Consider the following 57383-nt stretch of genomic DNA (forward strand, 5'->3'; position numbering starts at 1 on the left):
AAAAATATAAAAATGTTAAGATTATATAATAAAAAGCAAGAAAGTTTTATATAATGATTAATTTGATCAATTTCATCATGTAATTTCTATATATATATTTTCTTCGAGTTATATTTGAAAGAATAAATAATTCTCCTTTAGACTAGTAAAAAAAAATATCCAAACCATCAATAAAAAATATAAGATAATGTCTAATTTTAAGTTATTTTTACTCATTTTTTCTGACGTGTTTCATTACTTGCAAATAAATATAACAAAGCAAAAGAAATTAAAAAATATTTATCGGAGTTGTACTAAAAAAAATATTAAACAAAAAAATATCCATTCACAAAATCTTTCTTTCATATTTGGAACAATGCTCAATAAAAAACATTGTTATTAAAACCGGGTTAGACCGGCTAATTCGACCGAAAAATCGATGAATCGGATTCTAAGTCAGTTCGGTCCGATGATCTAACCGCATAAGACAACAAACCGATACAAATCGGTCAAATCCAAAGTAAATCGGTCAAAATTGATAAGACCGGTTCAGTCAAACCGTCTGAATTTTAAAATTCTCCAAAATGTGGAAGATGGGTTCAAACCCCCTCATCAAGAAAAAAATGACATTCAAAACTACCATGCTGTTAAGTTTGTTATTAATATATATACAAATTAATATATATATAAATATCTTTAAGCAAATAATTTACTTCTATTTAATTTATTTTAATTTTAGTTATAAACTCATTCATTCTTAAATTAATTATATTTTTATTTAACAATAATTATAAACTCACTTATTTTTTTAATTATATAATATCTATTAATATTATTTTTTAATAATACTTGTAGTATATAATAGTATAATCGATATAAACTAATTAATAAATTATTGAAATTCAAAATAATAGTTATTTAATATAAAAACAAAATAAAAATATTTATGATAGAGTAAAATTGGGTATGTCTAAAATCACTCCAACCATTTTGTGTGTATTAGATGCGCTACCTTTTATGAATGATTAGATTTTTATTAAATAAAAATTAAAGAATATTATGAAAGAAGAGTATTGATAGACTTTATAATATAAATATATTAGTATACATACATAAATACATTTTATACAGAATATTTTAAAAATGCAAGTATAATCTTTTTACTTTAAATAAATATAAAACTCTAAATATATAAAAAATAATATAATTTTTTATATTATAAAATTTCTTGCATAATAATTAATCTTAATGAATAAAAAATACTCAGATATTTTATATTTATATATTTTATATTTAATTATTTAAAAATAAAAGATTTTGTTGTCATTTAAAATATTGTGTATTAAAGTATTGTCATTTAAAATATTTAATTATGTACTAGGATATTCAGTATTTATTAGAATCCATCAATGCTTTTCTTATATATTAACTTTTGATTTCCATCTAATATAATCTAATGGTCTATATAAATGTGACATACCCAACAAACATAAATAATGTACGGCTGTAACATTGGCCACAAATTAAGAATTTTATCAATAGGTCTTTAAAGAACCATAAAAAATATTTTATTATTATTTTATTTTTATTTTTATTTTTATTTTTATTTTTATTTTATATTCACTCTTTTTAAAATTAATTTTTTTTAATTGTATAAAATTATTAAAATAAACATTAAATTTTTCTGAACATCTATAAATTAAAAAAGTAAATACTTTATGATTAATAAAAGTATTTTTGTTTACTTTTTATAATAGTTAAGTTGTTTTTCATTTTTTAAGTCTCTTTTTTAAAACTTACATTCAAATATAATTAAAAAATTAAAAAAAAATTTTTTATCACAATTTATTTTCTATCTAAAATTATTAGAATACTTATTAACAAATAATTTATATCTATGAGATGTTTAAATAAATTTTTATTTTAAAAACAGAAATTCTGGATAAAAAAATAGAGTAAAATGATCAAATTTAAAGATAAAATATAAAAAAATATTTTAATTATAATACATAATTAAATATATTTATAAAATATTTAATTTGGTATTATATTAAAATTAAATTAAAAAATATATAAAAAATTTTAATTATTTTAAGAAGAAAAAAAAGAAAATTTAATTATAATTATGAAAAGACGTGATTAATACATATAATTCATTTAGGTGATTGGAGTTTAAAAAATTGTATAGGAAAAGAGGGGGAGGATTTGACATGTGAGGTGTGCAGGTTTGGAATAGATGTCAATTTTTTTTATTCTTCTTTTACTATAAAATACTATTTACAAATCGATCTATCTTTTTAAAATAAATTCAATTTTTTTATTTGGTCCTTCAAAATCCATATTATACTTTTACCACCGAAGAACTCTCCAAAAAACAATATTAAAAGGTAAATTAGAATTTGCTGAAATGAAATTCTTAGTTATCATTTCAGTGGGTATTGTTAGTTGGATTTTAGTGCTGTTGTTGCTGTATGAAAGGGTAACAAATGCATAGCACATGAGATTACCATATAGATGAAGAAGTCGAAAGATTTAGTGTTAGGGTATTTAGGTGGGTTAAAGACTTAAATATATTCGAGAACATTTGATAAGTAATCTATATAAATTATATGGTCACATTGTAGTTGTATTTGAAGGTTAATTAAAAGTGTTCACTGATTTAGATGCATGTCTTTCATGGAGTTGTTTTAATTTTATTTCAATTTAAATTCATGTAGTGCTAAGCACTACGAAGTGCTCATAAACTATTGTAATTTTTAAAGTGCAATGTCGAATCACAAAGTGCATAATTAGGTTGGTCTTAACCAGCTTACAAAATAATAAGGACTTAGCCACTTATCTAAACTAGAAAGTTTAAGACAATAAGTCAATAACATAATTGAGATAGTCAAAATGCTGTTATAAATGACAAAATAGTTCATGCCATTATCATTACAAACTAAAAGTAGAAATCATAAAATCATATTACAACAAAACAATTTATATCATTTCAGGTTCTTTCAGGCCTTTAGTGGTGTTTTTGCTAAATACTTCAGCACCTTTTTTATGGGCTTTGTTGAGTGAAGGTAGAGGATTGACCTTGACTCTGGCTTGCTACACTTTTAGACCTCTTTGACGAGGTTTATAATTGTTGTGCTTGCTTCATTTGTACTTTTTTTCTTTTGTTGATGTCCTAGCCCTTTTGCTTGTTGTCCAGTCCCATTTGATTGCTTCTTTGTGTTTCTTTTGTTCATTGAGATTTTTTTTATTGCCTTGGTTGATCTAACAACTAACTTTGATGTGGTGGCCTTCTTGGATGTTGTAGCAGTCTTTGTTAACCAAAATAGAAAATAAATATACTTTGTTGTTAGCGAAATAAACTACTTGGAGTTAATCTCATTCAAGAAGTAAATTAGTTTTGTGATTAGGATTTACCTTTTGTAAGCCAGCTTCGACTTTGTGCTTCTTGGGACAAATTCTCTTGTTGTGATCATAAGCAAAATGATAAGAACAGTTTTGTTGCTGGTCTCCTCTGGATAAAATTGACATTGGTTCATTAGTCTATTCATCTACACCCTTGTTCTTACTCTTTTTTGGTCTACCTATTGGTTTTCTAAATACTAGAGGCAACATATCATCATTTGCAGTTTCTTTTCTATAAGTTAGAATCATTTACAAGGTATGCTACATGATCATAACACTTAATATGTGTCTCTTTTTTGAAGCAGGTATCAACATAATCATTAAGATCAAAGCACATCTTCCTAATGCAGCTCATTACATGTTGACAAGAAATCTTTGTTAATTGATACTTCCTAAAAGAGCACTCACGACTCTTTAAATTCACTATAATTTTTTTCTATTACCATGAGTATTATAAACTTCATATTTATCTCTTCCAGCATATATTGTCATCTAATTTTCACCTTGATCAAACTCTTTTTGAATTTTTTTTCTTAATTTTTGGCAGCATAATCCCTGCATATGTAACAATCCCTATTATCAGCCTATTTATTCATCAAATACACTCTAATATCCTCTAACATAGATATAATAGGTTTTTTCCTAACCTCTACCATGATAGAATTAAAATATTCACGCATATTATTAACAAGAACATCACATCTAGGTATACAAAAAAAATCTGGATTTGCTTCAGTACTTAAATTGAATCTCCATGAGGTATCTATATGCTTCACTGTATGTTAACTTTTTGAATTTGTTGTATCCTCCTCTCCCACTCTTGAATATAAGTAGCTTTTGATGCATACCACATCATCAATTTGAGCTAGATTCCTGAAGATCTCTTTTTGAAATTATTGTACAAATGTCGCACATAGAATCTGTTATCTATTCTAGGTAGCAACTCATCAAATATTAGAATTAATCCCTGCACATATTAGAAATAAGTCTTTAATTGGTATAAACATATCTAGACGAGGAGAAAAATGTAATTGATTTAAACATATTTAATCTACCTTCTGCTAGTCACTCGTAAAAGTATAATGTCTAATCTTGTCAACACCCAAATCATCATACAAGTTTTGCACAAGCCAAGTCTGGAAGTCTTTTGTTTCTGCCTTAACAACATATGCAATAGGCAGAATTTGATTGTTCAGATTCCACCTAATTACTGTTAGAAGATGTCCTCCACAGGAGATTTTTGATGAAGCAGCCATTAAGTCCAATTACGGGTATGCACAGTATGAAATTTTTTTGCACGCATCCATACAAATGTAAACCCTCTCAAATGTTGGTCTCACATCCAACGTGAGTGATGATCTCTCTAAAGCAAACTCAGGAAGACTTTGCACTTGTACTCAAACTGAAGACCCTGGATTGGCTTTCATTAACTCATTACAGTAGTCATAAATCCAATTGTATTGCTCTCCATATGTGCCGTTAATTTCATCAAGTGCAAACTATTTAATCCTAGCAACCTTGGACTTGGTCAAATCTACATTCCATTTGTTGTAAGCCTTTTTCATCTATGTGAACAACTTTATATTCGTGTTCCCTGCTATCTATTTCATGAAGACCTTACTTAACCACTTGGAATACATGATTCCAATATTTGTTTTCTTGTTGCATGTGTGCTTGTTGTAGTAGTTTTTCAACTGCCATGTATTCTCTATTTTTAACTTACAACAGTAAACATGCCATTTTTATTTCTCCTGGCAGACAACTTTCACCCTTCTTCTATCATATTTTTTGAATTTTAGCCCTCTTCTATTGTGGACAGCATAGTTTGTGGCACATTTTTTGAACTTATCCTTGGATACATACAAAGTTTCTTCTTGCCACTTGTACTCCTTCATGTCTTTGAATTGTTTGTGCAATGAGTAATTCTTCAATGGAGCATCATTATTTTTGTTACTTAAAGGAAGATCTAAAAAGTCTTCACTACCATATCCATCATCTCTTCTCTAAACCTAGCTAACACTTTCTCTTTTTCCTTTTCATCAATTCCAGGCACATTTGACTTCTCAAGCTTGTCACAATTCTTGACCACTTTGGACTCCTTCATGATTGTAACCTCAACATCAAATAACACACCATCTGTAAATAAATAATTAATAAATTAATTAATTAAATTAGAGCAAAAAAAGATTAGAGAATTAATATTTATAACTTAAAAAATTAAAAATATTTAGGATGTAAATTAAAATAATACTTATCTTAGAATTTTGGCTCAAAATTGGGCCAATAGGCTAAGAAAATGAAATTGGGCCACACCAGACCCAAGTCCAAGTATATATATCCACACTTAACACACAATTCAGCATATTTTTCATTCATTTTGGAAGGGGCAGATGAAATTGAGAGAGGGGAGAAGAGAGGAGAAAGCCTAATCCTAGCTGACTAGCTCTACTTTTAAACCTCCATAACTTTTGCTATGGAGCTCCGATCGCCACACTGTTTGCGGCCACGCGAAGCTTGTTTCTCGCTCTTCAATTCTATTTGAATAATTTGGTTAAATTGAAATCTCAACCCAATTTCTTATTCAAAGTTGAAATCGCATTTTCGGTTTAGGTATTCAGAGTTTTTGGTGATTTTGATGTTATAGGGACTCTCTAGGTTGTGTTCTTAGTGGTATTTATCACTAATTTTAGTGGATAAAAGTAAAGAATCTTTTTTTCCTCTTGGTTCATCATTTTATGAAAATTCTAGTTTTTAATATTGTGCCAAATTGTATAATATGGTGTTAGATTGAGCAATTGGAAGCTTGGCTTGATGAAATTTTGGAAAGAAAAGCTTGGAAGCTTGGAATTGCGATATTAAGGTACGAATGGTATTTTTGAGTAGGAATTATGTAACCATGTGGAAACATAGGTTACTTGCCCCTAAAATAAGTTGAATGGAATTGATTGTTGATGTGTTTGAATAATGGCTAGTATGAGTATCATGTTGGTTGATGTGTTTTGACATGAAATTGAAGAGTGTGAGGCGATATTGTTACAAATGGATGTTGTAATATATGTTGGTGTCATGTTGCATGAAAATGAATATGCATGTTGAAGTTTTAATTGAGAATTAGATGTATGAGTATTGTGATTTGTCAAAATTGAGTCAGAGGCCGTGATAGGGTGAGAAAATTCCCTATGTGATAAGTGGAGGTAAGTGGTGTGAATTATTGTATAAGAATAAGAGGATTGATTATTGGTTGATTGAGAGTTTGAATATATGAATGTTGCATATTGTTGATGAATATGGATATAATTAATGGAATGTGTTAAATAAGTTGGAAGTGGGTTAATTTAGGATTAGAATGGTTGAGAATTGATTATGAGTATTTGAGATGTGTAAAAATGGTTTTGAATTGGTTTAGAATTGAATTGAATTGAGAATGGATGGAATTAAGGGATTAGGTGAAATTGGTAAAAATAAGACTTTTAGCCAACTTCACAGGCCATAACTTAGCACTCGGAGTTTGGATTTGAATGAGATTTGTCTTAATTAAAGCTAGTGGAAAGATCTTTAAAACCATCTAAAAATAAAGAAAAATAAAATTTTGTAGGAAAAGTTATGAGAGTTTGAATTTGTGGGTTTACAACTGAATTCTGCAGAAGTTGCAAAAAACTGAGGTCATGCGTACGCATGTGCATGAGGGGTGTAACAAAAGAGAAATGCTTTTGTGCGAGTTTCATGTGTACGCACAAAAATGGAGTTGCACGTACGCACGAGGCATGCGTACGCACAACCTGCATTTCTATAATTGAATATTTTTTGTGCGCATTCTACGCGTATGTGCAAAGGGGGACTTGTGCGTACGCATGCCACAACTGTCCTATTTTTTAAAAATGATAATTTTTAACTATTTTTGGCTATCTAATCCGCTGTTTCACTTCTATAACTCCTATTTGAGATCCAATAACTAGTTTTTAGGATTTGAAACGAATCTTATGCCTTTAAACCATTTTCTTAACGTTTCAAGCTTTCGTAAATCTTATAATGGGTATAAAACCGGTGAATTAGAAGGTCGAGAGTGTTGGGAAGGAAAATATTGAGTTGAAGTGAGTTGGAAGTGATTGTAGGAATGTGTTGATATCATTGAATGATGAGAATGAGTTGATATGATTGGATGATGAGAATGAGATGATATGATTGAATGATGAGATTGAGTTGATTCGAGAGGATAACGAGAATGAGATGATATAATTGAATGATAAGATTGAGTTGATTCGACAGGATAATGAGAATGAGTTTAATTGATAATTGAGCTTCTGGGGTAGATGCAAGGATTGTGGTTTTGTCCCACTTGCTCTCAGTCGGTATTTGAGCTTATGGGATAGATGCAAGGATTGTGATTTTGTCCCACTTCTTCCCAGTCGGTATTTGAGCTTCCGGGATAATTTGCAAGGATGGTAGTTTTGCCCCGCTTGCTCCCGGTCGGAATTGAGACTTTATTGACCCTACGTCGCAAAATGTGACTAGAAACTTATTCCTTCTCAAATGTTTTCCCCATAGACATTGATCAATGAATATGAGTTTGAGCTTGGGGATGCATGCACTGAGGAACTGTCTAGGGTTAGCTACTGGACATGTCGAGTTTGCCTGTATAACCGACAGATAAGCTCATTGGCCATCGGGCAGGCATATATCATTTGCATTTGTGTATTTTAGTTGGGTGTGCATCTTGTATTTGACTTGCCTATTTGAACAATTGTACCTATATGATAATTTTTTTATCTGTTCTCTCTATTTGTGTATTCTTTGTATTGTCTTGTATGTGTTTCCATAGCTGAGAGATCCTTTATAATGACGGTGGTGATGCTGAGGGTTGTTCTTGATAAGAGATGATGATTAAGAAATAGGAAAAAAAGAAAAAAAAACTGAGAATGAATTGATAATATTGAAACTAAATTTTAATATTAAATTATTAAATGAGTTGGGAATCTATGATATTAAGAGAGATGATGATTTGTATAAGGAGAAATTGAGATCTAAAGGTCACTAATATAGTTGAGATTCAGTGTATCTACCTTGATCGGATTAGTAAGAACCCTAGACTTGAACTTTGTGTGATTGGAGATTAGGATTGCCTAGCGGGTTCATGTGGTTTTACATAGTCTCTATTTAGAATTATTTCCCTGTTGAGAACCCCGTAAGGGATGATGTTCTCATATATTTCGGAAATTATTACTTTTCAGACGCAGGTCCCGGCGCTTCTCAGTGAGCGGGAGGTTTATCTAGAAGGACAGCGAAGAAAACTTTTTATTCTGCTTTAATTTTAGACTCTCTCATTCTTTTGGAAACACTTATATTATGCACTTGTTTTGAAGATTTGCCTTTAGAGGCCTATGATGTATTTTAGAGAGATAGGTTATGTCTATCCAACTGTTTTACTGTTGTAACTCTAGCCCCTAATCTTCGCGGGTCGAAACTAGTTGATACTTATATATATCTCTTTACTCTTATTCTTCCTAACTAGCTTTTAATTATCTAACTTTCTTCCGACGCATTTATATATATACCTTATCGAGTGTGAGTGATCGAAAATTATCTTTTCCTCGAGTTTTAAATCCTTTCACAGGCTTTTAGTATAATATTCCTTTCTATATACACGTATTTATATCTTAACCTTGAATCGTAGCATCAAACCATAATTGAATTATGACTTAAGCATAAGGCAATAAATGGTAGGATGTTACATCATCACCATTCTAATCATTATCACTATCATCAAATGTAATATTTGCAACACTCACTACAAGAAAAATAATGAGTACCGGCGGATTTACTGTCAGATTTTTTGACGGAAAGAAGGAGAAATTCATCGCCATAAAAGGTTACCATCAAAACAGATTTTTCATCGCTAAAGCCGATGGTAATTATTGGCATGAAAATGTAACTCACCAACACTAATTATTCCACCGGTATCATGGTTTAGTGAAACATGTCGTTTTGGTAATTTACCATCGGATTAATCTGCTGGTAAATCCGATGGTAAAATTGGAGTAAAATTCAAACGTGAAAACCCTTCCCCCTCACTTGTGCGAATACTGTCTCTCTTATATCTCTCTCTCTTCTCATCTTCTCTCTCCCTCGCTGTCAAAGATGTCACCGTCGCCACCGCTGGGAGCACGTCGTTGTCGTCACCACTGCCTAGAGTACCCGTTCTCGCCGCCACTACACGTCGTTGTCAATTCTGCTGCTGTTGTTGTCCCTGTCGCATCCTCCACCGCAGTTGTTGTTCACGTTGCCATCACTTCTGCCTCTGTCACCCCCATGTTAAAGAGACCCTGCAGCCACTATCATCAGATTCATTATTAGTATGGCTATTTTATTTTTCATATATTTTGTGAGTTTAGCATTTTGTTAGAGTTTTTGTTAAATCAGTAGTTAAATTTGTTTAATGAAGTGTTTGATTAGGAGTTGTTGTATTAATTTAATGTAAGTAAAATTAAGTAATCTTAGAGTAGGTTAAGTAAGGTGAGATTAAGAGTACTTGAGTTTTGGAAGATTTTACTTGAGTTTAGTGAATGAGTTTTCAATTGCATTAAACTTATGTCGCTTATTTTTGTCATGCCTCTTGTTAATTTGGTGAAATTAGAATTAGGTTTTAATTAATTGAAATAATGAGTTTTACTTATTCTTTCAAATTAGTTTTTGTATAAGTTTCAGCTTGTGAATTTAATAAATTGTCTTTTTTATTAGGACAGTGCTATTTTCTCTGAGATCAGTTGGAGTTTACTTTTTTTTTTGTTGTTTGTGCAGTAAAATTCTAGGTTGGTTTTCTATCTTTGAATATAATAAATTATTAAAATTTTATGTTGGACTTACTTTTCCTAGGATAGATTTTTAGGACAGAAGTGGGAGAAGGTCGCGTAGTGTCACCTTCTCGAAATTCTTGTTTGCTAGAAAATTGTGGAGTTATAAGGGGTTGCGCACAAAAATAGTTAGGATTTGATGTGTTATTGAATGCGTGTATGTTATAATTTATGCATGTAGCTATTTTCTCTTAAAATTATTATATTATTTGATGGATGTCTCTAAATTAAGGAGAAGTTCTACCAAATTATCGTTTAAATTGTTTAAAACATGTTTGGTTGTCAGGTGATAATTATATTTGGCAAGAGATTCTAACTATAGGGTACACTCTGCCAAATTTTCTAAAAATTTTAATAAGTTGTGTTGTTGGTTGAATTTTAGGGTATGTGTTGTAATATGATTCTAAGTCATCGTTTATAGATGTATGATAGGGATAACGGTGGATGGGAGGGGTTTAAAACTTGAATTTTTTGAGGGGGTTGACGCGTTTGTTATGCATGTCTTCAGCATGGAATCATTTAAGTCTGAAGGGGTATCTAGGTGTCCGTGTCATAAGTGTCAGGTGACTAAGTGGTTAGGACCTGCAGACATAACGTTTTACCTCTACTCCGTAATGGATTCAAGGATAGGTATTGAATGTGAACAAAATACGGAGAAGTGGACGAGCATGAAATTAACCAGTCTGCCTTGAATTTGAATAGGTTCGATGGTCGATCAACGAGGGTTCGGGTGGTGAGAAAACTAAACATGGAAGAAATAAATTGGGAGGGTAACCAAAAAAGATACAACGATATGGTGTTTGATGTAACAGATGTTACGGAATTGGAAGAGGCTGAACAAAAACCTAACCCTAAGGTAAAGAGATTTTATCATCTGTTAGAATCTACCACAAAACCTTTGTTTGAAGGGTACATTCATTCAAATTTGTCTGCATGATCTCACAGTCATGGACAAGAACATTTTCATCATACTTTGTAAACTAGAGAGGATATTCCCTTCTTCCTTTTTTGACGTTATGAAATACTTAGCAATCCACCTACTGTACGAAGCAATACTATACGGGTTGGTCTAATTTAGGTGGATGTACCCATTTGAGAGGATGATTATTTCATTCAAGTGCAGCATGAAAAATAGAGCTCGAATTGAGAGTAGCATCTGTGAAGCATTCCTAGCTAAGAAAATATTCATATTTTGCTTATTCTATTTTTAGCCTCATGTTAAGTCACGTAGAACAAGAGTTCGTGGGAACGATGAGAGGGGAGAATCCTCATCAAGTAAAATAACATATCCAATCTTTTCTCCGAAATGAGCTGCAATGGGTGCGAGCAGTGACTACTGGTTAGAGCAGAAGAAAATCGATGCTGTACATCTGTATGTGTTCCTTAACTGTGACCAGATTTCACCCTACCTCATGTGAGTTGTTTAAGTCTTCATAAATATTACAATCAGCAAGATACTAACTTCTTAATCTAATCAAAAAAATTTTATTCTATTCTATCATATAGGTTATTCCAAGCGGTGAATTCTGATACCTCATTGAATAATTTTTCACATTGCTTCAAAGAATACGTCAACGTGCATCTAAATGACACAACAGATTGGTAGCTAGTTGCACTTAGTTGAGCCCAATGAATAAGGACATTAGTTATCCGATATATAATGTTAATGGATATCAATTCTATTCTTTACAATGGTCAATTGAAAAGAAAACAGATAACACCGGAGTCTGGGTTTGTGGGGATTCAGGCGGTGGTCATTTTGATTGGTCTGGTGTGTTGCACGACATAATTCAATTAGAGTATTTTTGTTGCACTACGTATAAAGTGTGCATGTTTAAATGTGAATGGTATGATCCAAGTTCGCGACAAGAAACACGAAAGCACAAGGATTATGATATCACTGAAGTTAATGTAACTAGAAAATATAGGCACTACGATCCTTTTATTCTACCTCAAAATATATGACAGGTATACTATTTGTCTTATCCAGGTTCTTGCAAGTCTAGTTGGGTGGTTGTGGTTAAGACTAAGCCAAGAGGCTGTATCAATTCTGATGCGACAGAAGGTCAGGAACCTTACTAGATTGATGACCCAACTCCTTCGAAAATGGTGGTTGATACCAGTGATTCGATCACCCTTAGGTCAACTATTATGGATGATGGCATCATTGACCTTGGAATAGATGACAACACAATACCACCAGAGGACGATGATCTTTAAGAAGAAGACAGGATCGATGGTGACAAAGAAGAGGAAGACGAGTTTGATGATTAGGAAACTATCTCGAAAGAAGAGGATAGTGAACCAGAGGAAGATAATGAATCTGAATAGGGTTAATGGAAATATAGTTCTACCATATGTATTTCTTTACCAAACTTTGAAAAGAATGTAATATAATTAGCATTATTTCAGATATTTTAATTACCATCATTTCGTATTTTTAATTTGTATATTTGATATTTCATATCAGGTTTAAAGCATTGTTTTTCAACTATTAATTATCAAGGTACATTATACATGGACGAAAAAAGATTATTAAAAAAAATCTACCGTCGAAATTATCGTTGGAATATACCAACTGTAATAGCCCAACCAATTTTCCAAAAAAGATTAAAAAAATACTTCCATCGGCATTTCTGTCGAATTGATCTGCCGGTAAGATGGCGCGAAGCTATGCTTTGGCGCCGATGTTACCCTCAGAAAATTTTCGAAGGTAAGTTGTAATAGATTTTGTTTTTTTGATAACCATATTCCGTCGCTAATTCGACACAAATTACTGTCAGATGCATAAATCCGACAGTAATTTGTTACCAATGAGATTTATTCCGTCGGATAAATATCGACGCAAAATACAATGGTAAACATTGTACCGTCAGATTTATTCATTTTTCCAATGATAATTCCAATGTTACTCAGCGTTTTTCTTTTAGTGACTATCTTCAGATTCATAGTCACTCCATGAAATGTCACTCCCTGATCCATCGCTATTAGGCTCATAATCATCATCATTGGAGTCATTCTCACTCCCTTCTTCATAGTCATTATCACTCCCCACTTCATGGTCATTATCATTCACAACAGTTTTGTTTATTTCAATGTGGACAATTTTGTTTTAGGCTTTATGAGCTTTTTACCCTGTTTTAAAGTTTGGGCCTTATGCCCAACAATGGGTCTTCTCCTAGGTCCAACAATTACCCCAGTCCTAGGCTCAACAATTGCCTCACTTTCTTCAATAGATCCAACTATATCTTCCCTCACAATTTTCTTAATTGTACATAATTTGGTACATGTACCACATTTGTGAACTACAAACAGCTCCACATATTCCTCCCTCGTATTAATTTTTGTCATCTGAATTGCATCCATATCAATTCTAACCATCTTTCAACCCTTCCTTTATACTTATTTTAGGAGATTTAATCCACACTGCTGCTATGACATTATCCAAGATCCCCCATTTAATGACAATGTCAAGAGCCTCAATTTTACTCCGACCGATCTTCATCACAATAATTACTAATTGTAGTCTCCCCACCCAAATAGTGCAGGAGTTCTCCATCAAAACCAAACCTACCATGGTAATGTATCTTCACACTAAAATAACTTATTCCACTGTCAACTTGTCAAATGTTTCAGAACACATCACAACATATATTAAATATTGCAAAGAAAGTTAGTAACAAACAGCATGCATCAACATTTTCCATCAAATGCGAGGTCGCACAATATTAGGGAAGAAAGAAAAAAACTCTTCAATGGCCACTTCGAAAATCCTATCGACTAAGCAAAAGAACACCATTACCTTTTAAATAAAAACATCCAAAACAATTGTTCTTTAAGCACCAACTTAATGCATCCACATAAACGAAGTGAAGAAGTCTGCATACCTTCAAAGGTCACATTTTAGTGACCTGTAACTCTCGATTCTACCTAAAAGTCCAAATAATCCACCAACGAGCACTAGAGTTCATGTGAAGTGATAATGATTTTAACTTAGGGCTGGGTTTTGTAATAGGGAGTGAAGAAGAAGTGTTTGCAAGTGTTAGTTTTTTCTCAGACACGAAAATGAGCATATGTGACTTTAACTACAAACGTGGTTAAAGGACATGTTAGCTCCTCCATTAAGTGTTAGTGTGGGATTTGACAACAGGATAATATTAATGTCATTTAATTTTTTTTGAGAAAAAAATAAGACGATTTAAACGTTAGGGATCAAATTAGGATTCACCCTAAACCTTAAAGACTAAACAATACTTTATTTTATATTAAAATAAACAAATATCTATGTTTGACAAAATAAAAAAATATTACAATATTCAATGTCTTGTTTAGATAAAAAGTTAGAAAAAAAAAAGAAACAAAAAATACTATTTAATCAAAACAAATAAAAAATTTATTTATTTTACAAAATCTTTCACATGACTTATAGCAATACAAAACTATTGAGTTATATATATTGCTGACAATAAGGAAGACCTAATAATGCTATTCCAAGTGAAGTATTTTTTTTCCTTAAATGAATAGAAAAACTATTATTTTATAAAACAAAAAATAACACTTTATTTATCAAAATTAATACTTTTTCAAGTTAGACACATATCGGATGAACCAGACCTGATTTATTATACGTCATCAAAATTTAGTCCGATTTACTTTTAACTAAAAAAATCTCTAATACACTCTTATTTTACTGGTTTGTCATGCTTCATATAGCTACAACAATCACATACATATTTGTAACATCAATTTAGTATATCATTTTTTAAACATTCATAACCAATTATATTATATTTAAACAAAAAATAGTAATATCACCATTAAAACAAATATAAACAAACAAATCACTTGTAATTAAAATGTGAAGAATGAAGTTATACTTTTTCTAAATATATGTATCTATATATATAAATGTAGATGTCTATTTTTATTACCACTTGAGTCTTGCATTCTTTTTTAGTAAGTAATCTATTTTAAACTGCAATTCATTTGTATATGCTTGAAATAATATAATAAATAACAAAACAAAAAACAACAATAAAAAAGAAAGACCTGAAGAAGGTAAGTGGTGCACCAGGATAATGAAGGTGATGGAAATGATTATGATAATGGTGGTGGTGGTGGTTGTGATTAATAAGGCGGTAATGAAAATCGAAAATGAAAATCGAAAATGAGAATAGTGAGATTGCGGCTGTAGAAGAGAGGAAGAGCGAGAAGAAAAGGGAGAGGGAGAAGGAGAGGGTGAAGTAAGAGGAAGTGGGAGGGAGGATCATCGTTGTTGGTGATGTTAATGGTGAAAGGACAAGCGAATAAATCTTAGAAGATAATGACAGGGGAGCACCCAGATCGAGTGATGAAGGTTTCTTGAACTGCTGGTTGATCAGACTAGTTTGTAACGAAGTGCAACATATCGATAAGGCCTGATCTACCTGACCTGGAAAAAAATGTTGATTTTGATAATCAGTGTTATTTATTTTTAAGAAATAATATTTTTTTCAACTTTGTTAGTAACCAACTAGGAGTGCAACTAACTATAGTCAACTAGTGAAAAAAATGAGTTTATTAACGAAAACACAGTACCCGAACTCAAGAGTCACCCTAATTTTACTTTTACTCTCATTCACAATTAAAAAAATCACAAAAAAAAAAACCAAAATGTAACAAAAAGAAATATCCAAAATCATTGTAAAAGATTATTCAAAACTCTTTCAATTATAATAAAGAAGAATATATCACTTTTAGATATAGAAACATTCAAAACCTAACAAAAGTATCCAAAATTATTTAAAAAAATCAAAACCTAACAAAACAAAACATCCAAAATTATTAGAAAAAGAACATCTAAAAACTAAAAAAAGAAATATTCAAAACTATTTAAAAAATCCAAAACCTAAAAAGAAGAAACATCCAAAATATAAGAAAAAAAAAACATCTAAATCATATAACAAAAACACCTTCGAAACTTAAGAAAAAGAAACATTTAAAAGTGGTCAAAAGAAGAGCAGGAGAAGAAAAAGAGGGCACGGCATTGCGGGACGACAAGTTACAAGGAGAAGCGTCGCGACACGAAAAATTGCAGCGAGAGGTGCGCACGTCGCAACAAGAGGGTTCAAAGAAGAAGAGTGCAGCGTCGCGAGATGATGTGTTGCATGGAAAGGCACGATGATCAAGGTTGGAGGAGGAGGGGCATGGTGCTGCGGAGAGAAGAGAGGGGGAGGGGAGAGGGGGGAGGGAGGAAAGACATGGCGGTGCACGAGGGGTGATGGATCTTGAAGGTGCTCGAATAGAATTGCAGAAGAAGATCGCACCGTCGAGAGAGAGAGGAATTGGAGGAGAATGTCGCACTAAAAGTTGAGGTTTGATGACGCGTGTTTCTAAATCTAATCCTATTTTTTTAAAATTTCAAAATCAGAATTTTTTAAACATTTTTAAAAAATTGTTCAAGTTGACTAATAGATGGAGTTAATTACCTATACTTTTTACTTATTTATTTTATTCATTTCATAAAAAAATTCTACAGTGATGGCATGGGATACGTCATAGGGACATCAACTTATCAAGTTGTAAGTTGCCACCAATTTGTGCAATGACAAGCTTATCCTTTGAGAAGTAGTGAATTAAATCCTTAAAATAATTTGAGGATCACCGCGTGATCCTCGAGTGGTATCATCAAACCTGAAATCAAATCAAATAAAATATTATTAAAATTGATGGTAAGTATTTAGAAACGCAGAAATCAATGTTCCTGAGTTCTTTGCATTCTCTCTGAACCCTTTAGCTTTAATTCCTTCAACACCGATCTTCATCCACATTACTCTTTGGATTTTGCATGGAAACCTCAACGCTTCATCATAGCCCTAATTTTGGGCTAATTATGTTACCAAATATGAATTTGGACGTAGCCACAACCTACCTTCAATATGATGTTTATCGCTACTTTTGGTACACTATTCATACTGGTATGTATTCATAATTCTCCTCTCTTTTTGCACTTTCTCCAATTTTATATAGTATTGTATTTGATTTGTTGAGAAATTAATTATTCCACACTCATTATTATAACCAAGAAACCTTTCAAACAATTAACTTGTAAGTTTTAATTGGAATTCTTTTGGCCTCTTAACAATATGCTATTTCTTCCACTAGAAATATAAAAAAAAATCATCGTATATAATCTATAAAAGAATAAAATTATATATTTACCATTTTTAGCACAGAAACGAAACACCCCTTAGTTAAAATGTAAAAAATTAATTATATTAACCAACTTTATATTCATAATTAATACACATATTTAATTTATAGAAATGTAGAATATTAATACACTAGTTAAAAAGTAAATTAGGTACCCTCCCATTGATCATGCAAGTGGTGTATGACTTCAAATTAACATAAGAGTAGTGAGTATAAGAAAGAAAGAACCAGAGTTACAATCTAATTCAAGAATGTAAATAATAATAACATGAAAATAGAATAAAACTACTATTTTTTTTATCACAAAAGATTTAAATGTCAATATTAATTATGACTATAAAGGATCCAAATTAACTTGATAGTAATTAAATCTTGAATTGGTCACAAAAAAGATTGAATTATTTCGACAAAATTACTCAAAATGATCAACGAAACTATTCAATGAGTTGCCCATTTTAGTTAGTTGGGTCGAATTAATCCAATATGTGATGATATCTTGTTTTTTTTTTATGTTTTTTACTGTTAAAAACTTAAAATAGTTAACAATATGATCAGAAATAGCAGTTTATTTAAGGAGAAAAAAAAAAAGAAAAAAAATGAAAAAGCAACCTTATTCAGTCTTCTTGCATCAAATCACGTAGTTTCTTCTAACAGTAGTAATAACATTTTTTTTTTTGAGACGTGTAACAGTAAAAAAATTCATTTTATTTGAATAGATTGGATAGTCTCTAATTTTAAGTATTACATCACACACTTGCACATACATTTAAGAGTTTTATTTACTACTTAGTCATGGCCAAAATTCAAACTCAAATATAGTATATTAAGAGGTAATATATCTAACCACTCAATTAAGTATTTGTTTGTGCATTATTAAGTTGATAAAATAAGATTTTCTTTTAATGAAAAAAATTTTTTTTAGGATATTTGATAAATTTCTAATAGTAAAACTAAAAGCATTTAAAAAATAAAAAATATTATTATTGAGAAACTTCAATTTACATCTATTTTTTAAAAGATTTTTTTCACATAATAAATAAATAAAAAATACTTTTATATGATTATATCCAAATATAATTGATAAATAAAAATATTTTTTTATATAAAATATCTAAATATAAAATTATTTTTATTTTTTTTATAAAATCTTTTAAAAAAATAACTTAAAAAAAAACTTTTTTTAAAAACTCACCAAATATACCTAAAGTCCCAGTTGTATCACTTGCATGTAACAGTAACAATTTTTTTTTTTTGGTTGTACGTAACAGTAACAATTTTTCCAACTTCCAAATCCAATTCTTCTTTAATTTTTTGGATGGATCCAATTCCAATATTCAAATAGAGTGTTATATATTTGGGCTAGATTTTGGTATAGGCCTGCAAACTATGGATCTTACAATCATATACCACCTGCCCAACTAGGTTGTTCAATTCGGACCACACTTTTCATTACGTAGTTCCGCTGTGCTGTATCTTGCTAATAAAAAAAAAAAAAACGATTTTGCAACATGTAAATAATACATGTGTTAGTGTTCGTGATAGAATAACTATAATTGAGAGTTATCTAATTCATCTCACAAAAAAACTAATGCATATTATTTATACTAAAATAAAAAAATAATGCATGTTATGATATTTATGTTATAGTAATTATAGTATCTAAAAAAATATTATTAAAATTAAAATAATATTTTTAATTAAAAAATAAAAAATTACCAAAATGTAAAAAAAAAAAAAAATTTCTAACAATACTTATATAATAATTATAACCACCATAATTATTGGGCACCATAAACTTTACCTACATAAATAGATTAAAAATATGTGTTTTATATTGTTCTAAAGTCTCTTTTATTTGGCAATATGTAGCGGCTATGTGAACCTAGAGACATATTCTACTAGTCTTGGCTATGATTTTCTGATCAAGCAATTAGCACCGATTCACAATGCTAATCGCACATAGGTGGATGATTTGTCACAAAGTTGGTCAGGTAGAACTAGATTGAATTTTAGAGGGCCAAAATTTAATTTTGGAAAAAAAAAGTAAAATAATTTTTTTAAGAAAATTAAACTAAAATTTGTATACAATTTATAAAAAAAAATTTAAAATTTGAGGGGCATTATCCTTTTTTTTTTGTTGCATGAGGTTTCGCCCTTAATTTAGAATAATTATCTTTATAAAATATATATTAAAATATAAAATATTTTAAACAATTATATATTTATATATAAATATATAATAATTTATTTGATGATTAAGTTTTTTATATATATAATAAGTTTTAAATAAAATTAAAAAAATTCTATTTAATTTATGCCATCAGTTTGATCTATTAAATATTAACTTAACAGGTTAAATATTGATATTTCGTGTCTTATCTCATCAACCATTTACGTTGTTACTATGATACTTAATGTAGCAAATTAATGACAGTAGTTAAAATAAAATAATGACAATAGTTAAAATAAAAATATTTTAACTTTTATTGAACTAAAACTAAAAGATATTACATTAAAAAATGGTCAAAGCACGTTAATAAACTCTTTGAATCACAAAATTACATAGATCTTTTAAAATAAAAAATATTACATACATGTTCTTATAGATACTTTAGGTATATCAAATTGATTAAAGTCGATTTAATCATTGTAGTAGTAAATCGATCAAATCAATCAAATTCGAACTACTAGGATTATGCATAGATCGAATGGACTAGATTCGATTTAGTTGATTTTAAAGTCCATCCATAATAAATCAAAACTATTGGTTTTGAATTATACAAACGATTTTTGTTCTTAATAATTCAAATTGAGTGGATTTAAATTAAGCACTAATAAATTGAATGGACTTACTTCGATTTATATTGTAGGAAAGCTAGTGGTAAATTGAATCTACTAGTTTCGATTTAGTGTTTATATACCTATATAAAGAATTCGAATCCACTTGCTTCGAATTACATTTCACCAAATCCCACCCCCCAAAAATGAATTCCAAAGAAAATCTGCGCCAAAAAAAATCGTAAGATTAAAATTGTGAAAATAGAAGACGATCCGAACCGTATCTATCGGTTAGACAGCGTCGCCCATATTGATGGTTCCATCTATGAAGAGCTTAGTTTCTGAAATTGAATATCTATAAAAAAAGTTATGTAATAGTTTGTGATGTTAAATTGCTTAGAATTTTGTTATATGCGCTACTGAGATTTTTAAACTACAAATAGTAGTTAGAGTAGTGGTTTAATGTTTTGCTAGAATTTCAAACGTACAAATGCATTGTGAAATAGTGATTAACAATGTTTAGTTAGAGTAGTGATTAACAAGATTAGAAGTTTTTTAGGAGTTTAGGTAAATCTAATTTAGATTTCTAATGTTAGATTAAATAGGTAGTAGAAGTGACGAGAATTCCCGGAGATCATGAGAATGCCTGGCTGAGGAGTGATATGCTACCGTAAGTAAGACAAGAAAAAAGGTCATGATTCCGCATTTTCACCCTCCATTAGGAAAAATGCAATAGGAACGATATTAGAATTTCTATCCTGAGTTATCGCAACCAACAAAATTCTCCCATATTTACCGCACAAATGAGTCCTGTCAATACTGACCAACGGCTTACAATACTTGAATGTCTCGATGCACGGTGGAAACGACTAAAAAAGACGGTGAAAAAATGTCGACTCCCTATCAACCTAGTCTCCAACTCACATAAGACTCGTCTTCAGAAGTATGACACAGCCTGGCATCATTATTTGCACACTAAGAACCTATCTTGGTAGCTTATTGTAGGCCTCCTCCAAATTTCCATATATTTGCGCAACGATTTTCTGCTTAGCCAACCACACTCTCCTGTACATAAATCTGAACCTAAAATGTGCTTCAGTCACATTCTGCAAAACCTTGATGGACACAGTCGCATCAGCTCTAATCATAGGAAGGATGAAGGCAGATATCATATGATAGTCAAGCTTCCTGTAATCACATGAGATCGAGGTCGTCAAACATGTATAAGGTCCGTTATACCGTCTGACCTCCCAGATACCCTTCCACTGCCGTAGAGTGATCTGAATCAACCATCTGTAACTATTTCTGAACTCCTTGCACTTGCTATAGTACTTGTCATGGTCCAATTCCATCTCTTTGTACTCAACCCCACGACAAATGCTAGGGCTTTCACACATAAGACGAGTTTCTCTTTATTCTGAAACTGCTGCTCGACTTGGAACTCAGCTAGATTTGTGGTGTTCTGTGAATCTCTAGCGTCAAATTAGGATTCTACATCCAGTAACCCCTCCGTTTTCATCGCATCTAATTCTAGAGTAGAAAAGTGCGGCAGATACTGCTGAGTTTCAAAGCTCGATGCTCTACCAGTCCCAATAAAAATACTTCTCCCTATATCATCATCGCTATCATCATTAATCATGGTGGGCTTGACATCATCGTTGTTTCCAAGGACATCTTTCACCGCATCCAGTTCTCCAACCGTCCCAGAAATCAAAATTATAATAGAGGTATTTATGTTTTAACAGCAGTATTAATTCTAATATTTTTTATACGATAAAAATATAATTACAAAATTCAAAATTATGTAAGGATCAAATTAAAAGTTTTTAAATTATAAAATTTAATTACAAATTTAATAAAATTATAAAGATTTAAATAATTTAACCTATATTAATATTAGGAGAATGAGTTAAATTCTAAAGTAGTCCCTCAAACTCACAGAATGCACTGATTTTGTCCTTAACTTTTCAATTGCACTATTTATATTCCCGAAATTGAATAAAATGCACTTAGTTGATCCCTTGTCTATTTTCCAGCTAATTTGTTTGCTGTCGAGAATAATTGCCACCGGACAACGTGAAATGTTGTCGTATTGATTTTGGCGTTAAACCCCTAATGAAACGACATCGTTTTCAATATTAGGAGAGTTAAAACATTCAAATTTTTCATATCAAGATGTTAGGATTTTGAGTAAAATATTTTATTTTTGAAAAAAATAAAGAAGACGAAATGATCACTTTGTTAGGGGGTTTAAATTTTAACTCTCTTAGTGTTGAAAATGACGTCGTTTCATTAGAGGTTTATCACCAAAATTAATACAATAACATTTTCAGTTCTAACGTGGCCATTTGCCATGTTATTTTTGGTGATGGCAAGTAAATTAGCTGAAAAATAAGTAGGGGACTAACTAAATGTATTTTATTCAATCTTAAAAATCTAAATAGTGCAACTAAAAAGTTAGGGTGCATTCTATAAATTTCAAAGACCACTTTATAATTTAACTTTAGGAGAACTCACCTAAAAGTTCTAAAATTAGAACTAAGAGTAAAATTTTCAATTTTTTAATTGTTTCATAAATTATGATCTTTTATTATTTATTTTTTTATATATTTTTTTATATTACTTAAAAATATAAAATAAAAAATTACACTTTATCAAATAATTAAAAAACATATTCTAGAGAACCAACTATATCATAAACCAATTCGATTAACTCTTCTCTGTTTCTGCTTTTAAAATTTGAGAAAATAAAAATAGTGAAAAGTTGTTTTATTTTTTTTATGTAACTAATATGTTTTTCAACTAGTTAATTATAATTGACTATATTCAAATTAATTCTCTAGCAAAATCCATAAAAAATAAATTAAAAGCATCCATTCCCATTAAAAAAAGGTAATTGTTAACAGAAGTTATTTTTAGTATGAAAATAAGATGATATTTTAATTAAATATTGATATTTAAAGTGTATTATAGTATTATAGATGTGAAAAATTATGTACTGATTAAAATGTTGATACGTGTCCAACACGCAGTTTGCATATTATCAAAATAATGAAATATGTTCAACACGTACTTTGCGTGGTGCGACACGTACGTGTTGACTCTCTATCTATAAAATTTACCCGCTTATAATTACACTAATAATCCTATTTTGAAAACAAAAAAAATAGCCGATTGTTAAATTATAGAAACTAAACGCCATCACATGGCACACGACGGAATCATCTTGCACCGAAAAACATGGTATTAATGAATGGTTGTTTGTTTCTCCATTTACGCATCGATTGAAGGAAACTAATGAAATCTTTTGGTGCAGTGAAGAAAACAATATATATTTTAGTAGTGTGTATTAGTTACTATTTAAGAGAAGATTTAAAACAATGGAAAAGGGTAGCGTGTCGTGTTATCCGATGTAATGAAGCAGATAATAACCAATCATCTTACTAAAAGTTAAGAGTGCACTCGGCAGTTACGGAAACCGTTTATATCATAATATATATACACGTGTATGTGTACGATTCTGTTTATAGAAACAGGTGGAGGAACGAGGGTAAAAATCTTTTTATGGAACTGTCCACATCTTGCGCCATACAATTATATGAAAGCACTCAATCTACTTAACTGTTTGTGTGTTTAGTCTTGAGTGATTCAGCACCACTCCAATCTTTGCAGATGGGAAGCTTCCCAGAGATAGAGCATGTGGTGGAAGTTCCACTTCTCTCCAAGGCCACTTCCACTACTTCCCACAACCACAAGGGTGGCTTCAGAACCTTGCCTTTCATCATAGGTAAACAATGTCAATGGTGCTAAACTCCAAAGTAGTTTGTGAGATTGGATTCGCTGCGTGCACTAAAATAGTCTTCCAAATCTCAATTATACTAATTATGTCTCGGAATTGACAAAAGTGTGTCATATTAGTCCTAACGGCAGGATGAGTCATTTGATGAAAAAAAAAAGGTTGAGGGAAGATCTAAAAAACGTAATTGGTGGAATTGAGATTTCAAAGACTATTTTAGGGTACGCGATCAGTGCCATTTGGGGCTTAACTCTGGTGAATGATGTAGATGTAGTTGGGTCTAATAATTAATTGATGTGTGATTTTGTGGCAGCAAATGAGGCATTTGAGAGGCTGGCTAGCATTGGACTAATGCCTAACATGATATTGTACTTGACAAGAGAGTATGGCATGGAAACTGCTGCTGCCACCAATTTCCTCTTGTTATGGTCTGCTGCCACCAATTTCACACCCCTCATTGCTGCTTTGCTTGCAGACTCTTGGGTCGGTCGATATTCCATGATTGCTTTTGGTTCTGTTACTAGCCTGTTGGTAATTTTCGTTTCCTTTTCATCCGTTTACTACCCATCAAATATTAGATTACTACTCAGTTTGTTGGATAGTTTTGTCTAACTAATCCAATCTAATCGAGTTAGATTGTATCTATCATACTCAGCTATCAAAGTAAAAAATGACACTTTCCTTTAATCTTGAAAGTGAATGATATTAAGTATATGAAAAAGTACTGGAAGCCAATTGTAAAATTGACTTTTAACCCTCATTTTTTTGGAAGATTTAGTATTTAGAGTTAGAATTTAGAATATAAAATTTAGGATATAAGTTTGAAATTTAGTGTTTAGAATTTAACATTAAAAGGTGTTGCTGATGTTGGCCGAAAAAAGGTGCCTATCTATCTAGTTGAACTCGAGGTATATTTAGTAATTGCTGGCACTCATATGTTACTGAGTACTTAGTTTTGGAAAGTTTTCAAGTATACCAACTGGTGTTTCAGTGATTTTTAATCGTTGATCTTAATTATATATATTATATACATTTTTTATAATTAAAATCAACGGTTAAAAATCACTGAAACACCAGTATACCGGTACACTTGAAAGAACTTAGTTTTACTTATAAGAGTGTTAGTGTAATGGTAGAGGTATGCTATGGCCTCTGAGAGAATCTGAGTTCTATTCTTAAATAGAACACCAGTTGGAGGGATTGTATCTTGGAATTTATTTTGCCAATTTTTGTGTCTTTAGTTTTTATTTACCAAAACCAACTTTTACCTTCAGAATCACTTTTACAGGAACTACTAAACATAATTCACTTTATTTTTTAAAAATCATTAATTCTATCATGAAGCAGTGATACAAAGTTAGAAGTTTAATTGTTTTTATCATCTGGATTGAGTAGGGAATGGTTCTTCTATGGTCAACAACCATGATTCCAAGGCAAATTTCCAACCAATTAACCAATGTCTATAACTCCACTTCAACAATGCAACTTTTGATCTTACATTCCTCTTTTGCCCTTATGGCCATTGGAGCTGGAGGCATAAGATCATCCTCTTTAGCCTTCGGTGTTGATCAGTTAAGCATGAAGGACAAAGATGGGAATGTTAAGGAAAGTTACTTCGGATGGTACTATGCTTCGGTCACATTGTCAATACTTCTTGGTCTAACTGGTGTTGTTTACATTCAAGAAACCATGGGATGGAAAGTGGGGTTCGGAATTCCTGTTATCTTAATGTTCATATCGACTATATCTTTTTTCTTAGCTTCTCCATTTTATGTCAAGCTAGAGACCAAAAAGAACATGGTGAGTGGGTTAGCTCAGGTCATTGTAGCCTCTTATAGAAATAGACTTGTTCAGTTGAATCAGGAATATGGAAATTTGACATACTACCATGAGAAGGATTCGATTCTCCTAGTGCCAAGTGAAAGTTTGAGGTATGATTTGGTTCCTTTTGTCTTATTTATCATCATGCATTGGATAAGATCAGATTGCTATGGACATAGTTACTAATTGCATCAAATCAGAAACTTTTTTTTAATCATGAAATTCTGAAATTGTTCACTAGCCTCTTGATCTGAATTTATGGAAGATAAATTCATGGGACTAAAATGAGAACATTTGAGATTTTAGGAAATTTTACACTGTACAGAAGCATCAAACTGAAAATGTTATATTATATAAGTAGAGACTTATATAGGGAGTAATGAGGCTCGGATCAGTTAATATGGTTGCAACTAATCTAACAGACTTTGGTGACTTAGGGAACAAGTTGGAATTATAACGTGTTAGTCTGTGATCTCTAGGTAGTTATAAATACTCTTATGTTTTGAGTGATAGATACATTGAGATATACTCAAATACTAGTGTGAATCACAACTATCGTCAATATTAAATATTCTTAGTTTTCTCTATGTTTTCATTCTTCTTTGTGTACAATTCTGACTAGGTTTCTCAACAAAGCATGCATGATTAGAGATCCCTCGCAAGATCTCAAACCAGATGGAAGGCCTTTGAATCCATGGAATCTTTGCACAGTGGATCAAGTGGAAGAACTAAAGGCACTTCTCAGGGTAATTCCAATTTGGACAGCAGGAATCATGCTCACTGTGAATGTTAGCCAAGGTTCTTTCCTGGTGCTCGAGGCATCGTCCATGGACCGCCACGTCACTTCAAACTTTGAAATTCCTTCAGGCTCCTTTGGAACATTCATGATTATATCGGTAGTACTTTGGGTTATACTCTATGACCGTGTTTTAGTCCCAGCTGCATCGTTGATACTGGGACGGCCCGCATGCTTAGGATCAAAACAGAAAATAGGACTTGGCCTATTTTCATCTTGTGTTTCAATCGCATCATTAGCAATAGTAGAGAACATTAGGCGTGGGATTGCAATCGATCAAGGCTATTCGGAACAACCACAAGCCGTGGTGAACTTGTCCGCCCTATGGCTCCTGCCACGGCAAATCCTTGACGGATTGGCCGAGGCATCAGCCTGCATTGGACAAAACGAGTTCTTTCTGGCCGAGCTTCCCCAATCGATGTCTAGCTTGGCGTCCACGCTAGGTGGCCTGGGAATGTCTGTGGGGAATTTGGCAGCAAGTTTTGTTCTGAGTGGTGTTGATGGTGTTACTGGAGGAGGAGGAAATGAGAGTTGGCTTTCAAGCAACATAAACAAGGGTCATTATGATTACTATTATGCATTCATTTTTAGTTTGTGCATTGCAAATTTTGGATATTTTATTTACTGTAGTAAAGCTTATGGCCCTTGTAAGGGTAATGGAAAGTATAATTTTAAGTAGATAAAGATAGATAGAGAGATATACAGGTGATTGCTTCTTAAAGTTATCCACGGCCTGATGTTATTAGCTTAGATGAATATTATATCGTTAATGTACAAAAATTAAGCTATGGTAAATATAAAAATAAAATAAGAAAATGGATGATATCCTTTCTACTAAGTTGATTTGTTGACTTGTAATCTTTCTTATCATGTTTTGTATATAAAGCCACACATACAGTGTTGCATTAGAAATATATTATTAGATAATATTTAATAGAGGGGAAAACAGCAATTTTATTAGGGAACCAATTTTATTAATTAATAACCCATGAGCAAAGATTAAGAGAGAAAATTGAAAAAAAAAGAAATATTTTTAAAAATAAATAAACAAACAAATGGGGATGTAGCTCAAATGGTAGAGCGCTCGCTTTGCATGCGAGAGGCACGGGGTTCGATCCCCCGCATCTCCAACGCAAACTTTTTGTTTTTTTTTTTCTTTTTTCGGTCATGGTTTTCCTAGTTCAATAATCAATACTGCAACAAATTACTGTTTTTGTTTATTATGTTTTTGGATGGTGCAGCAAATTCTTTCTTTTCTTTTTGGACTTTAGTTCAATCAATTAGGCAATTCTGTTATAGAATCAATACTTGATGGGTTGGGCTTAGCGATCAGGAAATGGACCTCGATGATATGCTATATTTCCCTGAAGGATGAAGGCATTATGGCATTTTCATTATCTCTTTCTTTACACAATGTCTTAGTTTAGTGGTCATCATTTATCCCTTATAATAAGTATATTTAGATTCAAAATATAGCTGAAATCAAATAGTAGATAGAATTCATAAATATTGGATGTATGAGTGTAATATAAGTAAGTTCCTAATGTATAAAATTGAGAGCTGTTTAATTCATTTGATAAAAAAAAATCTTATTTTTTTAAATAAGATTTTAACTTCTTACTTTTGTTTTTTTCAATTTGATCCCTTATCTTTTTTTTTTCCAATTAGTTGAGGGACTCGACCACAAATGAAGAGTAAAGTTCAAAGACTCAACGAAAACAGACACGATAAACCGCCAACACATCCAAACATGCAAACAAAACAACATCCCTCCTAACCAACAAGACAAAACCAAAAGAGCAAACCACACCCAAAAAACAAAACAAAACACGAGATCCAAACAACCATGAAGTATGTTATTGAGCTCCTCAAATATTGAGCTTCATGGCTTCATGCGCTCCATCAACTAAAAAGGTTTTGGTATTTAATGCTCTTCATCACCTTTTGTCGTTTTTGAATTACACTGTCCTCTATTTTGATATTTTCTTTAAGTCCCCTTTCAGCCCCCTCTTTATGTAAATATTTTACCACTACTTTTTCATTACTACAATGTAAACCAAATTGAAATTCAAATTTTCAAGTTTTTCTTCTTTTCTCCTTTGAATTTTTTATATCACTATTGTCATTTGTTCTCTGTCTAACCTCCTCTTTTCTTCAAATTATCTTTTAACTTTTTCTGCAGCCACCATTTTTTATCACATAATTCACCAACGAATACTGATGTAAACAAATGCTGTGATGTAAATGTGAATTTAGCCTAAATTATTACAGCAACGTTCTTTGACAAAAAATGACTACAGCAATGTAATAATATCATGTAATGTAATTAAAAAATATATATACTTGTTTGAACTGTGATTCACAAGCATTTAGTTTGATGAACTTTTTATACTAACAACTAGTTTCAAAGTTATGAATTTTATATTCTTAAATTCATTTATTCCACTAATATACGACATTAAAATCAAAATATTATAATTTATTTTAGACATCAAAATATTATAAGTTCTGTTGCTTATTCTTGTTGACGAAATTAAAGATAAGAGGTCTACATTTGCATCACTCACATACATAACGGTTCATGAAATTAGACAACACTCAACATTACTACATGGGTGACCTCTTAATCTTAGAGCTTGATAATGATGATGGCAAGAGCTTGACAAACTCAACAACCACTTTGACCGAATTGGTGGCGGCGAGCGGCGCAAAGGTGTCAGGCTCGTTGGAATCTTCTGAGGTGGCGCCGGGCAAGTTGGAGAGAGCCCTAATGACAATAAAGGGAACATTTTGTTGACGGCATATAAGTGCGACGGATGCACTTTCCATGTCCACTTGTGTCACCTCAAATTGTTCACGAATGAAGCCTCTATATGCTGCATTGTCTAGGTAGATGCTTGCACTTGCTCCTTTTGACACAAATTTCAATTTTGGTGTATGTGATAAGCATTTTGTTGAGTTTAGACACTTCTCAAGCTTCATGTTCTGCCAACATACATATATGTATCAGTTATTTTTCACTTAAAACAACATTGTTTTGAGGCAATAATATTTTGAATTTAATTTTGATGCATTGTATGTGAGTGTAAAACATGTGTATCTAATCAGGTAATACCACGTTAACAGAAATAATTATCTTTTATATTGATCACGTGAATAGTCATCTGAAAAAATGAAAAACGATTATAATTGTAAAATATTTTATCCAAAAAAACTAAATATATATCACATAATGAAAGATTAAATCTGTTAAAAAATAGACAAAAGTTGAGATGATATTTGTTGAGTAAAGACTCATATACAATTGTTTTTATTAAAATTAATAGTTAAAAATAATTAAATAATAATTTAATCAAATTTATTAAATTATGGGAGGATTATCAAATATCAACTTTAATTAGTTTCCACCTGTTTTATAGTAATATTATTGACGGACACGGTGCAAAATCATGTTGAGTAGTACTTATCACAAAAGCCTTTTTAGATGTAAAAATGGACGTAACATACAAGACAGGTTTCGTTCTATCTAAAGCAGCATGTACCATTGTACCTACATTATTTTTAAAATAAAAAATTTAAAAGTAAATAAAATTTACTTAAAATAATGTAATTTTAAACAAAAAAATCTAACTGTATATCTAATACATGCTCAAAACATATGCATACAAGAAGACAAGTTTCGTTCTATCTAAAGCCTCGTAAAATTCGAATTGGATACAGATTAAATCTGCAAATTGAATTTTTTTTTTGGTGCTATTTTACTTCTAAACAAATACAAATATTTTCGAAAGATTCGAGGAAAAAAATACTATAAAAGATTCCTTTAATATATTGAGTAAAAAAATTACTTTGAAAAACTTAATAATTTTCATAAGTATTTCTTAAGTGGTAAAAAATTAATTTTATGATATCATAAAATATTTATTTAAAAAATTTAACCTGGTAGGAGAAATTCTTTACTCAAATTTTTTTTTTAAATTTACGTTAAATTTGCATTAATTTTTTTTTTGTTTTGAAATTAACAAGGATCAAATAATAAACTTTGAGGAAGTATAGGGAGCCAATGGAATATTTGTACAATGTGTAAAATGGAGGGTTAGGAATGTCCGATTCAGTACTAGATATATAATCATTAGTATTACCTTTTTCCACCATCTTAAACTTTTGGAATGAGTGGTTTCATGAGAACTCTAGATCCTAAAACTTTTTATCATAAAAAGCTCTAATACCATTTTATAAAACTATTTATTAAAAATTAAATTAATAAAAGGAGGTATATAAATAATTATATGTCGCTTAATTCAAAAATATTCACAATAAAACAAAACACATCAACATTATTTTTTTCCAATAATAATAATAATCCCTCCAACCATAAATAAATATAATAAAATTAGAATGGGGGTGAGTAAATTATTATTAGACACTAAATTAAATTACCTTGAGTCTGCTAGCAGTGTTGTAGTAAGTGGTATCAACCTGAACCCAAAAAGCATGTTGCCTTTGTTCAGGAGTGCCATTAATGGGGAAAATCTCTTCTGGTTGGTAAAAAATATTGTTGAGAAGGTTGTCATATGAACTATCCGCAGTAACATTTGATGTGTAATCTGCAAATTTTAAGTGTCCATATTTTCTTGTGTAGTCTCCGTTTGGTTCTAAGGGTAGTTCATTCTCCGGCCCTAGCCCATACCTCTGTGTATATATAATATAATATAACAAATTAATAAATCCATTTTTAACTAACTTTTAAATAGATTTCAATTGAAGAGGAAAAATTTTTATATTCTACCAAAATATGCATGGTAATTAAACAGCGTCTATTATTATTCCATGCAGATAAGTAGTAATAATGAATATATAAATGCCGAAAATAGTAAGATTTTAACAGACATAAATAAAGAAAATGTTTATAAAAGAAAAAAGTAATTAATAAATACATTTCTCCAATGTATTTACTTGAGTCTTGTGCGGAAGAATTGAAGAAAATGTTATGAAAGAGTAGCAATAGTAGTGGTAAAAAGCCAATTAAAATATAATAATATTTCTTGTTTTTTTTAATGGTATCTTTAAATTTGGCAAGTAAAAGATTAATATGTCGTGAGTTTAAGTTTCAGTTAAAGGTTTGTTATATTGCTTAATGAATTACTGTATATATAAAGTGAGATTTAAATTTTTGACACTTGTTTAAGTGAACGAGTAAAATTATTACTTGATTAATTTAAATTGGTTATAATATTTTTTATTTTTTATTTTTGTTTCTCATGATATCTCTCAATCTGATAGACTAAAAACTAATTTATCGCAGATTAGAGCTCTATTTAAAGGTCTGTCGTTGGTTAATGGGTTGTTGAATACATAAGACGGAATTCAAATTTCAACACATATAGTTTTTTTTTTGTCTACGACATCTTCTATTCGGACAGACAAATGACTAAATTCGTCTCGAATCAAAATTTCATTTAAGGGTATGCCGCCCCGACACATATAGATATATACCTGCCAACTCCAAAGGCCGAGATGACCCCAATAATGAGAAATAGCAACATCTCCAATATGAAGTTGTTCATTTGCATTTCCAGCTATGCCATAATGCACCACTCCTTCTATGTTGAAAAGGCTCAAAAGAAGCTGAGTAGTTATTCCTGCATTTATCTGCATATCCATACATGATACATGAGTATAATCAAAAGAAATTCCAATCAAAATAAAACACATTTCGAAACAATAGTAATTATTAATTAATTAATTACCATGCTTAATCCTGTCATGACCAATATAACAGGCTTGTCACCAATGGCTCCAAAGCGAAATCTCCTGCCTTCATTTTTTTTTTAAAAAAGAAGGTTAATTATATATACGAATTATAATTACAAATACTTAATTAATTATGTCAACATTTCTTTTAATTAATTATTTTACCTGAAACGTCTAGGACATAACCACTAGCGATGTATTCTGAATTGCTAAGAAGAGGATCGAGTTCAAAGGAATTTGGCATGACCAAACCTATGTATGGCCCTTGTTCGTTGATTGCATTGATCTGTTCTTGCAATTCAGAACTCAAAGCACAACTTACTAATGGATTTTGGGCACTGAATAACATAAACAATGCTGCAACCAACATTTTGCACAACACTCTGCCACCCATGTTTATTGTTCTTCCCACACTCAAAATATAACAAGAACAAGTGCATGACCTCAGAAATGAACATCCCAAATACCTGTTTATATAGGCCGATGAGTCATGCCGGTTAAATATATAATTATGAGTTAACTACCAAAACTGTTCCAATTTTTAAATACGCCAACAAAAGTACCATTTATTTTTAATAATATTATATATATATATTCGTAACAAATATTTTAAAAATAAATTTTGATGTAATTTTTTTAAGTATGATTTAAAAGATAAGACATTTTAATTCTTAAAATTTGATAATTTTATATCAAATATGTTTTTTTGTGATTTTTTTAAAGGTAAAAAATAGTTTTAAAAAGTTAAAAAATATAGAGATCAAATTTTGATTGATTTTTTTTATATGTACTTTCTAAATAGTTATCTAAATATTCTTATAAAATTTTGAATCAAATACATAAATATTTTGCTAAATATAAAAAATGAACAAAAAATAAAGATACTTTTGTTAGCATTTTTAAAAATTGAAAAGAATGATTTTAGTAGCCTACTCTATAATATTACTCGTGTTTTTATCTAATAATTTCAATTTTTAAAAAATAAATAATTTTATGATGATAATATAATATTAAAATTTTATGATGAAAAAAATATAGATTTCGATTTTATCATCTATATAAAGAGAAAACAATAACAAAATAAAAAGTATCACACTTCTTATTTAATAAAGAGTATATTTTAAGAAGAATTTTGGATGCCCTAATAAAATCATGTGCGGAAGTGCGTTTCGGTTTCATTTATTTCATTATTTATATACTAATTAAATATCTTATCTAACTATAATAATACTGCTTATTTAAAATATATTTTATATTACGATATAATGCATATCTATTAGTATATTTCGAACCTAATTATTAAATACTCATGCTACATATTTATGTAATTTTGTATTTAAGTTTGTTTAAATTGTTCTAACATAAAAAAAATTCAATACCGTTAAATAAAACGTAAAATACATGCGTTCAACACACATGAAATCGCTATTTCATTCGCGCTTCATTATGAAAAAACGTTCTTTCTTCAACACACATGAAATTACTATTCTCTTCGAATCTCTCTCAAAATCACTCGAACTTCACTCACGTTCTCTTCAGAAACCACTACTGAAAAAGAATCGCGAGAAGATTTCGAAAGTAAGAAGCAAAAACAAACCACCACAACAACAGAGACTAACGAAGGTATGAGAAAAACTACTGTTCATTTTAAATTTTACAATTTCACGTTTCTCCTAGTTGCATTTTAGGTTTACTGGATAGAGTTGCTTCGTTTAGTAGATCGACGTATTCTGATTCCATTTTTACAGCATAGCTAGGGCTTGGAATGAAATGTGTTCTTATTTTCATTCCGTTCAGTGGAGTTGCTATTTTTTATTCACATGATTGTTAGTACATTTAGTTGACTTCTTTTGCATGCAAAAATACTATTCTTGATGAATGAATGTTTATAACATTTTATTCAACACATGCATGTTGCTCGGTTAAGTGGAGTTACTCATTTTCATTCACTTGATTGTTAGTGTGTTTAGTTGAGTTCATTTGCATGCAGAAATATTTTTCTTGATCATTGAATGACTATCATGTTTTATTCAGCACATGAATGGGGTTCGGTCCAATGGAATTGGTTATTTTCATTCACTTGATTGTTAGTGTGTTCAGTTGAGTCCTTTTGCATTCAAAAATGCTTTTGTTGCTGATTAAATTCTTATAACGTTTTATTCACAACATGAATAGTGTTCAGTTCAGTGGAATTGGTCATTTTCATTCACTTGATTGTTAGTGTGTTCAGTTGGTTCCTTTTATATGCAAAAATGATTTTTTTTTTTGCTGATTCAATGTCTATTACATTTTAGTCAACACATGAATGCCGTTTGGTTCAGTGGGTTTGGCCATTTTCATTCACTTGATTGTTAGTATATTCAATTTGGTCCTTTTGCATGCATGAATGATTTTCTTGATGATTGAATGTTTATCACTTTTCAATGGAGTTGATAATTTTGATTCACCTGATTGTTAGTATATTCAGGTAGCTTCTTTTGTATGCATAAATGATTTTTTAGTTGTTTCATAATTTATCATATTTTATTCAGTGCATCAAGTGAGTTTGGTTCAGTGAGTTGGGACATTTTCATTCACTTGATTAAGATATGCATGCTTGTACTTGTCGGTGTATTAAGTAAAGTATTGACCAATTTTTTTGTCCTTACAGCAAAAATGAAGAAGACGATGGTGACAAAGAAGGAGAAGCCGTGCTATAACGTAAGCACATTAAATACATTTATCTGCTTTGATTCGAATAAAATCTATTTTGTATTATAAATATATCGTGACATTCTGTTTTGAAACCTTGCAGAAAACTCACGATTGCAGATACCAAATAAAGACAATTGCAATAGTGTTCAAGAATTTGAGTCAGGAAAAGAAAGATATAGTTGAAGAAATGGGATTCGGTGTCCTGGCACATGTCCCGAAAATGAACGTCTCCCACGCCCTCTTGAGAGAATTGATTGATTGCTATAATGAATACCATGGATACCTGAAAACTCTCCATGGAAAAATATATATAACACCTCCCAAGATAGCAGCTGCGCTGGGCATAAACCACATCGGTAATACACTTTTCACTTTCAGCTTATTTTCGATTCATTGATTCCTTTGATTTCGGTTCATTTGGGTACAGAAAATTAAAATGAGCCTTTTTGGCTGATTTCTTGCAATTAAAATATTGTAGGGAATCATTTTCTTGAAAAGGTTGAGTATGGCAGATTGAATGAGGCAGACAAGGCAATATTTGACAGCCTCAAATGTGTTACGTTGGCATCTTTGACAAAGTCTGTCCTGGATATGAGTGTTGAAGGAGAGGAGAACCAGAAAAAAATTCCGGAGGACTTTTGTTGTCGTCGTACAGAAGCGCTTCTTGCTGCTGACGACGGTAAGCATGACCTCCTCGATCCATAAGCTGCCTATCTTTCATGTGGACAATATCTAACAGTGGGATTGGGTAAATCATGTGCTTAGCTTCTTGAGGAAGGGAATCGAGAACAAAAGAAAGGGAAAGAAACATTCTGTTAACGGCTGTGTTTTTGTTTTGATGCTTATTTATTTCCATGAAACCAAGTTCCCTCGCTTGGATGGACTTGATGCTCCCCTGCCACCGTAGGTGGCCCACTGGACAAAGAAGATGATGCTCGACCGAATTACTCAAGAAGCAACGGACCCAATGGTAAATTAAACAACAATTTTCCCCTAGTTGTAGATGCTTCTAAAAATACTCTGCTAACTAGATACTCTGCTTATTTATTTTTCCTAATTGCATTTTAAGTTTATTGGATTGAGTTGCTTCATTTAGTAGATTGACTTATTCTGAAATGTGTTCTTATTTTCTTTCTGTCCAGTGGAGTTTCTAATTTTAATTCACTTGATTGTTTGTGTGTTCATTTGAATCCTTTTATGTACAGAAATGTTTTTTTATGATTAAATGTTTATCACATTTTATTCACTACATGAATGTTGTTCGATTCAATGGGGCTTGTAATTTTGATTCACCTGATCGTTAATGTGTTCAGTTGAGTCCTGGTGCATGCAGAAATATTTTTCTTGATGATTTAATATTTATCACGTATTATTCATCACATGAATGGTGTTCGATTCAGTGTTTCTGCTCATTTTGGTTCATCACATGATTGATGCTTCTAAAATACTCTGCTAACTAAATAAGTTTGTATTTTAGGGACTTCTGTATAGAAAGCAAATAAAGGAGGAAAAAACAAAAAGAAAGAAGGTGGAGAAGAAACAAACTCTTTTGAAGGGGAAAAAGAAAGGAAAATGAAAGAAAGAAGAAAAGAAAATTATTGATCTTGATGATTTTTCGGAAGAAGACACTTTTTCCGAATCTGAATCTGAATCCGACAAAATACCGCCAGCCAACAGAACAAAACAACAAAGGCTGGTTAAAAAACAAAAGATTGTTGAGACGAATTCAGAAACAACAAGAGAAACTAAAAGCAGTCCCATGGATTCAAAAAATAGAAGTGAATCTGAAAACCAGTAAATTTGATGTTCATATTGGTTTCGTTTTACTTGCATTTGGTTAAAATTGTTCTTATGTGCTTGTTCTTATGTATTGCAGAGAAGAAGAAATTGAAAAAATAGCAACAAAGAAAAGAAAACAACCATAGAAGGTGGTTATAAAAGAAAGCAAAAAAAGGAAGCTTGTGTCGACAGATTCAGAGAGCACAAGCCAATCCGAAAGCCAGTAAGTATCGGGTGATGTTCATTTATGTGATTGTATTGTATTGAACTGGTTTAGTTTTGTTTTTCTTTGCTGAAAATTATTTATGTATGCTTGTTAAGTAAATTACAAATATAATATTGTTCAGTGGAGTTGGTCAAGTTGATTCATTTGATTGTCAATTGTTTAGTTGAGTCCTTTTGCATGCAGAAATCTTTTCTCTTGATAATTGAATGTGTATCACGTTTTATTCAGCACATGAATTGCGTTCGGTTCAGTGGGCTTTGTAATTTTTGTTCACTTGATTGTTAGTGTCTTCACTTGTTCTTTTGTATGCAGAAATATTTTTCTTAATAATTGAATGTGTATTACATTTTATTCAGCACATGAATTGCGTTCGGCTTAGTGGTATTGCTCATTTTCATTCACTTGATTGTTATTGTCTTCATTTGGGTCCTTTCGCATTAGAAATGTTTTTCTTACTGATATTTGTCTCTGGTATAAATTCGATGTGTTTGTCTGTATTGCAAAGAAAAAGAAATCGAAAATACATCCTTAGTGAAAAGAAAACAACCGGGGAAGGTGGCCAAAAAATAAAGCAAATCAGGAAAGCTTGTTTTCACAGATTCAGAGAGTAAAACTGAATCTGACAAGGAGTAAGTTTCTCAAATTATATTTTCAATTATTAATGCTTTTGTTTTAGGTTCATTGATACTTATTTTATGAATTTTCAGAACTGAACAAGAAAAGGATAGTGCTGCGGAAAGAAGAAGACATGCATTGCAGATGTTAAGAGAAAAGAGATCAAAGAGAAGAAATGATGGATCTCAGACAGCAAACATTGCTCCAAATAGGTTTGACTCCACAGAGGCACAAAATAATTTTTTTGAGACGTAAGATTCGGTTTCTTATATTGAGCTCTTTTTCTTTGTTTGCTAACATTTATTAGAACCTCTTCTAATTCCTCTGGATTCACTGAGTAATATTTATTTATCTTGCTTAGACTGCTGACTATAAATCTGGCTAGCGAACCTATCTTACAGACTCAAGCGAGCTCCACACCGTCTGTGAATGCCCCGGACAATACCATGTAAATTCGTTCATTGCAGGCTTTACTTTCGATTTAGTAGATTCCAGAAATGAATTTTATGTGTTTTTAGACCTGTACTTTTAATCTTGGTTGCTGATTTTAATTTGGTATTTTTTTATTAGGAAAAATACTCCAGAAACCCCGGTAAAAGCTTTTCGAAGAAAGAAAATCCATTAAAAAAAGAGTTTTAAAACTCCACCAGTGTAAGTTAAAAATATTTATGTTGCTCTTTTAGATTTAGGTAATAAATTTTGTTTAATTAATCACACGAAAATTGTGTTTAAATGTCAGTAGCACTACACCTGATTCTGACCTACAAATAATTGAGGTTTGAGAAGAAACTTGTTCTCAACCTTTGAAAATGTGAGTATTTTAATGTGTAAATTTTGGTTTCTCATAACCTATTCTAATTATTCAACATTAACTTCTTCCTTCTTCACATTCCTTAGAGATCCTATTGCGGTGTCTCTTCCGAGTTCTCTTAAGGAAGAGTTACTCAAAGATGACTATATCTATGTCCCTTCTGATAATGAGTAAGTTGCACATAATTTTTTTTTTATTTTAATGGTATAAGATAATAATTTGGGGTCATTATTAAACTGTTTTTTTATTTAATGCAACAGCCCTCTGAAAACGCAACAACAGCCCTGCAAAGAAAGTATAGTTCAGTTGATGTGTAAGTTTTACTGCTTGTACAAATCTTGATAATTTCGGTTCACTACATGGTTTAATTATGGTTCAGTTGCATCCAAAAATGAATTCAATGTGTACTTATTTTTGGACTCTCTTCTATTTCTTACAACTGCCCTACAGAACCCGAAAAGCAGGCTGCAGAAGAATCTTCCCCAAGGAAGACGGAGCCAGAACCTCCGTTGAATTTGTAAGTTTTAATTAATATCATTCTTTAAGTTGTAATTAAATTCTTTTATTAGATTTAATGATACAGGATAATAATTCTGGGTCGTTATTAAACTCTTTTCTGTTTAATGCAGCAGCCCTCCTAAATAACAACAGCAACCTTGCCAATAAGCTCCAACGGCACGGCAATTGGAAGAAGATGCACAGCCTGACTTGTAAGTTTTTTGCTTGTTTAAATTTGGATAATTTCGGTTCACTGCTTTGTTTAATTTTAGTTCACTAATTTGTTTAATCCAGAAATCAATAACTCTCTTTGTCGTCATGCAGTGCTGCTCGTCCTAGGCAATGAAAAGATGATGTGCCTTCCTTCAGTCTTGGAATAAGTCTCCAGCATCTCAACCAACTCTCCCATCTCAAGTGACAGTGACTCAACCAACTCAGTCCTCTGAACCGACGGTGTCAGACTTTGAAGTCCTGGTAAATGCGGTGGTAGATGCTGGGATAACGACGGCACTAAAATTTGCTGAAGCAACGAGTGCCAAGCCGAGCTTCACAGCTGCTGAAGTTTACAAGACTCTAGAAAAAGAGAAAGAAATCACAAAGGAGTTGAAGGAGAAGTGTTATCATTTAATGACACATATCAAAGAAACCAAAGATAATACCGATGAATATGACCCCTTATTCATCTTGAACCATCAAGCGAATTTCGAGGGGATTAGACATCACTTCATATCTCTAATGCCTGGACAACATGTGAAAAGCACAGTAAATTCTTTGCTTATTGTGTTAACATTAATGATTTTTTTCTAAAGACTCTAATACCACATATCTCGTAAATTTTCTTCTTGTAGGTGGTCAATACACATTGCATGATTCTCAACGACATGAAATGTCTCCGGTTTGAGAAAGATACATACTGTGTGCCAACGAATATTGTAGCTAGTAAGCCAAATTTTTTATTCCCTGCTGATTAAATGTGTATAACGTTTTATTCAGCACATGAATTGCATTCGGTTCAGTAGTGTTGGCCATTTTTGTTCATTAATTATTTGTATCTTCAGTTATGTCCTTCTACATGCAGAAAATATTTTTCTTGATCATAAAATGTGTATAACGTTTTATTCAGCACATGAATTGTATTTGGTTTAGTGGTTGATCATTTTCGTTCACTTGATTGTTAGTGTCTTCAGTTATGTCTTTTTGTATGTAGAAAATGTCTTTTTTTTATGATAAAATGTGTATCACATTTTATTCAGCACATAAATTACGTTTGGTTCAGTGGTGTTTGTCATTTTAATGATAAATTTAATATAATTTAACTAAATATATCAAATTAAACACAATTCAAATACAAATTTAATATAATAAGTTACATATAAAATTTTTAACATAAAAATTAAAACAAAATAAATTAAAATTACTTACATAACTTATATATACAAAAGTATTTAAGTAAATTTTTTATCGCAAAAATTTTATAGATCGTCATAGACTAAATATCTCAATTTTCATTCGTTCCTCTTTTTATTTAGGTGAATTCTATGATATCTCTGTTGTGGTGTTTAAATTGTCTAACTTATCTTTTAAAATAAAATATAAAATATTTAAAATAAAAAAATAAATTATTTAAAATTTATTAAATATTATCTATTTACTTTTTTTAATAACTTAGACACAGTATTAAAGGCACTATAACACTCACTTTTTCTTTATTCATGGGACAAGTCTCTGTCCTCGTAAAATTTTACCCATCCCTATTAACTTCTTTATCACGAATAATTTTAACAAGAGTTATGTTATGTGTACACCAAAATCAACCACCAAAGTTAGTCATTAGTATAAAATACATACTAGAATACAAATATATATTGAAAGTAAATTAAACTACACATGTATTTATACACAAATACATTAGTGGCTGATTTTAATGGCTGATTTTGATATACAAATAGCATTTTTGTTCCAACAAATATCCGCGAGGCGGATTTTTTTCATGAAAAATGCTACTTGTATGACAAAATTTAGTCTTTGGTCAGTCTTTAATATTATTTAATTATTTTTAATTAAAATATATTCCTAATTTTTAGATACACATTTATAATTAAGATTAATTTAAATTTTAAAAACTAAAACTTTTCTAACTTCCTACCCACTTCATAGTTAGTTATTGTTTTCTTCTTCTACGTTCCTTCTCTCTCTATAACACGATTTTCTTCTTTCTTCTATTCTTCGTTCTATTTTGTTCTGCGCTTCTTTTTTATAGTGGCCGTAATTTCTTTTTCAATTATAACACATCTAAAATTATTAATTTATACAGAAAATGTTTTTGAAACATATCCAAAATCATAAATCTAAAATTTAAATTTAAACATTAAAAAAATAATAGTAACACATCTAAAATTATGAAGTGATACACAAAATATTTCTAAAACACATTCAAAATCATAAATAAAAAATTTAAACTCTTACGGTGGTCATAATTGCAGATATAACAGTGTTGACAATTTGAGGATTGTGATTTTTTAAGTTGTTCTTCTACCTAAATCATTCTCCAATGCAAATTAGGATGTTGTACATGGCATGCAAAATCAATGTGATTGAATAACTAAACAGATACATACAGTTAACTATGAATCACTTTCTCTTAAACACATCTAAAATACTTGAGGTCCACTTCCGACGAAGAAGAATTAGCGACGCTAATCTATGTGGACTAACGCGACGAGGAGTAGGACGAAGCAAGGCTGCAGACTGAGCGGCGAGAAGGAAGGCGATGCCAAGAACGAGCGAGGCAGACGACGGCATTGCAGAAGAATGGCAAAGCGGAAGAACGGCGCTGTGGATGACGCGGCGGTGCCGAGGAGGACGGCGGCGCGGACGAACAATCATAGACGAATTAAAATCTTCAATATTACTGAATTTATATTTTTGGAAGTGTATTTAAATGATAATTTGTTAATAATTAAAAATAATAAAACTGAAATAAAATTTTAAATTTTAAATTTTAAATTTTAATTTTATTTAGTTTATATTTTAGATGTGTATTTAATTTTAAAAAAAAATATATTAAATCTCTTTAAATTTATTTATTTAATTTTTCTAAATTATTATAATAAAAAATTAAATATCGTATAATTTTTAAAAAATATCTAATTGAATTGTTTTTGCATCTCTGTACACAAACACCGAAACACATGTTTGGACTATATATATTGGTTTGGTGCTTTTGGCATTTTATACCTTCACGTTGATTCCCCGTCCCCATGCACTAAAATGTAAGCACAACAATAATTATTATCCACCTTTATCACAAATGAAATGGATATCTTATTTGGCCCGGAGAATTATGTGGTCCATTTTCAATAATTAACAACTGCACGCCAAAATCTAGAAGGAGAAATTATACATGCGTTTGTGTACATTTTTGTTGTTGTTGGATATTTTATTTATTTATTATTATACATATTTTAAATTCAATATATCCTTCAAGTGTTTCATCGTTTTGTTATTGACCAAGTAGTTGTCCTTTTAACTTATTTGTTATGCCTTATCGTCCTAAATATAACAAGTTTATGTTGGAAAGTTTTTAGCACTTCACTTTAGGCAATATAATCTACTATGATATATTTATGGGCTTTAGTTAATGGGATATATATTTGGTTAGCGTGTTTATTTTCAAACCTTTTTTTTAGTATTTATATATATTTGGTTAGCGTGTTTATATATATGTATATGTGATTAGATAATGTTCAAATATATTTGTTCCAAAATATTTTACCTGAAAAAAGGAGATGGGGATTGGGTTTAGAGTAATGATCCAAGCGCCTTAATTAGAGTTGCTCCTTTAGACATTTTTGGGACGGTGATGAGTAAAAGTACTTGTAAGAAATTTTAATGTTTAAATCAATAGATATATCAACAGATATGAATGTATGGGAGCAATTGTCTCCATTGAATTTTAGAAGAAACAAAAAACTAATAAGTATATATGTGTATATATATTCCCTTCATTTTAATAATGTGTTTGTCTTTATATAAATTTTATTTTATTTTATATATATATATATATATATTCACTACTAGAAAACTAGTTATTATAGACGGATATTTCCGACGGATTTTATCCCACGGAAATACAGAGAAAATTTCAGAGGGATTTTTTGTCGAAAAACAAAAAAAATGGATTAGCATAAATTACAGATGGAAAAGAGAATCCGTTGATAATTCCGTCGGAAAATTTTTTTTCCAAGAGAAATAGTTACAGACGGAAAATCCGTCTGTAATAATTTAATAAAATGCAAATCTATTACAGACGAATTTATTAAATTATTACAGACGGATTTTTCATCTGTAATTTAAAATTTTCCGTCGAAAAATATTGATTTAAAACTAACTTAACCTAATGTCTCGAGCTTCATTCACAATTCACACACGTTCATTCACACTTCACACACGAGCTTCTTCCTCACGAGCTGCTTCTTCTCTGGTCACACGAGCTTCTTCCGCCGTTGCCGTCGTTCACATCGCACGATCTCTCTGTCATCCCTTGCGTCGCACGAGCTCCTTCCGCTGCCGCTCTCGTCGCGTCTCCTCCCTTGGTCGCCATCGTTGCAGAGCTCCCTCCACCGCTCTCGTTGCGTCTGCTCCCTTCATCGCCGTCGTCACAAAGCTCTCTCCGCTGCCGCTCTTGTTGCGTTTGCTCCCTTAGTGAATTTCAGGTATAATCTGATTTTGTGATTTTAGTGCTTAGGGCTCAATTTTTCTGTACCAATTTTAGGTTTATCAATTTTTCTTCGCAATTTCTATCTTCTTGTTGCTGTTGATGCTGATTGAGCTTGGTGTAGGTTTATCAATTATTTTACTATCAGCGAAGAAAGAGATTTTTTTGTCGGTCATGTCTGCAGCGATTCGTGAAAAACTCAGCCCAACTCGGTGGAAACTCGGTGGTTGTTGTTGAATGGCGAAGCTTGAAGCGAAGCTCGGAATGATAGTTGACTCCGTTGGTAACTTCTTCTCTGGCAAAGACCAGCTTCCCTTGTGTGACCCTGGTAACTTCTTTTAAACCCTAGTGCTATCTTTCTCCTGTCTAATTTGACATAAGATAGAAGTTAATAGGTCCTTTGTTGGATCCATTATGCATTGCTATAGTTACACTGATATATAAAGTCTGATTCTTTAAATTGCAGCTCTAAATGCAAGTGGTCTTGACAAATCTTTTAAATCAATAGGAAGAAATCCCTCATATGTTGATTTGGAGGTGAGTTAATATTCAGGACATGTCTTGTAGCTTATTTCTCCTCATTAAACCAAATTTTGTTGCTTTATTCTAATTATTTGAATGTGTTCTTGTTTGACAGTTGACTTAACAAAAATTGACAAGAAGGGAAGGTATAAGCTTTTCTTGTTTGAGGATACTTGCTAAGATTAAAGCCTCGCTATCTTTCACTTAAAATTTCTGAAGGTTTTGATAAATTTTACCACCAATAGAAGCAGGAGGCTAATCTGATCCAATCTGCTTTTATTGTCAATTATCTCTGTTTCCATCTCAATGTGTTCATGTCCTAAATAACATTGTTCATCTTTTGTTGTTTAGGAAGTTTGCAGACAAGATTGCAGCCTCTAGTTACTATGTGGTTGTTCCAGACTTCTTTTATGGTGAACCCTATGATCCTCAGAATACTAATAGACTTCTTTAATACCAATTTCTCTTTTAGTCAGTTGTTCTCTCATTAGCATGTAACCGGATAGTTTTTTCCTTTATGTTCTGATTTGTAGGTTGGAGAAGATGTCGTAGGAGAACTAACCAAGTCGATGCAAAAAATTGGATTGGATATGCGAGTTTTAGCTTTAGTCAGTACCACTAACCTCTCTTCAAGATTGATTAATAATTTTTAATATATGGACTTGAGAATGATGGTTTCAAGTTTGTGTTTGATAGAAAGTTTGGACTAATAAGGCTGTACACCAGACTAACTCGGTGATTTTGCATTAGGTTAATAATACCATTGGAACACTAGCTGGAGGCAGATTCTACAATCAGGATGTCATTGCTGCTGTGATCCTTGGTACAGGGACAAATGCAGCATATGTGGAACGTGCAAATACTATTCCAAAATGGCATGGCCCTCACCCAAAATCAGGAGACATGGTAAGTAGGTTATACTATTTATGACTGTCATTGTCTTGCATGTTAGAAATATCTTTACTTTACTATCATACTAGAGCTAGCGTCACCATTTGCTGGTATAAAGCATGCTCTGATTACATGTAAATACTGCAGGTTATAAACATGGAGTAGGGTAATTTTCGATCCTCACATCTTCCTCTAATAGAATATGACGTAGCTCTAGATGCTGAGAGCTTAAACCCTGGAGAGCAGGTCAAGATCATCACGTTATAGTCATTGGTTTAAAGCTTTAACCAGCATGTGTAATTCTGTAATATTCTTCCACTATTGTTCACAGATATTTGAGAAGTTGATTTCTGATATGTATTTGGGGGACATTGTAAGGATAGCTTTATTGAAGATGGCTGAAGAAGCTGACTTTTTTGGAGATACAGTTCCCCTCAAGTTGAGAGTTGCTTTCATACTCAGGTATGCATGCTAGTTAATTATACTCAAGTATTACAAGAAGCTGTGCTGCCTCCCTTGCAGTGAGATTGTTTTTTTATATACGTTAGTTTTTTATGAAGAGAAATGCATTTCTGTTTAACCTAATTAATAATACTTGCATGCCACAGAAATTGAAGACACTCGCCACAGAACAGCTTTCTTGGATGGTGATTCTGTTGTGAACCTTCCCCTGTTTCGCCTTTTAAGGTATATCATTATTATCTGTGTTTATGCTGCTTCTGCTCTTCATTATTGTCCACAATCAAGGCATCTATATATTGATACTGCACGAAGATTTGAAAGATCTAGCACAACGGTGAGAACAACTTTTTTTCCATCATTTTCCCCTTTTTAGAGTTTATTTGTTATGACTCTTATTATGTTGAGTATAATTAGGATGCTTTGGATATATAAGGAGTTTAAAGGAAACTAGATATCACTCTTTATAGGTTCTCTCCTGAATGGAGTGCAGGTGACAGCACAAAATCCTGAGAAAGGTGGAACATTTGTGACTAATAGAGAGCGAGTATGTCATATAAAGGTTATAGTCTATAGTTGAGGCTTTAGAATTTTCCTTGCATTTTGCTTGGTTTCACAAATGTTGTGAAACAATTAGTTGCTGTTATTTGTTGGCTGTCATTTTGGTGCTATGGATTTTCTATTTTATCTTGAGATTATGTTTAGGTGATGAACTTAATTCCAGGGAGAGGTGAGAAAGTATTTAAAAAAATTGGAATAGTTTCTCTATTTAAAATTTAGGTGTTTGCTACTCTGTTGATTGAATTAGTGCTTGTATGAATGCTTACCATGGTCATCTTCAATAAAATTTAGGTCCTGTCTACAAGTAAGACGTTTTTACCATGGTCATCTTCAATAAATGCTTGTATGGGTTCACAGACTATATTCTCTTGGTCATTGTTGTCTCCTTTTTTCCCCTCTTAAAATGTTTGATATTTTACACTGTGGTAACTAATTTTAATTATTTAAGCGTATACTTAAGTAGTTTTTTTCCTTACCAGGCACATGCTTATGATAGTTGATGAAATATCTTAGTTTGTTCTTCTCTGTCTTAAGCATATGGAGATTCATCTTTCCGGAATTGCAAGCTAGCCTCTGAGAAAGCAATGGCTACAATAGTTAAAAACTTGCAGGTTTTGTTCCTTCACCTTCGCCAAGCCTTTGGACTTGGGCTAATCAAGTAAAACAAGCCTGGGGCCATCTTAGATGCATTTATCTATTTTGTTACTCTTGTGACTTAGTTTGATCTTCTATACCTCTATAATTTGCTTTATTTAAGTGTTGATTTGTGTTTCTTTGCCTCCCTTATTAGCTTATAGATTGGCATATATAATGCCCTTGTTGAATTGCTATATGCGGTCTTATTTAGTGGCCAACTACCATTTTACTGACTAATAATATTCAATAGGATTAGCTGACATTAGCTATCCTTCCAAACATGGCTAAAACTTAAAAGTATATAGATTACAGATAACTTAAAATCTCTAATGTTTTATTGGAAAGGATAACTGATGCTACAATTTGACTTTTTCCCCCCTCTAACCATGGGAAACTATTTTCAAATTCTGAATCAATACAAAAGAGAGCTGAAGCTGCAGTGCTCCTTAAGCAGTTGGAATATCCGGTTTGTTTTGATTTTCTTTATATTAAAAATTAGCCAAAACTTATCTCATTTTTAGCATTCCTTAATTTTTAGCCAAAACTTCAAAATATTATTTGCTTATTCGTGTAGGCTAAAGAATGTAGTTTCAAGAATTGACTTCATTTTTTTTTGGCTTTTTCGCTTTCCAAAAGTTTGTGTAACCCTTTCTAGTCTGTGTAACCCTTGCTAATTCCACTCTGCATCTCACCAACACTAGGTGCTTCTCCCATGCTCCATCACCTTCTCCCTCTCAGAGTTCCAAAGCTAATGATAAAGATCCTCATTCAGGTCCATCTTCCTTGAAGGACAACGAGCTCGCCAAGTTTGCCGCCATTTCTGATACCTGGTTAGCTTTCTATTTGGTTCTTGTTGCACACATACATAAAAATCACATTTTGGAATCTGGGTTTTGGTTTTTCCAATTGGAGAATGTGAAATTTGCAACCTTTTTCTTAGTAGTGGTAATGGAATAATTAGAATTGAAAGCTGATTATAATTTGCTCTGGAACCATTTGAATTCAGTTTATAGTGAATTTGCTGCAATTGTGCAATTTTCTTTTTGTTAGATCTCTATAGAATCAAGGGTATGAGTTCCTGTAAATAATGGTAGAAATGTCTGGCTAATATAATAGATGTCCTCTATCTGTTTGTATTTTTGCCTGCATAAATAGGTGAGATTCTTCTTCTTCTTCTTCTTCTTCTTCTTCTTCTTCTTCTTCTTCTTCTTCTTCTTCTTCTTCTTCTTCTTCTTCTTCTTCTTCTTCTTCTTCTTCTTCTTCTTCAGCCAAGCTAATTCTTCTTCTTCAGCCAGATCTGTTGCTTCTTCTTTATTTTCTGCATAAATAGACAAAAATGAATGCTGAATTATTGCTCGATCTGCCAGCTTTGTTGATTTTGTTTGTTGTTGAGGTTAAAATATAAAACTAAAATCTGATGAGTCTCCTTCTCCTTTGATGTGAACTTCTTCTGTAAGTTTTAGATTCCTTGCTGATTCTAAAGCTTTTGCTATTGTAGACTTTAATTCTGCAATTTTATATTCTGAATCTGAATTCCAAAATTAGAGATATGTGATTAATAGCTGTGATCAACTTTAGCAAAGGAACAATGGGATGCATATAAATCTGTGATTGATAGCTGCAGCAAGCTCAGATCAGAAAAGGTATTTCTTTCAAATTATTTGTGGTTGTTTAATTAATGGAGGTAACATCAAAATTAGAATTTTTACTCCTGTGGATGTAGAGTAAACTGATTGATAATGCTCACTATTAAATAACTAGAACATTTTGGCCTTATGGTATACCTTGCATTAGATTAAATTTCTACTTTCCTGTTTATTAGTTATTTTAATGAGATAGGACATCTTTACTATTAGACTTATACAATTAAGTTGACTTTTGATGGGTTTGAAAGAGATTATATATCCAACTTTACTATTTGCCTGGTTTTCAGTTTCAAGTGGTGTGACTGAATTTCTAATGCACATATGTGATATCATGTTCTTGAGACTACACTTCAGGCTCTCATGTTCTTGCTTTTCTTCTTGTGTTGATGTTGAAAATGCAATTCTCACAGTGGATAGAGCAAGCTTCTGAACCCAACAAGGAAGCAGTTATTAAAGCATTGCTAGGTGCAAAAGAAGCTAAGCTTGGGATTAGATATCATATGCGCCTAATGGGTGAGGCTGCAGGTGTTCCTGTAAGTTCCTTTCATTGATTTGGCACTTATTATTAGGCTTCTTCTGTTTGAATGATATTGATTATAAATTATATCTGCTGGTAGAATATCACTACTCTTTCCTTGCAATTCATGCATATTGAACCAGAATCACAAACAAAACTTTTAGATGCTGCACTGAACTTGGAAGGAGTTTTGTTGGCTGGAGTTCCAGGAGCAGGAGGATTTGATGCTGTCTTTGCTGTTACTTTGCGAGATTCAAGCAACAATGTGACAAAAATATAGAGCTCACTCAATGTTCTTGCCCTTCTGGTTAAAGAAGATCCTTGTGGCGTTTCTTTAGAAAGTGCTGACCCTAGAACAAATGAAATCACTTCAGCTGTATCTTCAATTCATATTGAATAATTTATTGTAAATATTGTTTATTTTTAATACGATGAATTTGTTTATTTTTTGAAATATTGTAAATATTCAAATATAAATTAGATAAAAATTTGTATCAAATTTATATTTATTTTGTATAAAAACAAGTTTATTTTATAATTAGAAAAAGTAAAAAAAAGTCTATTTTACTTTACAGACGGATTTACAGATGGATTTTCTGTCTGTAATCATGATTTTTCAAAATTTAAATTACAGACGAAAAATCTATCGGAAAATCTGTCTGTAATTACAGACGAAAAATCCGTATGAAAATCTGTCTGTAATTATAGACAAAAAATTCGTCTGAAAATCTGTCTGTAATTACAGACGGAAAATCCGTCTGAAAATCTGCCTGTAATTATAGACAGAAAATCCGTCTGTAATTACAGACGAAAAATCCGTCTGAAAGTTTGTCGCCTTCAGGAAATGGAGGGAGAATTTACAGAGGAAAAATCCATCGATAACTAGTAAAAATCCGTCGGTAATTTTCCGACGGAAAAAATCCGTCGGTAAATAATTTCCGACGGAGTTTTTACAGAGGGACAAAATCCGTCGGTAACCAAAAATTTGTCTATAATAAAGACTAAATCTATTTGTAAATCTATCTGTATTTATCCATTTTCTAGTTGTGTATTAGTCACATATATGAAATATATATTGAAATTCTTATTTATTAAAAATGAGTTATAACTTTGATAACTAAATTTTGGTATATAAATAATATTTTTTATTTTATTTATATGTAAAAAAATTTATGTTACTAAATATCAACACAATAAAAAAGTTATTATTTTATATAAATTTAATCTATTAAAATTATAAAACAAATAATAATAATAATTTAATTGATATATATAATATATATTTAATGGATACGAAATATCTAACAAAGCACTACATATTAATGATAAACATATTATGTAATATTTTTAAAATATTGAAATGAAAAAATATTTTTGAATTATATAATTTTTTGTGTTAATTAAATTATTAAAAATATGACTAATATGCTTTAAATTTTGGATATCTAATTATTAAATATACACGTTAATTTTTTTTTATTTTTTTATATTATCTTTACCTTCATTACTAAAATTTTTTAGATTCATCACTAGGCATATGAGTAAAATGATACTAACTTGAATCTAAAAGTATTTAATTTGGATTGGCGTGGTATGTATAGAGCTTGAAATGGAGTATACTGGGTTTAGGGTAGAATAACCCTGTTGGTCGTGTAATGGTTATTACCTTCTTTTCAAACCATTTTGCTTAGTGGAAATTTTTTTTGGATAGAATGTTGGGTGGCATAGTTATAAAAATTAAACCACACTGACTAATTCAATAAAAAAATCAAAAGACCAGATTCTTATCGAATTCGGTTGGATATTCTACCCGCTTAAGATAGAAAACCAATCAAAATCGATATAAACCATAGCTAAATCGAATCAGTCAATCCACAATCAACTACACGTTGTTGATGTCATCATGACATCAGTGTGCAACTATTTTTCTAAAGTATTGAAACAAGGATTTGAACCTTACATATAAAGGTTGCCAAGGCCTAGACATATCCTAATTAAGGCTTTAAATTTCTGATATCTAAAGATACATGTTAATTTTTTTTTCTATATTATTTTTGCTCGCACAGCTAAGATTTTTTGAATCCGTCACTAGGTATATGAATAAAGTGATCGTAATTTGAATATAAAATTATTTGGATTGACGTGGTATTTATAGAGCTCAAAATGAAGTTTACTGGGTTTAGGATAGAATAACCCTTGTGTAGTGGTTATTACCTTTTTTCAACCTGCTTTGCTTGATGGATTTTTTTTTTGGTATAATGCTTTATGACATAGTTATAAAAATTAAACCAGATCGATCAGTTCAATCAGAAAATCAAAAACCGAATCTTTATGCAGTTCGCTCGGTTGAATATTTTGACCATTTAAGATAAAAAGCCAATCAAATTAGTACAAACCGCAACTTAAGCGAACCGGTCAACTACACACTGATGATGTCATTATGACGTTAGAACACAGCTATTTTTCTAAAATGTTGATACAAGAATTCGAACCCTACATATAAAGGTTGCCAAGGCCTTGACATACCTCAAGGCTTTAAATTTTGGATATCTAAATATACATGTTAATTTTTTATTATTTTTTTATATTATCTTTATTAAAAAATTTTGGCTTCGTTATTGGGTATATGAGTAGAGTGATTGTAACTTGAATCTAAAATTATTTGAATGAGTGAATACCTGGTCCGGCTCCTGACAATTTTTGCGAAAGATAACGAGGCTTCTAGAAAAAAAATTACATTCCGGTCCCTGAAATTTTTTTCGTGAGACAAATTAGCCCCTACGTCAATAATTTATTTTTGGGGTTAACGGAACGTGAATACGTGGCAAGTTAAGATGGTGATGTATCCGTTAAGTGTCATCTTGGATTGGCATATTAATGAATCACCCAATTCGGTCCCTGATAAATTTTTGAAAATATAATTTCGTATTTTATCTGCACTTCACAGAACATGATGAGCCCTAAACGCCTCTTCCTCGTTCATTCTTGTGTAGAACCCTATCTACCACCATGAGCCATGAAGATCATTCTTCGGAAACTAGGAGTCGCAACCTACGTGGTTATAGTATTGGCGAAGAGAGTAAGTGTTGCACCTTTTCTTTTGGAAGAGTTGGGCAGCCAAGAAAAAAAAATTCATATCTCCAAAATGTCACTGTGGATCCTATGCAATTCTCTTCCAATCTTGCACAGAACTTAATCCGAATAGGTTCTTCTTGGGATGCTCTAATTACAATGTAAGTATTGATTTTTTTGTATATTTCTTAAATTTGAAAAATTTATGTAATTTTGATTTTTTTTAACAATCAAAATTTTTTATTTCTAGGCACCCATCCCACATTGAAAGTATTTCAAGTGGCTAGATGTATTATTTCATGAAAATATGGATGAGGACATTACTTCTAACAATGCTATTTTAATGAAAAGGAGATTGAAGGAGGTAGAATATAGAATGAAAGAGTTAGAGATGGAATTGAATTTGAAAAATCAAAACGAAATTGGATCTCAAGGTGGTAGATATTACTTCAGATGTTTTAGGCTTATAATTTTGGGTATAATTAGTATCATAATTGCTGTAGTCTTTAGGACATGTCCTAAGTAATTGTCATAACCTTAGCTGTGACATTTTGTGATAATTATGTTGCGTTGTAATGCTTTCAAGATGTAACTGAATTTGTGTAATATTATGTTTTATGTTAATGAATTTGCAATCACTTTAATCTGAGATGATATTGTATTGAAAGAAATTAGATGGATGAAGATTTAAAAATCTGGGTATGCAATCATTGTAAGCTAAATATATGTTTCATCAAATTAAAAAAAGTCTGTACAATATGATTTTCATATGTGCTATATGATAATAAAGATGGAGCTATAAACACAATCCAAAATAGTTTCATAATCTATTATAATAAACTTAGCACCAAAGTATGATTGTTTGTGCTGTGCAATAGCAAAATAATATGTCACTAAATTGCCGGTTGTCTAACTTATATACCAGCGAATTCATTTACAACTATTAAGGAACCAAAAGATAATTAATTAAGCTCATAAGATACATATGACTCTTCACTTATAGACCAACAAAATACATGAGTCTTCACTTGGTGCTTTTAATCCATTAATGAAACTCCTCAAGTGTTAGTTAAAGGCCTAAAATCAGGTGTTGGCATGAAGGTAAACAAGCTGCCGGATGCCCCTGAGGTAGCTGGTCCAAGTGGCTCTAAATGGTTTTGAGTGGGTGGTATTGGCGGCCTCACAATGATTTGCTTCATTCGAAACCCAACAGGAGGTTCAGGAATTTGCTGTGTAGCCTGCACAAGATAGAAGAACCATTTCAGCATAAAAAATGAGCAAGACAAAAGTCACCAAATACAATCTTATACTCATAGGTCCATCATTAGGAGGGGCAGATTGAGATAAATCAATCTCTTCACCAAAATCTACATTAGGCGAGGCTTTCAGTTTTGGCATCTTTTTCTTATTCTTTTTTGCCTTTGCCTGGAAACGATGATGCAAATATAACATATAGATTCAGCAATTTGCAATCAACAACATAGAACAGACCTAGTAGAATTAAAATAATTAAAAAAATAGAATACACAAAATAACAAATGCAACTAATGAATCATGTTGTTGTCCTAGCTTGTTTGTTGCTGTTCCAACAGAAATTTCTGATTGAGTCTTGCTTTCCTTCTTTCTTTTTTAGTCTTTGACTGCCAATTTGGATCCTTAGGTGCACCTTTGTAAGTCTTGGGATAATGAACTTTCTCTCCACACTTACTACAAGTTACTTGGTGCGATCCCCTAACTTTATTGCCAATTACCATTTCGATAGGAGCTTTCATCCTCCTAAGTTTTGACCAGCCAGCTGGACGTACGATTGGGGGAGGGAGGATTCCTTGACAATCTGTGGAGATCCAATATTCCTCACTGTTTACTGGTTGGATCACATAGGAGTATGCTGCTCGGACAGCATCTATTGTCAGTGACTTATCAACAAAGTCTTCTAATTTGTATCCCATATTTTTCAATCTAAAAATTGTAGCAACTGCATGCTTGCATGGAAGCCCTATGTACAATTTTAGTAAATAAAATACCATAATGACATAGCAGATAAACTTGAGATTTACAATTTTAATAAATCAAATAGCATAGTATACATGAATTACCTGTGAGCTGCCACACATTGCATGTGCAGGTGTGTTCTTTGAGATTTACACCAACCTTGTAGAAATTTTTTTGAACTTTATAGATAGCTTTGTCATTATCTCCATTCCATACTGCATTCCACTTGTTGCTTTCAGGCATAACAATTTGTTCCAGCTTAATCTGTTGCACATGAGCCAATTTACCATTGTATTTAGCTAGTTTTCTCTTGTGATTGGCCATTTTTTGCATAATGTAGCATCTCAACTCCTTACACAATGTTAATATTGATTTTTCCCTATAACCAACAATCTTAGCATTCCATACTTCACACATATTGTTGGTTATGTTGTCAACTTTTGGTCCGTGACTGAAGTGTGATTTTGACCAACATGATGGAGGAAATCTCATTATATGCTCCCATGCATGACAATTTATCTGCTTCAGTTTTTTCATGTTGTTATTGAACTACATCTTAGTAGTTGACTTTGCACACCTCCATACCATGCTTTTGGACTCTTTGTCTTTAAATTTTTTTGTGAAATTCTTCCAAAGGTAAAGTACACAGTTTCGATAATTTGCATTGTGCATAACATTATTAAGGGCAGCTGCCAACCTCTGATTTAGTTCATCAACAAAATTCACAAACAAAGTTCACTAATAAAATAAACTAACAAACAGCACTACAAATTAAATTAACTAATACAAATATACTAAATGCATTGACCCTAACATCCACTAATATCCCTCACTGATAAACTCTTATACTAGAATCAGCAAAACCATAATTAAAGTAGATAAACTTCAGAAATAAAGTCCTACACCAGACTTCAGGAAAATCATAACATCATAACAAAATGAAATCATAACTCTAATAACAGAATTTATGTTATAGAATACTTACTTTTTGTTGGTCCGAGATGAAATTTAGTTCTTCATTGCAAACATCACCCAAGTCTTCTTTCAACCTTGTTAGAAATCACTTCCATGTCTCAGTGTTTTCACTGTCCACCACCGCATAAGATATAACAAAGAAATGATTGTTTTCGTCTTGTGCTATTGCGGATAGGAGCTGTCCACCATAATATCCTTTCAGAAAGCATCCGTCAAGGCCAATCAACCGCCTGCAGCCAACCTTGAACCCAAGCATACAAGCTTCAAACGAGATGTAAAACCTATCAAATAGTTGCAGACCCTCTGGTTGAGGTATTGTCCACATCATTGCAGTGTGACTTGACCCATTTTTATCTTATCTAGAACCAGGTTGGGCCTTAGAACCACTAAGCCCAGTATTTTGTCCACCTATATTGCCCCCCGGAACCAAATCTAACATTACCCCTTCCACTAGGACTAAAGTTGGGCCAAGCATGTTTCTTTCTTTTCCCTACATACTTCCTTGAATTAGTCCTCTTCTTGTCCGTATTCACATTTCTAGCAGCCTTCCCGTCATCACCACCCTTCCCATTATCACAATCATCTTTCTCATCAGCAGCCTTCTTATTAGTATGTGTCCTTAACTTTATTCTGTCTTCATCACTATCAGTGTCACTACTCTCATCATATGCATCTGAAGGAGGATTGTATGCCTCATCCTCTGAACTTCCATCATCTTCATCAGATGAGGATGAGAAAGAAGAATCCTTAACTTGAGTGGCAGCCTGCCCTAAATCCTCATTAACATAGCAAGGCTCACCAACTGGGTGTTCAAAGTATAAATTAAATTCTAAACAGTCATTCACCAATAAATTGTTTCTCAAATCATTTATCTCAGAATCTTCCTCAATCACATGCAGACCAAATTCTAAATTTCAAGCTGTGGGTTCTAACCAGTACATTACAGCATAATCAGCATATCATAAACTCTTTAGTAGTTCTTCTAGAACAAAAAAGTTCACTAAATCTAAGTTCATTGGAAAAAATTTATGTACTTTTCCATCCAAATACTTCAACACCCCATTACTATCCTTCCCAAGTCTCCCACCATGGTGAAACACGGGTATTACAAAGTTAGACATCTGCAGCACCAATAAAAGACAAATTCAGCAACAATAACAATAGGTAATAGATAGATATATTTAAAAGTAATGTAGATTATTTAGTAATTTTAATGATTGATATATCAAATTTTAATGTAAATTATATATCAATTTATCAAATTTTAATACATAGATAGACAAATTTTAATATAGATTATTCACTAAACAGGACAATGTGAATTATATATCAATTTATCTAAAATTTAGCAACAATAATAATAAATAATAGACTACATTAGTAAATTAGTAAATTTGCTTTACTAAATTAGTAAATATGCAGTGTGCAGTAAAGGCCATATCTTAATAAATAATTATTAAACCTTGAAGTTTTGAATCAGAACATAGTCAGAATATTATAATCACTGAATAATTTTTATGTGCTAATACAAGTATATGCAGTAGCTACGATTCTAAGTTGTTAAATATTGATGGTCAATTTAAGGAACTACTAATCAGTCAAAATATTGATGGTCAATTTTAGGCTAATCAATATTTTTGGGACGGAGAATTTTAGCTACGATCCCGGGTTGTTAAATATTTTGAGTTTTTATCTAAATTTTAATATGTATAGTAAAATAATAAAGTGTCATCTTCATATATGAAATTATAAATTGAAACTCTGCCTATTTGGTGAATGTATTTATATTTCCATAGCAGTTCCAATCTCGAAGATGAAGTTTTTTGAACTGTGAAACCCATCCTAATTATATATGCAGTTTTTTTATATGTCATCTGTAAATACTACTTAGCTTGATTCTTTCTTCTATTGCATAACAATGTTCCTTTTTCTATTGGTATACTTTGGTGTATCCATTATCGTTAGGTTTTGGTAGACCAAAGAAAGTTGAATTGATACATGAGAAAATGATTTTAATGACTTGGATTTATAACTGCTTCTGAAATCTCCCCTTCCCCTCCCTTCTCTCTCTCTCTCTCAAAATATTGATTAGCCCCTGTGCCAAAATATACAGAGTATATTTGTTGTTATTGAATCCTAAGCCATATTCTAATTCAACCCTTTATGCAAAATTTAAATATAAACAATACTCCAAATCATAGGTTTTAAAGCATGTTCAATGGCAGAGAGTGTGAATAAAATCACCTTCAACTTGATCATACACATGCAATGACAAAGAGAGTGAGTAATAAAGCTTATTTCTCAACTATGCAATTCTCCGTCACAGCGCCGTCAATAGCTCCGTCAGGACTAACGTCTTCCTCCAAGTCATGCGTCTTCAACGAATTTTGGAAGGAAGAGCATTAGG

The 57383-nt window shown here is 31.5% G+C and overlaps 2 protein-coding genes and 1 non-coding gene across 4 annotated transcripts; 2 read left to right on the plus strand and 1 right to left on the minus strand.

Moving 5' to 3' along the window:
* Positions 1-16937: 16937 nt before the first annotated feature.
* LOC130955277 (protein NRT1/ PTR FAMILY 1.2-like) lies at positions 16938-27340 on the plus strand. 2 transcript variants are annotated; one of them, XM_057882107.1, is made up of 5 exons: positions 16939-17185; positions 23871-23985; positions 24308-24525; positions 25390-25925; positions 26438-27340. In XM_057882107.1, exons 1-5 carry the CDS (start codon positions 17147-17149, stop codon positions 27288-27290), a joined length of 1761 nt encoding a protein of 586 aa, XP_057738090.1. In that variant the 5' UTR covers positions 16939-17146; the 3' UTR covers positions 27291-27340. The 2 variants fall into 2 exon arrangements, with proteins under 2 accessions (XP_057738091.1, XP_057738090.1); XM_057882108.1 differs by lacking the exons at positions 23871-23985; positions 24308-24525 and having other exon boundaries at positions 16938-17185.
* Positions 27341-27668: 328 nt separating this feature from the next.
* Positions 27669-27741, plus strand: TRNAA-UGC (transfer RNA alanine (anticodon UGC)). Its single transcript has one exon. It is a non-coding gene; the product is annotated as a tRNA-Ala (tRNA).
* Positions 27742-29072: 1331 nt separating this feature from the next.
* LOC130954353 (uncharacterized) lies at positions 29073-32798 on the minus strand. The gene is made up of 5 exons (XM_057881093.1): positions 32531-32798; positions 32362-32429; positions 32108-32263; positions 31052-31303; positions 29073-29596 (listed from the first exon to the last, which is right to left on the minus strand). Exons 1-5 carry the CDS (start codon positions 32757-32759, stop codon positions 29219-29221), a joined length of 1083 nt encoding a protein of 360 aa, XP_057737076.1. The 5' UTR covers positions 32760-32798; the 3' UTR covers positions 29073-29218.
* Between the last annotated feature and the right edge of the window lie 24585 nt (positions 32799-57383).

This window comes from Arachis stenosperma, chromosome 10 (assembly GCF_014773155.1).
Source record: "Arachis stenosperma cultivar V10309 chromosome 10, arast.V10309.gnm1.PFL2, whole genome shotgun sequence".
In the NCBI taxonomy this organism is placed as follows: Eukaryota; Viridiplantae; Streptophyta; class Magnoliopsida; order Fabales; family Fabaceae; genus Arachis; species Arachis stenosperma.

Bases quoted from the DNA above. Each gene is read 5' to 3' on its own strand.
- LOC130955277 (XM_057882107.1), top strand. From the start codon at position 17,147: ATGATGTTTATCGCTACTTTTGGTACACTATTCATACTG. The intron at 23,986-24,307 runs GTAAACAATGTC...ATTTTGTGGCAG, and splicing joins AACCTTGCCTTTCATCATAG to CAAATGAGGCATTTGAGAGG. The intron at 25,926-26,437 runs GTATGATTTGGT...AATTCTGACTAG, and splicing joins GTGCCAAGTGAAAGTTTGAG to GTTTCTCAACAAAGCATGCA.
- LOC130954353 (XM_057881093.1), bottom strand. From the start codon at position 32,759: ATGGGTGGCAGAGTGTTGTGCAAAATGTTGGTTGCAGCATTGTTTATG. The intron at 32,264-32,361 runs GTAATTAATTAA...ATGGATATGCAG, and splicing joins TCATGACAGGATTAAGCATG to ATAAATGCAGGAATAACTAC. The intron at 29,597-31,051 runs GTAATTTAATTT...GTATGTTGGCAG, and splicing joins ACACTGCTAGCAGACTCAAG to AACATGAAGCTTGAGAAGTG.